This window comes from Mya arenaria, chromosome 5 (genome assembly GCF_026914265.1).
Source record: "Mya arenaria isolate MELC-2E11 chromosome 5, ASM2691426v1".
NCBI classification, from domain to species: Eukaryota; Metazoa; Mollusca; class Bivalvia; order Myida; family Myidae; genus Mya; species Mya arenaria.
The window spans coordinates 60,898,878-60,970,966 of NC_069126.1; the positions used below are offsets into that span (position 1 = coordinate 60,898,878).

Below are 72,089 nucleotides of genomic sequence, written 5' to 3' on the forward strand. Positions count from 1 at the left end.
GCAGAGACGACGCCTGATAACAATGCTTTTAACGAAAACGAATGTCTTTTTTCAAATTCATATGTCCGAGACAAAATATAACAATTTTATTTTAGTTTCGTGGCAACCAGAACATTAGAAAAAAGTTGAATTGGATAAAGTTTTGAATTGCTGTTAAGCAAATAATCAGAATATCAAAAAATGAATAATGGCAAGATTTAAATAAACATGATCGTTCTGGTCTTTGAAATATCAAAATACTTATGATATCGAAGAACTATCTGAGAATAGAAAACCTTCTTTGGTGTTTTTAAGACAGAGATATTTTGGTTAAGCACTCGAGAGTTACACGACATTCAATTGCTGTTAATGGTAAATGTGAGTTTACAAACATAGGGGTCGGCATTCAATTTGAAATTCGTGATTTTTGCAAACATTGATAACATACATTGATTCTTTACCTAAAAATATGTCTTCTGTAACAGATAACAGATTTAATAAATGATATGATTCATCACGGTAAATACCATTTTTATAACGGTTGGCAGAATGGCTGTTTTATTCAAGGCTGTGCCAATGACTTTGTATAAAAAATATCACCCTGTAAAATACCACCGATGTTGAAGGTTGATGATAGATGCATGACTACTGTTGAATCTGAAAATACCAAACGCGTGCTTAAAAAAGAAAAGGAATGCAGAATGCATTTGTCATACGATTTTGTTTATCTGAAATCACATCAAACACACGTTACATGCAAAACAAAGTATGTTACATTAAGGTACCATTTACCTTTGTGTTGTTTCTTTCAATATGGTCTATGAAAACAAAAAGGTACCTTTAGTTATAATACAAATAAATAAATGATAACATTTAAATTGGATGCCATAATCGTTTTGATATGATTATTGTTAACAAAATTAATGCAGCCAGTTTAAGAAAGAAATGTATCTAGCGAATAAATCAAGTTAAGCAACTACGAGTCCGAGGAGATTGGATACAGTGTTATCATATAGTCAATTTCCAGTCATCACGTTGCAAAACTATTACTTTAATCTCTACATGATGCTTCCGATGATGTCTGGAAATCGAGTGTCGCGTTTGTCATGAAGTTGAAATACGGTTCTATTTCCGGGCCTGCAATATGGTAGACACGCGCCCTGGGGTTATATCGTTGGACATGATGTCGCTTGTCATTATTGGACAATACGAACACAATGCTTAATATAGGAATGCAGAGGCTTGGCAAGCTCAAACAATATTGCGAGGAATCAAAACATGTTTTTAGTTCAACCGAACTAGATGTATATTTATAGTTTGGTCTCAAAATCGCTTCACTTTTTCAAAAGCTTCATTTATATAGTGTATAGTGATGAGCTGTATGTCCTTGCTTAATGAATATCCATGATTTTCTCCAAATAAGGCCTTTTAGCAAGTTTTCTAGGCAACCCTAGGTACGGGTATAGTTTACCTTAACAGATGAATAAGCACCTGGGACTGCCGTTTGAAAGTAAATTTTTAGTCTGAACTTCAAAGTCATAAACCTACTTCAACGCCACAGACAACTTTTTTATTTCCTCAACTTGGTGTTCAGTTTCAATATTGGCTAAAGGTTAATTCACTCAAATATGGAGCAAACAACAAAGAGATGCCAGTTGATGACTTTCAATTATGCAACAACACACGGCATATTATAGCGACCTTGAATCGGATTTAAAACTATTTCAATCTTCAGTTTTGTTGAAAGTTATGTGAAATCTAATAAAGATATGTACATAATGTTTGTTTCAATGGTTGTTCTTTTTCTACTTTCAGATTAAACAGTTTACGGTCAATACAAGACAACATGGACCTTGAAGCACTATCTGACTTCCGGTAAACGCCGGGCTGTGACACGTGTCAGCCATGGTGACCTCCTAACAGTCGTTAACTTATTCATCGTTAAACGTCACATATCACCAACGGTTTTTTCGGCAAGGAACCTAAATTTTCTCGTCAGGAAAAAAATCGGACCACTTGTATATTATGTGCTGTATTTACCTTACGTTTCCGGTGACCAAGAAAAAACATTTGCATTTGCTGTGAAACATAGCAGAGTAACGTTGCTAATTTGTTAGCATTTTATAGATCTGTTCTTCATAAAACAATCAAATTCAAACTAAATTTTCTTTACCATTTTTGTCATCTTACACAGTTTAAGTCTGCGTTAGTCAAATCTACCCTTAATTGTCTCGTGATTTAATTCTGTAGAATTCTTTTGATCTAAATAATTAAAAATTGTATCTTACTTTGATGTAAATTTCTCTTACTTTTATTGTTATTTCATTTTTTGTATATTTATTGAAAAATTGTTACAAAATAAATGATTTGCAATATGCAGATACTGAATAAACCTAGAATTTAAAATGCATTTCTTTTCATCAGCGAAGTTTGGATTGTTACACTGATTTATTCCAAATATCTACAGTGTAAGGTGTAGGATTAAGATATTGGAATGGCGCCCAAAAATGAGCTCGTCCCTTTAAAACTAACGCTCTAAGTTTGTCCCTGTTAAGCTTATCCACTAATCACTTTCCTTTAAAGCTCAAGCCCTTTTGAGCCTGTCCAAGTAGAACTAAGAAACTGAGCTCGTTCCTGTAACGCTCAAAGACTAAGGTTGTCAATGAAAAGAAAACAAAAAAGGTCGACGCTGTAAAGCGCGAAAAATTACCTAGTTTTTGATAATGTTCTTTGGGTTTTTTTGCCATGTATCATTGTATTTGGTATATCATGTTTGGTCAAGAAACTGTTATTTACATGTTTTCGACAATAAACAAATCATTCCGTCTGTCCTGTAAAGCGAAGAAACTGAACTTCTATGTTAAGCTCATAGATTGAGCTTGCATATTTAAGGGTAAGAATTTGAGCTCGTCCCTCTTACCCTCAAAGACTGAGCTTGCCCATGTAAAGATGGGACATTGAGCTCGTCTCTGTAAAGCCCATATACGTGACATATCCCTGTAGAGCACATTCATTAAGCTCGACCATCTAAATTTCAGTGAATGAGAATTGATGGAAATCCTTAAAAAATCTTCGAGGTACCTTCCCTCTTCTATGTCAATGGCAATAGCCAATTTTGAAAGATGGATGTTAATAAAAAAACACGACCTTTAGATCACGTGCAGATATATTGATATTAAGAGACCCTTCACAAACAAGTTTATTTATTGAAATCTTGTCACAAAATAAATTATTTGCAATATGCAGATACTGAATAAACCTAGAATTTAAAATGCATTTTTTCATCACCGAAGTTTGGATGGCTTCTACTGCTTCATTCCAAACATCTACAGTGTTCGGTATATGATTAAGATATCTTATTGGAAAGGCGCCAAAAACTAAGCTCGTACCTGTAATGGTTATACACTAAGCTCGTCCCTTTAAAACTTATACACTAAGCTCGTCCCTGTTAAGCTAATCCGCTGATCCCACCCCTTTAAAGCTCAAGCCTTTTTCAGCCTGTCCAATTAAAGCTGAGAAACTAAACACATCCATGTAAAGCTCATAGCCTGAGACTACCTACATAAAGGGTAGAAAATTGGGCTCGTCCCTCAAACCCTCTAACGCTCAAAGACTGAGCTTGCTCATGTAAAGATAAGACACTGAGCTCATCTCTGCAAAGCCGAGAAACTGAATTGAACCCTTAGAGCTCATTCATTCAGCTCGGCCATCTAAATTTCAGAGAATGAGAAATTGTGGAAAATCCGTAAAATTTCTGTACCTTCCCTCGTCTAGGTCAATGGCAATGACCATTTCTGTAGGATAGGACAGACACGACCTTAAGATAACGTGCAGATGTATTGATATTGAGATACTCTTCATAAATATGTTTGTTGACTGTAATTGAAGTAGCACTAAAACGCTGCCAAGGAACTAAGCCAGATTTTCTGTTTGGGCGATGAGAAACTTAGAGAATCGAAAATCCAAACGAACTCACCGACATTGAAGTTTTCCTTTATCAAATCAACCCAAATTCAACCTTCAGAAAATAGGAGTTGTCTCAAAGGAGTGTTGATGTTTGGGCAAATCTGACCCCAGGGATGTGAACAATCGTTTCTGTTCCAGGTGTGGATTAAGACAACAGGCATAACCGTATATAGCTAAATTCAACATTAGAATCGTAATTCCTTGGGGGGGGGGGGTGCGCCCCCTCCCCCCCAACTATCCATTGACAACATGCGTCGCATATCAGTGTATCCGATATGCACAATAAAACAACTACTTGGAGTTTAAGAACTGTTATTAATATAAAAGTATGTTTCTCGTTGTTGGTAATGCTTAAGTCAATTTTGTTGAGGCCTAAATGGTACTTGTTTAGTTGTCCCCTTATCCACTCTAAATGTTTTCGTAGTGAATGCAGCAAAAAATAGTTTGTATAGTGCACTATAATCATATATGCCCAATATGAATCAAGACTTGATTTTATTATTAAAGTGAAACGAAACATATATGAAATAGTTGACAAGAAAATAAGGGCCATACTAGTGCAGTCCATTCGGACTGCGTTTAGACATACGCGAACTAAATACTTAAAGCAATACGATTGATAGCTAGTGTATAAAAAAAGCATTGACAACTTTATAAATTTAAAGGTTTAACGCTCATTTTTTCGGCACTATTTTGCTTCTTTTATTATCAAATATTTTTTCAAAACGTCCGAAAACTGGCTATGTAGCGTTGACAAAAACTATCGAACGCAGTTTGATCAAACTGATGAAATGTTTGTTCCCCGCATTTACGCGCTCAATATGATTTGTGAAACGAAAGTAAAAGGTTCCATCACTCTGATCTAGCCGTTTAGTCACGGCGGAGCTATATCGTAACACAAGTTTGTCGATTTTTGAGCGCATTGGCAAAAATATACAGAATTGTTGAACATGCTCAAATATTTCTTAAGTTTCGGTTCCTGAGCAATAAACGGGACTACAATGGCAGTACAATAGTGATACTCCGGTATAGCTTCGTTAAAGTCGGAAGAGCACCAGAAGCGCCCCGTCATTGGTCGGCGGTTCTGCGGAACTTCGGCTATTTTCTCGTAGTTGTTTATTCTTTGCTCCGGTTTGTTCCCGGCGATGTACATCGGTAGTGTGTGACAGGCCTTTACTAAAGAGGACGTGCCAAATCTATTTGATAATAAGTTGTGGAATATGTAATAACAGTTTCGACGAGAATAAACGCTTTGTACCATTGTCCTGTATTGAAGAGAAAAGGCTTTGCTATCAAGAACGTAGTGATTCTGTTCAATCTGATTTTACCATTGACAAAGGAAATGTAAAATGAAAAAGCATGTTTGACGTCAAGGAACGGTTTTCTTGTCGAAGAAAGACAAACTTACCGGTGATGTATTTTAAACTGTCATTAGCAAATCAAATCGAATGACAATGCTGAAATAGGATCAAATCACGCGATGACATTCCCAATTTGAAGTTTCTATGGTATAAATGGCTATGGGAAGAAGGCACAGAAAATCTTTATCATACGGTTAAAAATAATTTTAAACAAACTTAGCGAATATATACCAGAAATGCATATCATTGAATATGCTTTCGTATGTTATATTATTTTTTTGCGAAAATGAAACATAAAAAAGCATGTTAGACGTCAAGGAACGGTTCTTGTCGTAGAAAGACAAACTGACCGGTGATGTATCTTAAACTGTCATTTTCAAATCAAATCGAATGACAATGCTGAAATAGGATCAAATGACGTGATGAAATTCCCAACTCGAAGTTTCTATGGTAATAAATGAGTTATGGGTGAAGGCACAGAAAGTCTCGACAATACGGTAAAAACAAATTTAAAACAAACTTTGCGAATATATACCAGAAATGCATAACATTGAACATGCTTTCGTAATTATATTTTTTTTTATTATTTGCATTTAGATTTATTTAACTATTCATAAAATAATAGCAAATGGTAAAATGATACCTGGCCATTTGAAGATATCATCATATTGTCATACAATACAATGCACAAAATTTTAAACAAAGTCACGGTCCTTTGTGATTCATTCCTGAATACATTGTTTAACATGGTGATAATAATATTGATTGAATTAGACATAAATTAAAGTGTGTTTCATAAGCATTATAAATAAACCTTGTAAACATACGTCATAAGTTTACGGTTGTTCGCACTTTTTAAATACATGTCATATGTAATATCATCTTTCTGTGGTTCATTGCACTGGGATAGGTTTTTCTGCGACATTTCGTATATTTGTGAAGATTAAGTTCGAAAGTTTATTTGTGTCTTTACCTTCTTCTAATCATCCGCTTAAGCTCATGACACTTATTGTTAGAAAATTACTGTCCGATGCCAGGGAGCAATGCAGCTCAGCTCTTCTGCGCTAAATAAATGGAATGAAACAGAGAATAGATATATACTGCCCTACACCTGGCGTAAAAGACTGTTGTGCAACCTAAATATTACCTACGTCCTTTGTCCAAAGTGTATCTAAAGAATATTTTATACATCTTAATTATTTGAACATTGAACAGCGCTTGATTGCGCTCGAGTTGTTTATGTTACATATTGGGTGGCAGCAGCGGAAGGTTGGGGCTTGGGCGAATCCAGTTTATGACGTCTAGTTGTATGTATGTTACAGCCTGGGTAGCGCAGGTGGAAGGTAAGCATGGGCAAATCCAGGTCATATAGTCTAGTTTTGTATTTGTTACAGCGAGGGTTCCGCGAGTGGAAGGTTGGGGCTTAGGTTAATTCAAGTCATGAAGTCTAGTATTGGGTATGTTAGAGCGAGGGTTACGCGCATATATTGGAGCCTGAGCAAATCCAAATCAGGTAGTGCTGTATATGTTATAGCTTGAATAGCGCGGGTGAATGGTGGCCTAAGCCGGATCGGATCCAGACCATTTACAGAAGTGTTGTGTCTTATACAGAGAAGGTGTCGTGCACAATTTGCTTTTTTACATATTTTGGATGTAGTTTCTTCTCACAAAAATTATTTTTTCAAGAATATAGATTCTCCTTTCACAAGTTCAAAACGTTACAATATGTGTGTGTTGTTTTTTTCTGCTGAAATGTCGCACCTATGTTTGTCCGTTCCAATGACATTGAGCTGTATCATTTGTTTTCAAATGTTTTTTGTAAACTTTCTTTTTTTATGCTAGACTGTAAACACCGGATTTGTGTTCTCATGCACTCTTAATATTGAGTTCACCTTGTCTAATGGTCTTTTCTACCAAACGTGTGACGGTTCTCATCACTATGTCCATTACCATGTCCGACATGGAAGTACTTCCATTTGAGATAGACGCCGTGAACTGACTGGTTGTCGGTTGGAGGGAATTTCTGTTAAGTGGCGTATTCCGTTCTGTTGTTTTCATGGTATCCTTTGTTTGGAAAAAAGAATGCAATCTTATCACTTACAACCATGTAGATTCTGTGTGTAAAGTGCTTGTATGTATGCCAACGAGTACGCATTTACAAATTCTAAAGATGCAATATGATTGTTCAAATAGGCCACAGAATGAAATGTCATAACTACAATCGTGCCATCATGCCTTGTAAAACGTGATATATTATCCTCCATTCTGCTTGACCATATGTCCGTTAAAGATTTGTCCAATATCTAAGATGCTGTGAGATCGTTGTTTAATAACAACTAGAACTTGTATGAGATGTGAATTGCTTGCCAAGGGTCATAAAATCGTATACAGTATAAAGGATTGTAACCACACTTAAAAGCATTGAATAATGACGGTCAATCAATGTCGTTTTAAATACTGACAAAATGCGGAATATTTCCAGATTAAGCCTGCGTTTTATTTGGCAAATTACAGAATATAACGCAATATATTAATAATTTTATTACAGTTTACTCAGACAAAACACAAACACATTAACGTAATTCTTCCATGGTTAGCTTTCCACTTAGACATCTGTCTTTTTTCCTGCTAGGTGATTAGTTTGTGACTTTTACCAGTTGAAACAACCCTTATTTCTGATCTGATATGAGGTTTGTCCTACCTCTAACTAAAAACTCCTTTGGTTTCAAAGTTTACAGTAGTTTTGACTGTTTGGAAATGCTGTTGTGTTTATGGTTTCAAGACAAGAGGGTACAATAATGATAAGGTATCATTTATGACATCAATATTGATTTTACAATTGCTAAACACAAGCTTTTACGACACTGTTAAACTAACGGAGCTATTTTGTTCTAGAAATTTCAGTACTTAAAACAGTGTCATTTGTTGATTTTGAGATGTATTTTTATTGAGCTCGTCCCTCTAACGTTCATAGACAGAGCGTGTCCATGTAAAGATAGGACACTGAGCTTGTCCCTGTAAATCCCGGAAACTGAATTCGCCACTTTAAAGCGCAAACACTTGCCTCAACTATGTTATGTTCAGAGACTGAAAAATTGCTAAATATCCTTTGCAATTCTGCCAGGTACCTTCCAAAGTCTAGGTTAAGCCTGTTTTGCAATGTCTTCTTTAGTAGGATAGGTGTTAAATCAGACATGAACTTAAGATCACGTGCAGGTATATTGATATTTACCCTTCATGTTCAAGTAACGGATATATAATTGTTGGCTGTAGATAAGGAAAACTAAAAACGTCACAATATATGACTTTTCCAGATTTTCTTTTTGAGCGAAGCATCGTGTTGATGCTTGGGCCAATCCGAAACTAAGGATGTTAACAATCGTTCCTGCTCAATGTGATGAATTAGACATACAATATAACCGTATATATTTAGTTTCAGAAACGTAATTATAATCCCCTTGGTGACATTTGGCGATTTTCTGAAATCGGTACTGATACGGAAGAACAACGGTTTCACATTATTAAGAATGTTAGAACATCCTCAGGATATATGTTAGGACATCGGCGAAAAAGATACTAGCATTGCGCTGCCGGAGCGAACAACTGGACTAAATCGGTGGTACAACGGCAGTACTCCGGTATGGCATCGTTAATGTCGGCAGAGCACCGATAGCGCCCTGTAAATGATAGGCGGAAATCTAGTGGCTGTTTTTGACGGAGCTCCGCCATTTTTTCTCGCCGCTGTGAAATGTGTGCTCCGGTTTAATTCCGGAAAGCTTCGTCGGTAGTGTGTTACAGGCTCTTTACTGATGAAGATGTCCCAAATCTATTCGAAAATTAGTTGTGGAATATGTTACAACAATTTAAGACGAGAATATCAGCTTTTATTGTTATAGTTGATTTGAAGTGAAACACTTTTGCAAGCGAATTCATAGTGATTATGACAATCTAAATTTACCATTACCAAAGAAAATGTAAAATGGGAATGCATGTTTGACCTAAAGGAACGGTTCTTGTCGAAGACAGACAAATTCACCGGTGAAACATCTTAAACTGTAATCAACAATTCAAATGCAGAGACAATGTTGAAATAGACCTGATCTCGTGATGAAACTTTCAACTCAACGATTTTCTATGATAAAAAATGACTTACAGATGATGTCACGGTCATGATGGACAATACCGTTGGAACTAGTTTGAAACTAACTGTGCGAACATATACCAGAAATGCATAACATTGAACTTTTTTTTTCTCATTTATTTTTTGCATAGCATTCATTTTAACAGAACAGTTCAAGAACAAATTCATAAGAAAAAAAAATTCTATGCATTTTCTATATGCGCATACGCACACGTGCACACACACACACGCACCCATGCACGCACGCACGCACGTACACACACACACACACACACACACACACACACAATCTCACACACACACACACACACACACACATTCTTGCTCTCCCCTATGGATTGTATGAGTATTATTATATCATAAATAGTAGAAAAAACAGCTTCTTATGGTTTGTGCTATTATTGCTGTGATATTTATTTTATTATTTGATTTTTAAACACTGCCATTTCCTTATGTGGGTTTCATATTTGTTGTTTGATAGTGCAATTTGCGATTCAATTTGTTCTCTCAGTATTAAGTATTGTATATACGCATGAAATGTTGGTACTGCTTTTTTATATTTTACTGAGAATATGAAAAATTTCATTAACAGAATAAGGAAATTACAAATAAGGGTGTTTTTTCCTTTAACAAGAATTCCTAAAAACGCCTCCTGTTTGGTAATGCAAATATTCATTGATTTAGATGTAATGAAATTATTTAGTTCGTTCCATACTGGTTGTATCTTCAGACATTCCCAGAATAAGTGTTCTACAGTTTCTATCTCCATGTTACATAAGTCACATAGATTAGTTTCTTTTAATTTACACATATACAGATATTTATTTGTAGGTATTATTCTTAACAGAAACCTATACTGAAAACTTCGTAGGGACGAGTCTATTGACGTTGTAAAAGTTTGTCTGTAAATAGTTGCCCATGGTATATTGTCATTTAAGTTTGGAAAAACGTGTTCCCATTTAATTTCAGATTGTGGTTTGAAAATATATTTTTGCTGTATTGAATAAAGAAGTTTGTTTGTTTGTTTTGATGCTTGTATTTTATCAGTTAATTTTGCTGTTGTTAACTGGTTGATAGTTTCACCTTTAAGTTTCAGTTTAAAGGCTGCTGGTATAGAGTTAACAAGTGTTGGGTACTTTAGGAAATCCTGTTCATGAATATCATATAAAAATCTAATTTCATCGGATTTGTAACAAGAGTGAGTTCTGTAATTGTATATATGTTCAAACAGTTTTATACCTTTCTGGAACCATCCTTTATAAAATAATGTATTATCATTGAACATGCTGTTGACTTTGAATTTAAACAATCTTATTTTTTTCGTTTCGATTAATTTAACTTCTCATAAAATAATACCGAATGGTAAAATGATGTGGATACCTGGCTCCATGGTATTATCATATTGTCAAACATGACAATGCACAAAATTTTAAAAAGTCATGTTCTTTTGTGACCCATTCCTGAATACATTGTTTTACATAGTAATGATAATATTGTTTGAATTAGAAATTCAAGTGTGCTAACATTGTCAATCAACTTTACTGATATACTTCATAAGTTGATGGTTGTTGTTCACACATGTCATTTGTATTCTCATATTTCTGTGGTTCATTCCACTAGGATAGGTTTATCTGCGTCATTCCCCTTTGGTCAATTTGTGAAGGTTGGTTTCTTGCGCTCATTTGTGTCATTTTCCTTCTGTTCATTTGCTTAAGCTCCAGACACTTATTGTTAGAAAACCGATGCTAGGTAGCAATGCATTTCAGCTCTTATATACTGGACGATTGCAATGAAAAAGAGAATAGATATATACTTCCCTACACCTGGTGTAAAAGACTGTTGTGCGGCATAAATATTCACACTGTCCTTCGTCCACCGTGTTGGTATATATTTTCTTGCACAGATGTATATGTTATGCATCTTAATCATTCTTAAAATATGACCAGCGCTTAGTTGTGCTAGGTTTATATTCGTAATCGTTTTGGGGGCGCCATCGGAAGGCTAAGGCGAATCCAGGTCATGAAGTCTAGTAATGGGTTTGTTGTGTATGTAGGTTGCGCGAGTGGCAGGGTGGAGAGTGGACATATCCAGGTTATGTCGTCTAGTGTTGTGTATGTTACAGCGAAGGTTGCGCGAGTGGCAGGTTGGAGTGTGGACATATCCATGTCATGTCGTCTAGTGTTGTGTATGTTACAGCGAAGGTTGCGCGAGTGGCAGGTTGGAGTGTGGACATATCCATGTCATGTCGTCTAGTATTGTGTATGTTACAGCGAAGGTTGCGCGAGTGGCAGGTTGGAGTGTGGACATATCCATGTCATGTCGTCTAGTGCTGTGTATGTTACAGCAAAGGTTGCGCGAGTGGCAGGTTGGAGTGTTGACATATCCAGGTCATGTCGTCTAGTGCTGTGTATGTTACAGCGAAGTTTGCGCGAGTGGTAGGTTGGAGTGTGGACATATCCATGTCATGTCGTCTAGTGTTGTGTATGTTACAGCGAAGGTTGCGCGAGTGGCAGGTTGGAGTGCGGACATATCCATGTCATGTCGTCTAGTGTTGTGTATGTTACAGCGAATGTTGCGCGAGTGGCAGGTTGGAGTGTGGACATATCCAGGTCATGTCGTCTAGTGTTGTGTATGTTACAGCGAAGTTTGCGCGAGTGGCAGGTTGGAGTGTGGACATATCCATGTCATGTCGTCTAGTGTTGTGTATGTTACAGCGATGGTTGCACGAGTGGCAGGTTGGAGTGTTGACATATCCATGTCATGTCGTCTAGTGTTGTGTATGTTACAGCGAAGGTTGCGCGAGTGGCAGGTTGGAGTGTGGACATATCCATGTCATATCGTCTAGTGTTGTGTATGTTACAGCGAAGGTTGCGCGAGTCGAAGTATGGGGGATAAGTTAATCAAGATCAATAAGTTTAGTATTGTGTATGTTTGAGCGAGGGTTGCGCGAGTGGAAGATTAGGGCTTGCTCAAATACAGGTCACGAAGTTTAATATTGTGTATGTTACAGCGGGGGTTTCCGCTTTGGCGTATGCAAATCCAGGTCATGTAGTCAAGTGTTTTGTATGTTGCTGCTTTTTCACATATTTTGAATGTAGTTTCTGCTCCCGAAAGGTATCTATTCAAGAATGTAGATTATCATTTTACGTAATCAAATTGTTGCAATAACAAACAAACAAACAAACAAACAAACAAACAAACAAACAGTTTATTTGCTATAAAGCCACCACCCCATGCAAACATCACACAATACATACATGAAAACTACTTGTGCAAATTAGTGAGCATGGATTAAATAATAGTATCTGTCAAAACATAGTTTGTGGATAAAGTAAATTTCGATACAATAACATTGATAACAATATGTGGTGTTTGGCAATCCGATGTTAGTTTAATCCAATAACAATGAGCTGCATCATTTGCTTGTAGATGTTTTTTATAGACTTATTATTTTCGACTTGACTGTTAACCCTTGAATTAATTTAAACGACGTGGAAGTACATCCATTTGGCTTAGACGCCGTGAGCAAACTGGTGGTTAGCTTGTTGAAATGGCTTTAAAGTGGCGTGTTACGTTACGATCTTTTCATGGAATCCTTTGTGTGTATGCTCTCTCAATACTTACAGCCAGGAAGATTCGGTGCGTAAAGTGCTTGTATGTCTGTCAAAGAGTACCTACCTACTACATGTTTCGGATCCAATATGCTTGTCCTAAAAGGCCACCGAATGAAATGTCATGAATATAATCGTTTCTGCATGCCTTGAACAACGTGACATAAAATCTTTCATTCAGCTTGACTAAGTGTCCTCTGACCTGTCCACTATCTACGATGATGAACTGTAAAATCGTTGTTTAATCAGGTTCTCCTGTAATTAAACCTTATATTAAAGTGTCTGTCCGAATTGCTTGTAAAGGGTCATAATAATCGTATATATACGCTTGCAACAGTACTTAAAGCATTTGATAATAACGGTCATTCAATGTCATTTCAAGTATTGACAAAAATGCGGATTATTTCCAGGACTAGCCTGCATTTTGTTTGGAAGTTTTAGGATATAACTCACGAGATTAAGAATTTTGTGACAATTCACCTTGATAAAAACAAACACATTAACGTGATTCCACTGAAAATCTGTATTCCTGTAAGATGATTTGTTTGTGATTTTTTTCCAGTTATAACTATCTTTATATCAGATCTGATATCAGGTTTTCCTACCTTTAACTAAATAATCGTTTTGCTTGAATCTGTCACAAGATTTTTGACTGGAAACGCTGTTCATTTGATGATTTCAAGACTATATGATACAACAATGATACGTCACCAATTGACATAGATACTGTTTTTACAATAGCTAAATAGAACCCTTTACTAGATTGTTAAATTAAGGGGACTTTTTACCTTCATGATCTCTATATTTGTTAGTTTTTAAAAAAGTGTAATGTGTTGATCTGCTCAATATTTTTGCCTATTTGCATTGAGCTCGTCGCTCTAACGCTCATAGACTAGGCTTGCCTTATGTACAGTTAGGACACCCAGGTCCTCCCAGTAAAGCCAAGAAACTGATCTGAACCCTGTCAGGAGCATACACTGACCTCAGCCAGGTAAATTTCAGAGACGAAAAAACGACTTAAAATCCTTTGAATTTCTGCCAGATACTTTCCCAAGATTAGGCCAAGCCTGTTTCACAGTGGCTTCTTCTGTAGGGTAGGTGTTAAAAACAAACATCATCCAATTTTGCGGCATTATTTTGCTTCTCGTTGTATCAACTTTCATTAAAATAAGATTAACGGAAACCAAATTTTGTGGCTATGACAAAAACTATCGTACGCAGATTGATCACATAGATAAAAATTATGTTTTCTGCATTCATGATTTGAGAAACGACAATAATAGGTTCCATCACTTTGACTTTAATATATAGAGTGGATTTTGAAGCCTGATTGATACACGCATGTACATAAACTAAGATTCGGGGCGTGCTCCGCAAGCTCTCGAGCGCGTATTAAGGGCTTGTAACACTTAACCTCTTTGGCTTGCCGGTGCTATACCGGGAAACTAATTTGGCGATTTTCGGGAATCGGTACTAGTATGGAAGCGCAACGGTTTCACGTCATTAAGAACGTTGGTACATCGTCAGGAATTCGGCGAAAAATATAGGTCTGCCGTTGCGCTGCCACAGCGAACAATGACACTAAAACGGTGGTTTAAAGGCAGTACTCTGGTATGGCGTCGATTATGTCGGTAGAGCACCAGAAGCGTAATTGATCGGCAGCTCTCCAGTGGCCTTTCTCGACGGAGCCCCGATGTTTTTCTCGCTGATGTTAATTGTGTGTTGCGGTTTAGTCCCGGTGACTTCATCGTCAGCGTGTGACAGGTCCTTTACTGATGAGGATGTCCCTATTCCATTTGAAAATTAGTTGTGGATTATGAAATTAAAATTTTCGACAAGAATATCAGCTTTTATATTTATATTTTTGACGATCAATGACTATGCAAGAAAGTCATAGCGACTTTGTTCAATCTGAATTTACCATTACCAAAGGAAATGTAAAATGGGAATGCATGTTTGACGTCAAGGAACGGTTCTTGTCGAAGACAGACAAACTCACCGGTGAAACATCTTAAACTGTAATCAACTCATCAAAGCCAATGACAATGCTGACATAGACCGAACCTCGTTGTGAGACACCCAACTCAACGAATTTAATGGTGAGAAATGGCTGATGGATGAAGTCACGGAAATGTTGGACCATACCGTTGAAACTGATTTGAAACAAACTGTGCAAAAATATACCAGTAATGCATAACAATAAACATTCTTTTGTATTTAAATTCAAAATCTAATTATTTGCTTTTCAATTAATTTAACTATTCATAAAATAAAAGCGAATGATAAGATGATGAGGATACCCGGTCCGGACGTATCATTATATTGTAATACATTACATTGCACATTCTTTTAAACGAAGTCATGATCCATTTAGAATATATGCCACAATACACTGTTTAGCATGGTGATAAGAATATTGTTTGAATTGATCACACATTTAAGAATGTTTTATCAACATTGTCAATAAACTTTTCGGACATACATAAGTTTGTGGTTGTTCACACTACTCAAATATATGCCATTTGTATTATCATTTTTCCGTGGTTTATTGCACGGGGATAGGTTCATTTGTGTCATTTCTATTTGGTAAATTAGTTCATTTGTGTCATTTACCTTCTGTTCATTTGCTTTAGCACTTATTATATGAAAACTGATTTCCGATGCTAGGGAGCAATAATATTCATCTTTACCGAACTGAACAATAGGAATGAAACAGATACATATACTTAAGGAGGCACTCTTATTCAAAATTATTACATACACATGTATAACCATATATAACCAATATCAATTTGGACTGATAAACATTTAACTACTTACTAAATAATTTCGATATCCTTTATAAGAATCATTGTTTTTTACATTTCTTTATCCTTTTTGGAATATTAAAACAATATTATTAATTATGGTTAATCTTATTTGGGAGTAATAGAAGGTTGTGCGACCTAAATTTATCTTACGTCCTTCGTCCACCGTGTAGTTATATGTTTTCTTGCAAATATGAATATTTTAAGCATCTTAATCATAGTTTAAAATTGAACAGCACTTCGTTTTGCTAGGTTTATGATCGTAATCGTATAAGTGGCGCCATCGGAAAGTTGGGGTTGAGGCTAATCTAGGTCATGAAGTTTAGTATTGTGTTTGCTACACCGAGGGTTGCGCGAGTGAAAGGGTGGACAATCCAGGTCATGTAGTCTAGTAATGTGTATGTTACAGTGAGGATTGTGCGAAAGGAAGTTTGGGGCTTGGGCAAACCAAAGTCAAAAAGTCTAGAATTGTTTATGTTAAAGCGAAGGTTGTGCTAGTGGACAAATCCAGGTCATTGAGTCTAGTGTTGTGTTACAACGGGATTTGCGCGTGCAGATGGTTGTGTAGTGTGCGAATCCAGATCATGTAGTCTAGTGGTGTATACGTTACAGCTTGGATATCCCAGGCGAATTGTGGCGTAGGCTGGAGCGGATCCATACCATGTCGAGTGGTGTTGAGTTTTATACAGCGAGGATGGCGTTACATGACTGTTTTATTTTACATATTTTGGAAGTAGTTCCTGCTCCCGAAATTTATATTTTCAAGAATGTAGATTCTCCTTTCACGAGTTCAAAATGTTTCAATACCAACGTGTGAGTTTTGCTTTATAACAACTCATATGTTCTTCATTCCAAACACATTGAGCTGAACCATTTGTTTGCAAATGATATCTTGTAAACATACTATTGTCCTGTTGGACTGTTTATCCCTGATTTGAGCTCTAATGCACCCTTAGTTTTATTTTACAACGATTGTGAAACAAGTTATTACAACATTATATTAATCACTCTCGTTGGCCCGATTTCACGCGAGAATGTGGTCTTGCGTTGTTGGGGAAACCGGAGAACCTGTAGGAAACCAAGCAGTGAGAAGCGAGTGCGAACTCTGTTTCACCTTGCCTTATGGTATCTTCCACCAAACGTGAGAAGGTTCCCCAGATTACAATGCCCATACCATGACTGACATGGAAGTGCATGTACTTCTTGGTCAATTTGGAATCGACGCTTTGAATTGACTGGTGGTTGCTTTGGCAGAATAGCTGTCGAGTGGGGTATACCGTTCCTTTGTTTCCATCATATCCTATGTTTGGTAAAAAGAATCCTATATCATCACTTACAACCATGACAATTCGGTGCGTTAGCGGCTTATTTGTCATCGAGTACGCAATTACAACATGTTTTGGAAACAATATGCTTGTCAAAATAGGCCACCGAATGAGGTATCATAAGTATTATCGTTTCAGCATGTTTTGAATAACGTAATACCGCTTAATCTGCTTGACTATTTACATTTACTAAAGTTGCATATTGGCTGCCACCCCAATATTCTATTGAATGGCTGTACGATCAATGCCAAACGATCACCAATCAAGAGAGATACCGAATCATTTACTGCCCTGTCCGATTTTTTCTAAAAGGTACATTTTTATGTAACGACCTGTTCTTTTCATCATTTAATACACATCTTAGTTGATGAATCGTCTGAATATGATCTGTAAACTATACGTAGTAGTTTATATGTGTAATGTACACGTATAGAAGTGTATATAACTTGTCGATCAAGTTAATATGGGTGAATAATATATAACTTTATAGAGGGCGATATTTACTAAACATCAATTTGCCCGTGCTACATTTACCGGCACTTCACTCCTGTTAGGGCAACATTATAAGACGGACGAATATAATATTGTCTTTATTGTCTTTATTGTGATATTTATTCTCGTAAAAAATATTTAGCTGCAGGTATGTTTTATAACATTATTATTCGTGAATTGTTCTTCAACCCTTTATTGTTTTATACCCTTCATTCATGGTTTAATTAGTATTCTTGTATTATGTAGTTATGTAGTTATGTATTATTCGTTTCTGCATGACATATGACATGTTTCATTTATTCAAAGGTCTTCTGTTTACCCTTTTTACTTCTACTAAAAATAAAACTACAATATCCTATCATTGTTGAAAACTATACTCCCGACTGCATTTATTGTTTCCTAAATTACCTGTTCTATTCAAAATAACGCATTTAAATATAAAGCATGTTGTTTTTGATAGTCAATGTTTGTTTTATTATTCAATAGTTATTGATCAATATTTTAATGTCTTACATACTTATTGTTGAATCACCAAGAATAACATAACGTTGTATATTTTTTTAAAGTAAATCGCTCACAGATGTGATTTTGCTACATAAAAGTCAAATCGAGTTATTTTGACTTCATTCTATGAACAAACACCAGTCAACAATTGTAAGACTTATTTTCTTATCCATATCGTTCAATTTACTATAACACAACAAACACTTTTCGGTAAAAGAAACCATCTTTAAAAACGTGTGAACGATATATGACTTTTGATGATTTTTTTTAATGAACTTTTGATGATTTTTTTATTGATTTTTACAAGCCAGTGCCCCGTTTCTCCGTTTCAATAAGATATCGTGGTCGTACACCTAACGCTGCTGGAGAGTGCTCAGGTTCACCAGTCAAGTAACGGTCAGAATCTATGCAATAAATACACTTGCGATACTTCGATTGAAACGCAGTTACGCGAAAAGCGGACTTACGCATAGAAACCTTACGATTTTTATTGAACCGGGACCCAGGGGCGGGTTCAGGATTTCGCGTTAGAGTGTTCGCACTTAACGAAAGAACGCCCCTTTCCCAAAGAATATGAACAATATATGGTTGTATAGGTTAATTGTGGCTTGAGGTCGTCATAAAGGTAAATATTAGCCGTCTATGTCTGGAACAGTGCATTTAAGTGCATTCAAATGCATTCAAGTGCATTCAAGTGTATTATTATTATTTTCAAGTTGTTTCTCAGATACTTACATAAAAAGTAAAATTGGTCAATTTGAGAGGGGGGGGGGGGGCGCCGGATGCGCCCCATCTAAATCCGGTATTGCAAGCAAAATGCGAAATTATCGGCCTGTTGTTCTTCGAGTTTGAAATAAGAAACGGAAGAAAGAACATATTGTAGGGTATAACTGTATCTTCGTAAAATACACAAATGGAAACAGCGCTTACCATTAGATTCAAATGTACCTTTGCTTCTAAATAGTTCAATAGAAAGAATTTTGCTGTATTTTTTCTCCTCAAATTCAATTTTTATATTTATATACTTAACTCTAAAGCAGTTAAAAAATAGCAATAACAGAACAATTGTTTCTAAACGTCGATGTGGTAAAAGGATCTACTGACATGTATGGAAAGACATGTCTTCGTTTTGGTGATGAAAAACCCGTCCGGAGAATCTATATAATCATGGAACTATGTTATTACTGAGTCGTGTCCGGGGGCAAAGAAAAATGAGTAAAGGCCTTAGCAATCGCAAGGCGGTGCGGCAATTGATTTAGACACAATAATTGTACATATAAATGATGTGCTTTCTCAAGCAATATCAACCATTGATCTGGTCCTATTTTTGTTACTCCACTGGCGCATTTCAGAGCTCCGAACCATGGCGATAACACAATAGCGGAAGTGCCAAGTCAAATGAACCCGGATGTACAACTAATAAATTAGCGGGAAATTGGTGTTGTCATGAAAAGCTAAAATAGAAGTATTGTTGTTTTAGAACATGACCACTTTTTAGCAGAAATAAAGCCTTTGATTGGAATCATTGTTGTGCGGCATTAATTCCTCAGAGCCATTTTTGCCACGAAATGGAACGTTATCGTGCATCAAAGTAATATTAAACTCTACTGGATGTGCATAATCACGCATTCCTTAAGTGAATAAGTGGCATTGAGTGAAATTGTTATAAAAACTTTAAAAGGCTTTTAAAAAAATATCTGAGTCTCAAATTGCTCTTGGTCAATTAAGGAAGAAATGAACGTCGTCATTATAAATTCAAGATCGTAATTGGAAATTCAGATGGAAAATAATGCAAATCTCTTCCATGATTGTTCTTCTTCTATGTTCTGTTCAATGTTGTTCTCTTTGCCTTAATTTAATAACATAAATTAGATTCAAACATGCTTTTCCTAGACCAAAAAGGATGTGATGCAAACTATTTCATCTTAGGTTTTAGCACTTAAATGTTTTTAGTTAGTGCCGATGGCGTTCTGATTTCATATATTACTACATGTTTCCTTCATCACTCACACATATTAAGTAAAAATAATGCAACGTATTTTATTTTTTAAATAAAATATTTCAACATGTTGCCGGGCTGAGACTTGTGACCATTCCAGGGGCTCTCAGATTAGTTAATAAGTATTATATATATTTCTTTAGGTTAAAAGAGTCACCTTCTAAACGTAGAATTTCATTAGGTTAAATGCATTTCCTTTACTTTCAAGTTTCAGCTGTCAACTGAATTCAAATCGATTTTCAACATTGTTCAACGATAATAATGAAGGGAGAGAGGGGTATTTAAGTGATATTATGAGTATTTTAACACTTCAAAGCAATGATATAAATTATGCATGCATTCTGGTAAATTCTTTTTAAAGGCGAGCATTGAGGTTTTTACAAACACACTGAATATACTTATGGAACAGATAAGAAGTATATGCGATGTTTAGGCGCTTTTTTAACTATCAAATTTATGGCCACGTAGCTATCAATTAAATATGAAACATTTATAAAGGCAATTTTTTTATTATCTGTACCTTAATCATATCCTTATTTAGTTGATATCATTAAAGTCAAATGAGTTAAACATAATTATGCATTAAAACTTATGTCAAAAATATATCAGCCTAAATTCTGACCATTTAAGAAGTTATTAATACTTTTTACGTAAGCTTATGACAACCATAGAGTAAGTTTGACGCGTGATGCGGCATCGTATACAATGTGTGTATGCCACGTGACATATTACATCATGCTATGTCGGAAGGCAATATTTAAAACGAAGGCGGGGTTAAAGCGGCATAGACTGTCCTTTATTTCATTTACAATCATGAAGAAAATGAAAAGTTATCATTGTTTTAAATCATTATTCGCAAAATGTTGCCTTCCGAAGTAGTATTAAGGACGTTATTTATCACGTGGTATACACACACTGGTATAAAAAGCACCACAAACAAAAAGCATGAATTTGTTGTATTATTATTCATAATGGATATTGTCCAAAAAAATAAATAAATAAATTATATACAAAATAACAATCCATGTTGTATGTTCCCATAATGTAACAAAGTGGGTGGGGTAAGTGTCAATATTTTTTTTACATGCATAACATAGATAGGTCAGTCTATATTTTTATATTGACTTCTGAGTCCAGGAAATCCGAATTTCTATTAAAAGATGGCTCAGTTTAGCATTGTATCCATAAAAAAATCAACTCGTTAAGCAAAAAGCTCCCGTAATAAATTTTCCTTAACGCATTTCGTAAATGATTGTATTCAATTATAACTCATTTAAGATTCCAGGTTTATCAAACACAACTTAAATTGTCGAGTTTACGACTAATAAAATTCATCACTATTACCACAAAGGCTACACAAACTTTCAATTTTGAGATTTTGATATTACTTGAGATATACACGTATAACCGTCAAGTTCAATTAAATTTAGAAGTCTGGCTTTCTCCTTTTTTCAAAGCAGTTATTTTTCGTGAAACAGAAACTTACAGACAAACCTCTCGTTTGGTTTAACATTCAATGTTCGTCTTTCACATTTATTATCCCGTGTTCTGTTGTCGTCATTATTGTATCAAATATCAGCACAGGACACTTCGGAAATAAAATAACGAGACCAGTAGATAAACGAGGATGTCTACAAATAATTGGTTGGTAGCATCCCTCATTTTGCATATAATGGCGATCACAAAAAGATTTTCGGTTGTCAATTACAGCGGCGTCATCTCCCAGACCGATTGCAAGAATAGTTCCCTGGTCATTCGGGATTATTTGTATATGACTTGGCGATTCAGAAATAAAACAAACTGCCCGATCCTGAATAATGGTGCACTGGCAGTATTGAACATACCATTGTTGTCAATGAAGAATTTAATGAACAATCCAACGGAGTTTGTTATCAGATTTGAGCCTCGTTATTCTAAAGGCATTTTTACAGAAACAGCCTATAGCCGCCTTTTATATTTACGACTGGATATTTCAGATCTCGACTCAAAGCAATGAAATCACTGTTCCAACTATTCTTAAATGGAAAGCCTTTGTAGCGATTTCGGCGCAAAATCCGACCAAAATCAGCATACATGACTATAGAAGAAACTGCATTGTTGCAGCATGGCTGATGGTCAGAACTAACGTATTGAAAATGTTCATTTCATTTACGTGTGAGCGCACATGCTATTTCATCACAAAACTTGCCGGCACTTTGTTTACCATATTGTTATCAAGTAATACAATCAAATAGCGTGATTTAGATTAGTACCGCTGGGGTTTATGATTTCTTACTTTTTCAAAGATAATCTACTTTTACCGAGTTAAATCATATTATCAAAACCAGAACGTTTAATTATAATGTATCCTGACTTAATAATGTACTTATTACGGTGTTGTCTCTGTCGCTTCCATTCATATTCGCCATTCAAGAAGAATTAGAGCATGTTTTTCGCATTTCTTTCGAATTCGTCTTTTCGCAAAGTTTCGATTAATACAATGTTTGTCCTTCACATTTATTACAAGGTTTTCTGTTGGCATTATTGTATCAAATATCAGTACAGGATGCTTCTGAAACAATTTATCAAGACTAGCAAATACTCGAGGATGTCTGCAAGTAATAAATCAGTAGCAACTTCTTGTTTTTATACAAAATGAAGATTTAAGCTTGTCAATTACAGCGGCGTCATTTCCTGCAGTTGACTTCACTGTAGTTATTCATTTGCTGACCCTCCCGGTTCATGATAAAATATATTTTGAGTTATGTGTAGTCTGTCTGTGTTGTTTTGTTACGAAGTTTCATTAAGTTTCTGTCTTAGCATTGCGCCTTAATACAGGATATTCCTTACTTTATGGGCTACTGGGCTTGTACTTAGTCCGTGTAGTTTCTGTGGTAATATTGGTGATACTTTGAAATGGATAATAGATTGGTGGTTGCGACGTCGGCATTCTTCTAATTACCACCACTGCCATTTCACCGATATTTCTACTTTCAAATTGAAGTTGTACTAAGACTTTGCACCAAAAGCATGCAACATTTCAAATACATGCTACAGAGAATAGTCCGTGCCCGACCTGATGGGTCTCGGTTCAATCATTTGCCTTTAATATTGCACCTTCAATGAAATTAGTGGTTTTGAAAGATTAATTTTTATGCTATAGGCCGCTTACAGAGTGTGTATACCACGAGATAAATGACGTCATATATGCTACGCCGAAAGGCAACATTTTACTTAAAATTATGACTTAAAACAAAGATAACTTTTCTTTCACTACTTTTTACACCATTTTAAATGAAACAAAGGGCAGTATATGCCGCTGAAGGAGCTGCGCCTTCGTTTTATTACCGGAGATTGATAAGGTAATTAGTTTGATCAAACCCTTCGACAAACCTGTTTCCATAATAAAGCTGTGACAGTGCTCCGTCAGACGGCCGTATTTAGAAAAGGTTTGTCGAAGTGTTTTAAGGAACTTAACTCTCAATTAAACTCTGGTAAAAGGCTTCGTAAGCGGCGTAGACTGCGCTATGTTTCATTTAAAATGGTGCAGAAATAGTGAAGTTATCTTTGTTTAGAGTCTTTATTCGAAGCAAAATATTACCTCCCCATGTAGCATTTATGACGCAATTTATCACGTGGTATACCCACACTGGCTAAACCTGCAGAATTTTATATCCGTAAATCGGAAGCTACCATCGGCAAATCGGCATAACATTTTTTAACATTTGCCGAATTACTGCGCGCACGGGAGTATCAACCCCAGAGTTGTTAGAACTGCCGAGGTCGACTCGAAATAATAACCCGGACATAACATTAATCGTATTGCAGATGTAATCGTATGATCATTTTGCGTAGGAAATCAAACCAAAATGTGTTAAATGAAATTATAAGATCACATATTTCCTATAATCTGTTTGTTGGTGGTTGTAATTAATAGGTTCGTATTTTTCTATATTTAAAATAGCCTTAAATCGGCTCATCTTGAACTTTTTTATCAAGATTGTTAGAATGTTCTAACACAAAATAAATGGTTATGCGACTGTTACGCATCAAACTATTGAATAGGTTGTCCGGTTTGTCCTTCTCACCAAGTTGACCCGGGTTTGATTCCCGGCCTGGACGCATGTGAGTTTGGTTTGTGGTCACCAAGCCGGACGAGTGGGTTTCCTCCAGGTACTCCGATTTCTCACACAACACGCAACACAAGAACACACTCTGGCGTTACACCATGTCAAAGAGAGTGATTAATACAATGTTGTTATAACTTGTTTCACAAAGGTTTCTTTTGCAAATCAATTTTACTCACTACTTTTGTAATCATATGGGTATTTCACATATCAGTATTTCAAGTGACTTATACTCCATGGTATCAGCCTAAACACCTAAAAGTATTTGCGAAGGAATTCATGCGCATGCAATTCAGAAGTTTACAATCTATAGTCGTTTATTTTAATTTGTTTAACAAATGCATGACTATACCAACAAAACGAATCAGGTCGAAAACCTTTCAACGCTTTAAGCGCTTTGATCAGAAAATATATATCAATGAAATGCTGTGTTAAATACGGCATCGCTGTATGGCTTTGCTTATGTCCATTGCCCCCGTACATATAGAAACTTAGTGGTAAACTTAAGGCGTATGAATACATTTGATGAAAACAAATACTCATTATTCGTTGATGCTCACTAAATTGAAAATTTAAGCTAATAAAGAAATGTGTTTTACATACACGGACCGTGGACTTTCGTAAAAACAACGCATTGAACAAATATTGCAGAATAAAAGCAAACCTTTCTTTCCCGTGTAAAACATTGTCACATAGAGGGGGCTTTTTGATGTTAGAGTTATACCACTATACGCGTAGTGTATGTGTCTTTTAAATTCAATAAATGGTATGTTTACCTTCGAATAGAGTATCATAGTAGACCAAGGTTCTGTCATTGGGTAATATTTGTATTCTTAATGACGCTAGTTCATAACTTTAAAGGCATCGCTGTTACCTTAAAAGATGAAGTATTTTATGCTGTGCTGATATATGTATATACAAAAACAAGTACAGCGGAGCCAGTTGACTACCTTTGTACCATTAAATTGCCAGTGCAGTAATGATTTTCAATTAAACACTGATGACGATAACTAAGTTGTACGTTTTGAACAACATGTATGTTAGTTGAGAAATAATCGTATTGATAACAAAAAGAAGCAGATTCCCAAACAATATTGATTAAACAACATAAATGCTAGCAACAATCATCACACAAACACACACACACATATATACATATCAATGAAATAGGTTAATGTTTATATAATTACGCCATTTCTGCATAAGTCATGAATTATTGTTATAACTACTCTCTGTTTTTCCTTACGTTATTTGTCAAGTTCAATATTTATCCGAACGTGCAACTAAATGTGCACGTTGTGATGAAACCCTTGCATAAATGTATTATTGAAAAAGAGTACTACGACTTGCTTAAAAGGCTTGTTCATCTGCAGCTGTCCGCTCAATGGGGAAAACATAAAGACAGTTATGGGATCATTATTACCAGGTGTAAATATGACCAAACTACAGTTTATCCGCCATCTTCGAAAACCTACACAAAGACTTAAATTAAACCGTCGTAGTCTCTCTTTACGTGTACCCCTCCCCCACCCCACCCCTGCTTTCTCTGAAACAAGAGTAAGACATCGTTCAACTTGTTTTTTTACCTGAAATGTCTTGAATTATTTACACCGCATTTGACAAAAGTACAAATCTATACGTCACATAATATTTTAGAACTAAAAATCAAATATGTCTCGAATGTTCACTATTTAAAGTCTGTTGTTTACATGAATTAAGATATATTTAGTAGCAACAAGAGGGAATTTTGAATACCTTTTCATAAGTTTGCAAGGTAACAGAATATCAATTGATTTTCTATTACTGCTGGAGGTATTTATGCTGATGTTATCAGGACCTCTTGAGCAAGATATATTGTAACAGACCCTGATAACCTTCCCAAGAGTGGACGCAAATATTAGAACAGTCTTCTGATTCCCACTCTTCCCACTTTATAGGGCTACAATATTACTCTGCTGGATTGCAAAACCTTCTTCGCACCTTAAAGTCTCCGGGATATTTATCAAATGTAACATACAAAGCGATCGAGCTTGTTTGTTCACCGAGATAAATCATCACCAGCAGCCAGAGAGCACATATTTGACCCCTTTATTCCGTGATTTACATTACAGTTAAAGTGATTGTTGGAATCAGAGAGAGACTTAATAGCCATATTTGATGACGTCAACAAGGCGATTAACACGCCGCAGAAATCGTTGTTATCTGTATATTTACAAACCACTTAAATGGCGAAATGGAACTCATTTGATTCCTGATAATCCTTGAGTTACACGGCGACATCCATTATTCCATACTCACTTCAAAGACCCATTAAACACATGCTTCTTTTAAAATACAATGGTAAGGCCTATTCACTGATACCTGATTTCTATCCCTAAATGGAATTGCGTCCAAATTTTAGCGAAGCGATACTACAAGCTCATTTGCTGTCTGACAAAAACACTTGAAACCGACCGTGTTGCATCGTATATGGAATTTAACCGTTAATAAAAGGTACAGGTATCCGTTCAAGGAGGTATTCAAAGTACCATTGGTAATACTTTGAAATAAAACATATGTCAGCAAAATACCAAAATAATTGTAAAATGTTTGTGCCTAAATTGCGTTACATTGAATTTTTCGCATTTTAGAATTCTAATTACTTAATGCTCAATTCAAAACGGAATATTGTTCTTAGTGCTGAGCAAGTCAAATAATTAATGTCCTGCCTCCTTTGTGTTATTTAATTTAAATTGTATTAATTGAAATAGATACTAGCATACTAAATAAAGTCTGGCCTTGTAATCAATCATTAAATGGAAACACAATTATATCGATATGATTGAATTCATTTCTTAATAAGTTGTCCAAAAGTAATTTTGTCTAGTCTCACACTTAAATGATGTAGTTTAAACTTATGTTGACGATTGTGAAAACAAGTTATTAAAACAATATGTTAATCACTGTCGTTGGCACGATGTAACGCGAGAGTATGCTCGTGTGTGTGTGTGTGGGGGGGGGGGGGGGCAATGTTCCATGACCTGTACATGTTGTATATGTTTACATGCACGTGCAATATTTAACATTGTATTGATAATTTTTATTGTCAATGTTTTAATTGTTTCATTTTAATTAACTTAAAATAACTTACGTTATAAAAAATATTTACATATGTTCGAGATAAACGCTTTTCAAAGTATATGGACGTGATAAAAAATGTGTAATATAGTGCTTGTTTAATACCCTAAGTATTCCAAAAAATCGTAAAATGCCAAATGACTGTTTATAAGCATTAACATACATATCTCAGTATCTATCTATGATCAAATGTTTGGATAATTAAATGGCTGTTCTTTTTTCCGCTAAATGATTTTATAGTGTGCCCCTTCGGGTTAATGTTACCAGTCAAAACCATCAAAGTACCGGTATCTCATTATTTTACTAATTACTCTGTAAACTAGAAATGTAGTTCTTGCACTCCGGAAAAATACCGGAATAGCATTTCCGGTGAAATCGGGCGTGATGGAAAATTCGATCTGGCATCCCCCATGCCAGATGAGTCACGCGCCACATCTTATTTCTTTTACTGTGAAGTTTATGGAAATTTAGTATTACATTCCAGCAGATTGCGATCGATTATATTATAAATCTAATCCCAAAATGAAAACAGATAATTGTAAAAAAGGCGTGCAGAGGAACTATTTCACGTCAACCTTGATCTTAAACTGTTACACGTCATGACGTCAGTAAACAACGTTGCATAGACGTTTTGGTATACAAACAAAATGTGTTTTCTTGGATGGTTCCACGAATCTATGACCTAAGGTATGCCAGAAAAATATCAATATTTGATATTACTTTAGAAATATTCCAACTAAGGGACCAGTTCATAAATTGCAGAACAATGCTTTCAATAGTGTCCACGTTGCATGATAAAATATAAAGTTTAGCATGTTTTATAAAATTTGAAACTTTAATTGATAATGAAATCTTAAATTATAATAGCCCTGCTTATCATTTTGAAAATTTTGATTTTAAATACCAACTCAATCATAACAACTCGGCCATCTCCGAGATAGACACAGGCCGAGGTGTTCCGATCGATATCAAGTTCCGCCCTAACAGATGAAGGTTACACGGTACTATTACAATATCCGTTATGTTTGTAAACCTCCTACGCAGTAATCTCCCTTGGCGACAGCAAAAAAATGCCGAGTTTTGAAAAAAAAATAACATTGAGCTTAATTGTTTGTTTTGAAAATGTCATTCGAAAGAATGAACTCCGGATAAGTCCCTCTTGATGTATGGTGTTTTTTATCCCCGTTCTTTATACTCATATGAGTGAAATGTGTTACAAAAACTTATACAAAATATAAAGCAAGGAATTCACATAACATGCCTGTACAAATAAAAGGTGAATTTCATGCTATTGAATTCTATGTATTAGACCATTGAATCTATTTCTTCCGAAGAAACGTATGTATATGTTTGGTATAATTTAGTTTTTTACCGGAGGATAAGCTAAGACCCCCCCCCCCAGAATATCTATAATTTCGGGCTTAAACTATTGTAACAATATTATTAACCATAATGTCCTTCGAGCATTTGTACACCAAAATTTAAAAAAAAAATATCATTGAAATAATAACCATTTATGGTTCCCGCTTGGCTCGATTTTTCCGAGGCTCGAGGTATTTCCGCCGGTCCATAGGAGTTCGAGCCAACAGGGTTCGATATAATAATGTTTTTTCATTAAAAATTAAGTATTTCATATATAATGAAGCAATTATATGATATGATAAGTGAGAAACTCAACTTAAAAGATTGACTTAAGTTAAGAAATGACTAAGGATATTTTATTAATACCGGCCCTGTTCTCAAAGCAATCACAATTTTAGTAAAAATTAGTTATGTTTTAGATATTTTGAAACATTTAAGAATTCAGTTTTCTGCGCCGGAACCACAAACCCGGGCTCAAGTCGTATGTAATACGCTTTTTAAACATGCAAGTTGGACATGGAAACGTTTCATTCTTATTCTTTGCAATATCACAACCACCAAACACAGAAGAAGAAAAACTTTATTAGCAACAAAACGTAAAGCGAAAATGCTGTATGGTTAACAAGTATCACAGACAAAATAAACAAGCTGGCACTGACAAAAATGTACATGTAAAACAAGTTGATGCCGATGTTTAGTTCACATCAATTTAATTTGTTTCATTTGTGACGAAATCTGGTGTTTGAATGTCATTTTCCACTTTTTTTATTGGGAAAAAAGGCGTTACTAAACGCTACTTGTGCGTGAATGAATATCAGGACGCTACTTTTTGAGTGCTACGTCATCCAGGGGTGTGTTCTTCGTTCATTTTAAATGTGTGTAGTCGATATCCACATGTTCAAGTTATAATCCGCACATAAGCATAAGTAAACGTAGGCTTGAGTATGATGAAGATCTAAATAAATCATGTGGACACTATATAGCCATGGGTCTTTGAGGCTATCAAGCCAAAATTTCACTAAATTTATCAAGTTCTTACTCAACTTACACTCTGTATGCATGCACAAATAAAAGTCAAATTATTTCTTTGTTTTCTTACTATTTTAAAATAAAAATGTGCGTTAACTTCCTGTGAAAGGTGATTTAATATAAACATTCAGTTGAGTTCACTATTTTTTTTTCGAGAAATTACTCAATAACACTTCTTACGTTTAAAGGGGCTGTTTCACGTAGGATAAAATAGCGAAAATAAATGTCGAAAACTGACATACACTTGGCATCGATGTGTACAATGCATTGAAACTTACTAACTGAAGGACCACATAGTTTGCAATTTATTTAAGTTTAGTTATTTCGTATTTTTCCATTAAAAAAGATTACTGGGTATGTCTACCAGGTAGAATTCATTTCTAATACGTGATTGGCTAGTCGGTGTTATCACGTGATATTACCGAGATAGGTGTAAATCTTAATTAGGTCACCCGATTAGAGTCAGCCTTTGTAGATCAGTGAGTACGACGCTGGACTGCAATTTAGGCGACACAGGTTCGAACCCGGTCTCCGACACAATTTTGTTTTACATTTTGGTACTTTTTTTACAATTATGATATCAAAGCGTTACACATTCTATAAGATATTTGTCCTGAAACTTTTTTCGATGCCAATGCGTGAGACAGCCCCTTTAAATATTTGTTTTTTTTTCCAATTTCAGTCACCAAATATCTATATCAATATAATCTATAAGAGAATAGATTGTAGCAGAGTAAAACAGTAAAAAAACAGAACCATTGTAGGCTGTAAAGAGGTAAAATTAGTTGAGTTGTTGAGTAAAGTAAGTATTTTCGACAAACTGGGGCCAGTAAACGTGGAAAGATAATTTATGCTTTGCTAACATAATTTGTGAAAGTTTACAAGTAGCGTTTCACGGCCAGTCTATAACAAAGCGTTTCACTCGTTGAAATAGTGTACATCATACATATACAATGCAATTCACATATGGCACTTTTTAGTCTCGTTTGACATGATTTTTAGAAGGCATAATTCAGTTTGGTGGTAATTCCTTTGAAGCCTTTTACATATTTTTCTCTGCAAATATTATATCTGCCGTCGTTGTTAAATGTAATAAATTCATATCTTTTCAAGTACACATAAATTACTGGAACGCAAAATACTGCCGGTTGCCAACTTAGATTAAACACTTTAAATAATAAATAACACAAATTTACATAAAGTAAAAGTACAATAGTATTTCTTCCATCAGTCTCTTTACGTCCAAGCAAGGTTACTCTGTCGGCGTGCTCGGTCCCTCTCGCTGTCCCGACGATGCCGACGTCTCTCGCCGGAGGGACTTACGGATTGGTTTTGCTTGGACATGGCTTTCTTGAAGATTAAGGCCATAGCAGCGAGGGCCGTGACACCTGTAGGGAAAACACATTTGAAACTGGGCATGAGTGTATGGACGAGTACAGGGGTCGTCTCAATAAAGATCTTAGTATATTTTAGTCGTAAATGAAAACTATCTTATTGTAATATTTTCGTTATTTAGCCACATAGTTTCGTTGATTGAACTTTAGCCAGTATTTTAAAGTGAACACAAAATTGAGGAAATAAAATAAGGGTTGTCATTTCATATAAAAAATCTAATAAAATATCAAGTACTATATTTTCCATGATTTTATCAAGTAAACAACATTTATTTCGAAACCTCTTATACCTTTAAATTTGACTCTGAACATTTTAAGAAATCGACTTAAGTAAAGAAATGATTTATGTTTATAAAAACTCGTTCCTGTATAAACATGATTGATGCTTCCTATATTTATAATTGTGAAACATGTAGATCATTTCATTGGATTTTTTTGTAAAAACCAAAGAGATAGCATGGTCAGTAGTGGGCCCATTTTGCAGAAAACAACACGGAAACGTTTAACTTCTCACCAATCAGCACTGTCCAATCGCCATGAAAAATGATTATGCATTGCGAAATGAAATATTCTAACGCTTGGTCACCTAAAATCCATTTACCAAATTACGTTTCTTACCAATGACTGCGCCTATAGCCATACCAGCACCAATTGCAGTTGCTGTTAACCCATTGTTGTTACCGCCGTTGTCAGAGTTATTGCTTGTTTGGGGAGCGGCAGTCGTTGATTGTCCACCTTTCGGAGACGACCCTGTATTCGTTGCTGCATTCGTTCCTGTATTCGTTCCTGCCGTCACTCCATTCTTGGTTAATGCTCCAAGGGAAGATCCTGTAACAGAGCTTCCTCCGGATGGTGAGTTTGTCGAGGCACCAGGCCGAGGGGATGTTGATTGTGTCGCTTTTGTGGTGCCAATAACACTACCAACAGGCACTGTGCCAGTAGCAGCAGTGTTTGTTGTAGCCGACCCAGTTTTGCCTGAGGACGCGGTTGATCCAGAAGACGGTGTGGAACTTCCAGATGATGGGGAAGATACGGAAGACACTGTCGATGATGTAATAACAGTCGTTGTTGCTCCGGTTGTGGTTGAAGTTGACGTGGTGGTGGTCTATGAAAGGAAAAGCATATGTAGAAAGGTAGATTAGTGTCATTTCGTTTATTATTTGCTGTTCGATAATCCGATTCACATCACCGCCTTGTCATCGATTGACTTAAGGCGAGTTGAAATCCGATGGATCCCCCGAAATATAAATATCTCGAAGCGTGGTCAAAATAGTTGTTTAAAAATCAAAATAATTTCAGGAAAAACAAATAGTATGGTTAGTCTAATAACAAATTTTACCTTGTTACACTGGGATAGATCTGGCGGAACAAAGTTCTTTGTGACGTTAACTTCACATTCCCCCGTGTTCTTTTTTGTGTCCGTAGCCTGGACAATAGCTGACTGAAAACAGCAGTTGTAGCTGAAAAGGTATTAGAAGAATAACAATGTTATAATCGGTCAATCAGATACGCAAGATTACGCATGTTTTGATTTTGTGTGTTCTAATTTGTTTACGCTAAATGATGGCATCCTGATTTTTTATAATATTATATGTTATTCATTGATATTCTAGTCAATTAATATAAAGACTCACTGAATATTTATAGATGTTGGGACCAGTCAGTGGTTGTATGCTCAATACCTAGTTTAAACCCCAAGTAAACTCGTACTTCACAGACCGTTTAGAGGCGGTAACATCAAACGATATTAATAAAGCTATGTTTGATGTGTTTGTGTTATTGTACGGGTTATGTCTCCAATTTTCCTACCTTTTAGGGCCCCAGCCTTTGCCTCTTAACAGGGTGTATGCTTAAAATGTTTGAACAATTGTGCTTGTCCCTGTATATTACATTGTATCATTTATTGAAATGAAATATTATTATAACCGAGTGTACCCACCCAATTTTGGCCTTCACGATACCCATGCTGATGTTGTAGCCGGAAGTGAACGGGTCATTCTTAAAAGTGTAGGAAACACTGGCGTTCAGAATTTCAACTTTGTCTAAGCCAAGCCCGACATCTCCTATTTCCATATCTGCTGACCACGTGTAGTTCACGCATGCGCATGGATCTACCCCAAAGTTACAGGTGCCTTGAATGTTGGTGATGTTACACGTTGGATCTACATGGTCTTCCTGTATGAATGATAAGACATCATTTTCACTATCATGATCACTGAGATATATCACAATTAAGGGGCGAATATTTAATATTGATTAGCGTTGATGAGTTAGTTTAATGACATGCCACAAACAACAAACAAAATATTTTGAATATTTACGTTTACAACTTAAACTGATATCTATGTACATATACATTAGTTTACGCAAACCTTTTCTTTCACTGTGAACCGCCGAAGCTCAAATTGCCCTTGTGAAAACGTCGATATTCCGAGGAACGGCTTGGCGTTTATAGTAACTGTCCTATAAGAGATGTGAGACAACACTGGACTATTTTCATTTAAAGAGTGATCAAAGATGCATTCAATATATATTTGAATGTTGTTTACTTTTTAAAATGTATAATGGACAGAAATAGAAAGTACAAAACACGTTTGAAAAATATGATCTTATCACATTTTACCGCTTTAATAATATTCATTAATTTATTTGTTGATTCTACCATAACATTATTTTCTGAAGTTTATTGCAATGCAATAAAAATGGAAATTCTACCAAAATATAATTTTCAAAACTGCAATACAAAAAATAAATAAGATTCTACTATAACATTATTTTCAAATGTTACTGCAATTCAATTAAAAAAGATGATTCTATCATAACAATTTTATCAACTGTTTACTGCAATCCAAGAACAAAATGATGATTCTATCATAACATTTTATCAAATGTTTACTGCAATACAATAAAATCAAACATACGTCGTTACACCTCCTTTCGTGCCTGCTTTCAATGTGAAATGACCAGTCTCATTTTGTCCAGCCTTTATCGTGTAGGAGTGAATCTTCGGGTCCATGGCAAAGGACTGATCGTCTTCAATCTTTACATCAATATCTTGCTCCTTGGCTCCAGCATTATATACAGTAAACGGGATGTCAAGGCGTTCACTCTCCAACAATACGACACCTGTTGGTAACACATTGCATGATAATTACAAACAAAACCTTGATAAAAGCATTCGAATGCCCTTGTTTAAATACTGGCCACGTATATGGTGGTGGTGTTAGTAGTTTAGACTCCGGATCCCGGCGTGAGCACATTGAAGGGTCCCAGAGTGACAGTTCACACCTATCCTGGGCAGACTATCAGGCGGTTAACCAGTACTAGGTGCCTTCACCTCTGCAAGGAACTGACAACTTCTGTACATGCCAAGCATGGCAGTGGTACAGTGCGAATGGTCGTATAAAGGATTTCATAACCAATCACAACAGAAGTGACCTGGTCCGCCCGGGAATCGAACCCGAGTTGTCCGATTCACAGTCTAACGCTCTACCGATTGAGCTAACCGTGCGGGCACGTATATAAAATGGATCTAATAATATAACACAATAAAAAGCGTGCGACTGCATTATTGCAATGTTGTGATGCTTTCCGCAACTTACCAACGACTAGAATACAGAGCAAACAACTACTCGAAGAGCCTTTTAGCCTAATACTAAACTAATATCGTGTTATGGAGATAGTTGCATATTATGGAAACAAAACTGACACGTGTTGAAACGCAAAGTATTTGTAACAAACCTGACATTGGTGGTACGAACAACTTGAGCGTGACTGGCGTTATTAATGATGGGTCAATCCTTCGAAACGTATGGCTGGTTTTGTCTCGTCCCTCAATAGCAATCATAAAAGGCTGAAACAATAAGCAAACCGAAAACGGTCAAGTATAGTTTACATTCTCAAACAGCCCAACACTAATTTACTAAAACTGAGATAATTTTTAAGTTACACAATTCATTACGTTCAATACAAGAAAAGATTGAAAGGTAAAACATATTTACATCTTCTGGTATTGTGATATTCGTATAAAAGATGGATTGCCCTCTCCTTCCACCAACATTCGTTAGCGGTCCAAATCCTTTAGGCATGAGAGAATCCCTTATCATCAGGAAAGACACCGCAACTTTGTTGACCTTTGCATACTCAGGAACAGTTACAACCATTTTGTAAACCGTTTCTGAAAATGAAAATAAACGTATGTCTGGAATATACAAATCGTGATCAATATGTGACAACCAAATATGACGTTTGGTATATGTCAAGAAATATATTATAATTTGAGAGAACAGTTGTGTGTTTGAAAATTATAAAAATGAATTTCCACCTTTTCACAGTGGTATTTATTTATCTTCCAGTATCTAAAACTATTCCTACCAAACCATGTTTGCCCTAACACAATTTTATCCCCGTTATTATTTTTTAATTTATTGATCATAATTACTACTACTACTATTATTATTATTATTATTATTATTATTATTATTATTATTATATTTTTGTCAATGATTATTATTATTGCCATATATATTTAAGGATATTTGAAAATATACATAATGCTTTGAAAAGTCTTGCTTATATTAAATAAAACAGTGTTTACTTGCGATTGGCCTTCCTTTGATTGGATATTCGCCGAATCCCCCCGGACCCGGTTCGACAAATTGGTGAGTGAAATCCACAGGACTATCTCCTTGCACTGTCACATCCCAAAGACTTGGGTCCATCTTCATTATGTTCCATCTTCCACAATCAGCTGCCTTAGTGTTTGAATATAAAAAGATGTAAAATAAACAATGTAATAAGATGTTGACTAGTATGGAAAAGTCATCATCTATTTTCAATTAGATGCATTATCAAATGAAATTTTTAATATTTAATCTACCCTTGCAGAGATGTTAATATTTTTCGCTTACTGTTGTTATGTTTATTTCTAATAGTGCAATGACAGATCCGGCAGCTGCAACTCCAATCGACTGGGGTCTGGCGATAGATGGTAATCCTGTCGAAGGTCACAAAATAAGTAAGAACACGGTAAAACATATATAGTTTTTAGAAACGTTATTTGTACGTGTACGTGTGGTAAACAAGGTATACGTAGATTGTAGAAATTTAAACTCAACAGTTCGCAGGTTGCGGCAATCTGTTTGAAATACAGAAATACGATTTCTACGAGCAAAACGTTACGTTCGGGTGTCAATAGTTATCATGAACGAACATATATGAGGCAATCTAGACCGCGACTTAATCTTGTGATTACACGTAGAAGTACAGGTCACGTGATTCAGAATTGTCTTATTGAAACATATTTAACAATATGCCATTCATATCGTCAATTAAATACACATTATTTGGCTAATATAGAACATGAAGGTTGGTACTATTCTGTATTTATTTATTAATATTAAGGGTTGGCAGCGATGAAAAAGGCGATAAACAGACCCTTAATACATCTGCCATACCCGCTGGATTTGTTGCTATCATGACTGGTTGTGCTTTCTCCGCTTGAACTTTTACTACAAGTTTTTTCATCGTATCATCAACCGAAATTGAAAACTTGTCTCCCGCGGGCTTCGGGTATGAAAACCGCATGATGTTTACTCTTGTCGTTTGAAGGCTTTGCTGAAACATAGATTGATATTTTCACCAGGCGATAAGTTACGAGTCGACTTAACAACTTTGTTAGCATCATCGTTGTTGACTTTGAAATGGATAATACCCTGATAAATTTTATGGAAATACTTGTCATCTGTAGTACTTTTGAGAAGACTGTTGCAGCTGTGTTTGATTTATTTAAATATACCATCACATCATAAATAGTTCACCTTTAAAAAATAGCTACAATGCCAATGCACCGTTCCGCTGTAGACGGAAATGCGTACATAGTACGTTGGGGTATTTGGTTGGTTATACGCATATTGGCGAGAACAAGGTCTCCGTGTGGATGGAGAATTAACAGTATATAAAGACAAGTCGACCCCTGCAGGGTTTAGTATGCTTTTCTCTGAAGGGATCAGCTGGCCTTGTTGGCCTTGCACGTTACAAATGGTGGCAGCGGTGGGATGAAGACAACTGCCGGACCGGAGTTCCCTTACCCACGAGTTTCCCAGGCCAAGACACGGGACGAGTTTTCTCGGAGGGGGGAGTAATGTAACGTTCCACTGTAGGCGGAAGTGCGTACATAGTACGTTGGGGTACTTGGTTGGTTATATGCAAATTGGCAAATCAAGGTCTCCTTGTGGATGGAGAATTTAATGTATATAAAGACCAGTCGACACGTTCAGGGTTGAACATGCTTTTCTCTGAAGGGATCAGCTGGCCTTGTTGGCATCGCACGTTACACTTCTTACTTTGTTGTAAACTTGAACAAAATAGTATTGATTAATCGATTGATTTATTTCATTGATTACTTTTTCCAAGATGCACTTAACTGTAGAATGCTTTTTTAACGAATGGTATGGATATCCAATAATTGATGGGTAATATAGTTTAATTGTTTATAGTAAGGTTTGCAAAAATAAAGCAATGGTCACTACGTTAATTAATTGTTGTAAAGACAATATTAATTCAAACAAACACACATTGGTAATGCTATATAAATCGGTTGATCTGCGGGATTGTACCACTTCGAGTTGCTTGCGTATACTCCATATCTCACAAGACCTAAGGTCGCGTTCGATTCATCTTTACTCGAGAAACGAAAATTAATACAATTAGTAAGATGAAGCAACTTACGTAGTTTTACCTTAAAAGTGTTTTTGTTTATTTTTTAAATAACAATTATCATTACAATAGCATTAAAAGTCCCCGACAGAGTCTTATTTCGATCGCGTAGTATTGCGATAGTAGATTTGCACATGCGCACTAGGCTACTTTGTGTGACGGTTTCCATAGTTTATGTTTAAAATATCCAACACTTTAGACGGAAAAGTAAGAGTGATGAGCTAAATACCGTTATAATGTTGACGGCATTTCCGATGTTGTTTTTGTCTGTAGTGATGACTGAACCACCCGAGACATTTGCAAGAAGTTGGTAGAGGTTAACGGCCTGACGACGTTTTCGTTCTAAATAAACATAGAAATATATAGGTATTCTTTAAGCCAAAATGAAATCCAACGTCAACGACAGAATAGTAGATCTTCTATGTAAATTGTATGTATGAGATCAATAAGGATAAGGCCATCATAAAAAGATCCGGCCAAATGTGTGCTTAACGTCAAGACATGCATGTACATGTTAGTTTCAAGCATACAAAAAATATAGGGAACTAAGCTATTACCCAGATGACGAATACTGTTTCGAAGAACATACATTACATAGCTTAACAAAATGAAGCATAATAAATAGGTTTAAAGGTCGGAACAATAATATAAGACATCCATTTTAACAGTTTAAACATTAAAAAGTACGTTACTGTAAAACAGTATGACCTTACCATGATCTCCTTTGCGGAGGTCTATCACATCTACCCTGATGGAGCTGTCCTTCAAAATCATAAGGACCATCTCAGCATCTTCTGTGAACTGTTCTTCGTTGTCAACAATCATGTAGATGTGGGACTTCTTTTCGCATATATAAACCACTGAAATAATCGAGCAATCCAAGTCTGTGTTTAATATTAACTTAAACAGATAGGTGTACCTGTATTGAAATTATCTGTGTTCAAAATGATGTAAACTGATGTAACAATATCACTCTAGTTTAAGAATGTGGTTCGTCAACCTATAAGCATAAGATAAAAGAACTCACGTTAATGTTTTTAAAGCCAAGACAAAACATTTTCTAAGAAAACAAAGTCAAAGTGAGATAGCTTAGCTTAGTATCCCTTTAGGAAAAAAACCCTGACATGAACCTATTCTATTATATAAGGAGCTGTATACAGGAAAGCTTAAATAATCATGTATGAAATAAATTTGCAATAACGCACGTTCCATGTGGCTCATAATAACCACAAATGATATTAGAACAATCTTGCTGTCACGTTCATATTGCCATAAATGCATATCAATGATACTACAAATTGATAAGTTTTGTATGACGGAATGTTTAATTAATCATGACTGAAACAGGGTTGCAATAACGCACGTTTTCAGTGGCCAATATCAAGGACAAATGTTAGTAGAACAAGGTTGCAGTCACGTCTAAAATGGCTACAAATACATATTAATGCGACTACAAGTTGACGCGCTAAATATGGAAGCGTAGACTGTTTTGTTCTAACCGATTACCATTACCAGAGTGTTAAGACTAAGAAACCCTTTCCTTACTCTTCATTATACCATATTGAAGTCTCTCTCTATATATATAAATATATATCTATTACCGTCAAGAAGAGCTTTCGGAATGTCAACAGGGTCGTTATTCCTCGCAGTGTTGTGAAGCAGTTGGTGTAAGGCTTCTCCATCTCGTACAATGCTGATTGCGTTCCCTGAAAATGTTGAACGTTTCATACAAATATATTTTTAACGATGTATGCTTTGAACGCACAAACAACATTCACTATTTAACACTGGATTGAACATGTTTATTAATACACTATCAACACCCTTTGCCATGTTTTTTTTTTTTAATATTCTACTGAGGATAGATGAGCCCGACGTATGGGCTCAGTCCAAACGGGACCTCCTAATATATGCAATCATATTTCGTGATTGCAGTTATTTGTGGAGAAAGGAAACACTTTTGCACTCAAATTTCATAGCTTCATAGCAAGGTTACCGGGTCAATCTCAACAAACCGTCTTTTGTTTGCCTTAAAAATCACACAAACGAACCTCGTCAGTGACTACGTTCTACCAATTAAAGGCTGGGACCAATTGATATATGCAAAATACCAAACATTTAAACAATACTTAAATGTCATTAGTACACAAATAACTGCATATAGGCAGTTGGTATGCTGTCGTGAATGTTTTTGCGTTGTACCATTTTGTTTGAAAATAAGCTCGCATAATGCAAAATGTTTTGCTGCTTTTGGACTTGTCCTTATTGCGTCAGTCGGAATGAATTAATTTGAGAGAAAAACTCTGAAATGAAATTACATCTTTTATTCTATTTTAGTGATATGACAACACTCTCATGTTCTGTTCTGTAAAAATAGAATGTGTACTCCTTTGTATATCATAAATGTGTGTGATTTCACGAAATGCATAATGTTGTATTTTTGTTCTTATTAAAAACAACTGGTATCAAATCCTTAGCATACTATCAATTTTGGCAAGGACATACAATTTTATTTCTTTTGTTTGAACTATACTTGTAAAGACACAAAATCTAAAACTAACGAACGTTAAAATACATATGTTCTTTTTAAACTCATACAGAAAATAACACACCTGCAAGTTTAACAATAACTTGTCCATGGTTTTCAATCCTCGTCAGCAGCATATCCTCGAGGTCATCGGACACGTGATCTGACACCGCTTGAATGACGTATATGTCACCGGATATCCGGTAATCTTCGTCCATAAGCTCCTCTGTAACATATTAAAATTAGTTTACAAGGCGTGCAAGGGCGGGTAATGAAAACAATCTTCACAATTACCACATAAATAAAATAAATACTAGAGAGTTTCTACATTTAATTATACAAGAAAGTCCATTACTCTATACATTATTAATTTATACTATTTCGTTAACTTGATCTGAAGACAGATGAACAGCTGATATGAATCAATCTTGAGCCTATGTTCTGGGAAGAAACCTGAACTGATTTCCTAGAGGCCGCGCAAAAGTACCCCAGACTTTCTTCGGTTAGAGGCAGACACCTTTTCCTTTATTTCACTCTCACCCTAATATACATTATTGAATTTGCTAAAATGGATGATTACAATTATGCATTACAACATCAACTAGCTTGTAATTAGAGATGATATACAGAATATATATATACAAAATATATAAGGAAGATCAGATAGCAGCAATAATTAAAAGAACGGTTGTCCAAAACGACCGAAAATCGAGCCGAAATAAAAATATAATGGAGCATTTGCGTTCACATGAAAAGAATTTTTTGTATTTTAGACCTTCTTTAACAAACGGAATGCGCATAATTCAACCCTTTAAATTAGAATCTGTTTTGTTGCAGTGAATTGTGTCATTAGGTCCTGGTTGTTGAAGACGTGTCTTATATGTCGGTTCGTGAATTGGTCTCCTTAAAACTTTGTCAATATAAAGACATATTTTTCAACTTTAATGACAAAACTACGCAGTTTTCAGCAATAATTAAGGTCACGATTAAAAGGTTTAATTGAGTCACGTTCCATACACATCATGGTGTTAAAATAATAGATATTTTTAAGATGGACTTTTCGACATTGAGAGTTTCTGCTCCATTATATTCATGAATACTACAGCTCGATTCTCCAGCGCGTATACAATTATATAATTAAACCCATGGCAAAGCCAAAAAGTAATGGTTATATTTAGAATTGAGAACATATAAAAAGTTGTCCCTTGGTAACAAAAGGTATGAAGTTGACTGGTATGCGCCTGATGTGCTAAGAGAAACGCCGTTCCAAATACAACATATATCCATGACTCTTATATCGTTGATGGAGATATCAATCAGATCAACCAGCTATTATGAAATTGTTCATAATACTACAGAGCACTGGGTAGATAACTTAAGCTCCTCGCTTATCTTCCACTTCCATGTATTACGCAAAGCAAAACATTGACAAAGATTGCGATGCGCGTTTTATCATAAATTGTGTATTTTTTGTTGTGTCATGCCAATGCGATTATTCCCCCAAAAAGCTTTTTTGTCCTTTCATTTTATACTTATCTCTTCATTAGAAGTAATATCATCGAGTATAGATTAGCTTGAAACATCATTTGGAGTAGCTCATTGAAACTAGTTTCACATTTGACAGAAGTAATACCATAGAACTATATCATTTGTTATGCTAAATAGCTAATTCAGTGGAGGTGTTTTTAATAATCTAATTTTGAGTAGGCTATTTTTTGCTATATCAATGGCAAACGAAACAGTATATCCTTTACAACCACGGAATTATCGTCATTTAAATTACCATTTTTTAAGTATATGTTACGATATTTATCAAAGTGTCAAAAGTTGTCAAGATATATAAAATGAAAAAAATAATCTACTGTTCAAATTATTGTATCCTTGAGAAGTTCAACAACAATGTTCCTTTTAATATATACTTCAATCTATCCTTAGCATATTCAAAATCAGGTTTTTTGTTTGAACTAAAAATAGTATTTTTGACTTACAGATGCATGGTTACATGCACAAGTAAAATAAGATCAATGACTTGTGCATTTTTCTAGTTAGCCGATAACATTTCCACCAAGGTTGTTTATCAATAATCTCCCTTTGAATGGGATACAAAATGAAGTAATGGAATGTTTTGTGGTGTGTTTTTTTTTTCAAAGCAAAGCCAAGAAGAAGCTCATTTGACATCAATAGTTAACATACATTAAAATGCATGGGTATACACTTAGAAATAAAGGTTTTCTTAGTGTAGAAAGAGGAAAATAAATTCATATGGAATAAACGTTGTATCTAACTTATTAAGGCGTAACAAAAGAGTTTGTTTCCAGTTTCCTGGCTTACCTTATATTTTTTCAGTATGACCATTCGTGTTTGTTTTTTGTTATTTCCAGTTGAACATTGTTTCTGACCGTTATCAAGTTCTTTCTAGTTTTGTGCAAGGCAACGGCACGTAAATGTGCACAGACAAAATCGGATTTTAGCGGAAACAAATAATACGCCTTTTAAGAAATTTTGTTTGAAAGAATAGTAGACGTTCGTGAAATAAAATTGTATAATTCAATGTTTACTCATATTGTATTGGTGATAATTAAATCGCCATTAAGTACGAAAATAAATTTTGGTTCAAAATGAAACTGTATTGGTACGTCCGTTTTGCGATCCATTGAATTTGAAAGAAACCATTCTTTTAAACAAGAAACTATCCAATCCTATATGATAATTGTGTCGTTGCGTGTAGCCGTAGGTAGCGATACTTATATATATGATCAATCTTATCATCGCCTATATCGTACGATCGCTTGTTTGAAGAAGTATTTCTGAGTAAATGGATTAACTAAGAGCTTTATTGGTCGGTTTCAATACAGCCAAAACTTCCTATGTCGAAGTCCTTGGGACCTGGAGAAATACTTCAAAATACCAAACATTTGATATAACTGTATTACAAAATGTGTAAAACCAAACCGAAATAAAGTCGAAAAATCGACATAACCAAAACATCAAGATCGACATAGCGATTTTCGACTGTATATATTTGATTTTGGACTACAAATTTAATTTGAAACTCAGGCAAACTAATTTACTAAAAATCTTAATCTTATAATTCATTTGTCCATTCCCCAGTTAATAAAATGACTCCATTGTCAGGGTGAGGAATCACGTGAATTCAAAGGGGTTCTCGCATGAATCCGCACGGGTCACAACCGATGTATACAAACAAGTAAGTGACGATAATTTCTAAATAACTCTTTTGACAGAAAATATATGGAAATATTTCTCAGCCTATAAAAGACTATGATAAAATTTCAACTTCTTGGAACTTTGTAAAACGATGCAATGCTGAAATTCGGCCAATTTTGAATTGCATCATTAAAAAACAAGTTAATCAAAAATATTTCACACGTCTAGAAGCAGAAAATAGCATAATATTTTATAGGTGAAGAAATGTTCCAAATATGTTCTGTAAAAAACGTTATTCAGATATAAATGTCACTTGCTTGCTTACACAGGTTGTGAACCGTGGTAAACCCATGTGAGAACCCCTTTGAAGTCACGTGATTCCTCACTCTAATTGTGTATATTTGAGATCATTATATGCAATTTCTTTCACCGATCCCTAACCGATATTGTCACCTATGCATCTGATACATTGTATATAGAACACTATAATACAAAACTAAAGATGTAGACAGATCTTTCTGAAGAACAATACAATGATACAATAAGTACTAGCCTATATGTATATGAGTATATATATATAACTTGTTTTGTACATGTATTCCTACGCTTACCGCATTCAACATCGTCGTTATCTAACGTTCTCCACGACTGGCAGTGTTTAGAGCCTGTCGAGAAATTGACTTGCAATGAAATTAAAACATAACTATGTATAAGATAATGTTCTATATATTATTTGGTTTGACTTCTATTTAAGTTGACATGCTTTCAAAGGATTTTAATCAGATGGTTTTACAGATGAATAAAACAGCATCAGACGCAATAACTTTGCATCCGATGTTTGCTTGCTTTCATAATAACAATCAACGACCCGATTGTTCAGAACTTTGTTTAAGATAACAACGTTGTTAACTTCGTCGTCGTTAACTTTAACGTTTCTTGCTCTAGAACTAATACATTTGTGATCTGCAGCACTTCTAACAAATTCACGACACCTGTTTTATCAAAGTATATGATAACATCACAAAAGTTTGCTTTAAAGTTAATAAGGATGCTGTTAACAACGTTGGTAACTTTAACGAATTTCTGAACAATCGGCGCAATATTAGAAGCTACGGCTATTTAACCGCCTTATAAAAACTCGCGTGTCATTCAACATTAACAAATGTATTTTAAGTACATCAGCTTACAACAAATTTAATATTAATATAAAAACTAGACGGTTTGCAAAATTTATCACGGGCCATATATTAATATTTGAAAAATTAATCTGAAGTCAAATAGGTCTTCAAATACACTTCACTCAATTTTAATCCTTAAAATACAAGACAATCCCTAAGTTATGGTTTTAAAATCTTTTAATGGTGATTTCAACTACTGATCCATCGCCACTTGAAATGCACACGCAAAGAAAAGTATATGCGGAGGACCGTACCTATTCGCGCATTTGACGTACCTGAAACCTCCTGGGGAAACATGAAAGTGAACAAGAGAACTCAATTAAAACACTCATGCCAAACATTCCTGTCAAGAAGAACTTTTAAAGGGCACAATAAGTATTTGTGATGTATAGTTATCTATCATGAGTATGATGAATGGCCATTCGTCTCGACCTTAGCCAAAGTTCATTATGCTTTGGTTTGAGTGTACCGAATTTAAATGTACCGAATCAAGTGAACTCTCCATTACTTTTACTTTTACTTTTCTTATCACGTTGACTTTTATTAAAACATTTGACATTTACGCATTAATCTTGCTGTTGTTTTCAATACATTTTCTTAATATCCGGCTCCTAAGTATACTCTTACTAACCGGCACATGTACTCATACTTACCGGCATATGTACGATATATTTAACTGTAGTAAAAGTGGCAAACAAATACATTACATCGACAGAAACACTGCGAACGAAAATTTAATTACTACAATGAATTAACATTATTCACGACAAAAGGCAGTCATACTGAACTATACATATATGCATAATTATGTTGATTCATAAAACAACTTCACTTCACTGACCGTGCCCAAAGAAAAATAGTTCCTCAATTGGTGCAATATCCTACGCAGCTATCTCTTTGAAGAGCAAAATGTACGAAAAATAGCTGGATTTCAGCCCTATGCAATTTTAGAGACATACTTTTGCTATATTACTTTACTATTGTACTTTTATTTTGCTCTATTATTATATATTGCTTTTAATGCTATGTATTGTTAAGTTTGCTTTAATGAAAGTGTTTACAAAATCTAAATTCATGTCGAACACCACGTAATTAAGACCATTATCGCGTAATTTGCGTGACATGGGTGGGTGGTCAAAAATCCAACCGCTTTCGTGTAGTTTTCGTGTGTTAACTTGATAAACAATAAAGAAATAAAATGTACAGAGACCAGCCGAGCAGAAGAATTAGACGTATTGAAATTAAAATTAAACCATGTGCATTAAAAATAGGGTATACCGTCTTTCAGTCGGCGAAAACAAAGAATAAATTATTACTATCATCATCAGACATGTTGTCTCAGGGTGGGTTCAAATCACTTTAAAATTGTGGGCAATCGACACAGAGTAAGGACACTTGAGGTACACAGAAAGCGAACAAAGAAGACCGGTGTTAAACCCATCTTCTTTCTTCTCGGTTGATTAACGTGTTAGATGTCATACATCGTCGTTACAAAGCACTTTTCGAATTATCAATTTGGTTTATACCTATTTAATTATGGAGGTAATTACCCTTTCAGACATCTATTTTCCCTCATATGTGAAGACATGGTACAAAATTGTGCAAATTAGCGTGAGCAGATCTTTGAAAATAATTCGAAATTGTCATACCCCTTAGCGACAAGTTAAAATAACTCTTTTTTCATTTTTTATGTAAAACATGGGTTTAAATGTTTACGTTTGCCTGTCAAATAGAAAGTCGATAAAAATAATTCCGAAAGAGATTGACATTAAAGGCTTTTTCTTTATTTCATTAATTAATGCTTTTATCCCCGCCTTAGTTCTTGGTTTTTTCAGTACTTTATGATGGATTAAGAAACAGTTAAGGACATATATATAGCAAGAAAAATTACTATAAGCCTTGTATATCCTAATAACTTGATGGAAAAAGTACAGCTTATAGTTAATCGCTAGTATCAAAGTGATTTGTAAGTCTAGCTTATTAATTTCATTTTCATGTATAATTTGTTGTATAAAAAGCCAGTGTACCATGAAGTTAGTATAGAAATAGAAAAAAAACATGCATTAAACTCCAATAAGAATGGATATTAGTCATAGACATTTATTTATACTTAAACTTAAATGGGTATCATTCTTGACCGTTTGATCATTATGGTGACATGTAATATAACAACTAAAGATGGTGTTGTTGTTGTTGTTGTTGTTGTTGTTTTTTGAAAATTCTCCGCTAAAATTAAAACATTGATTCTATCTCTCTCTGTGGGTTTAAACCGCTCGTATTAAATATATGTATACTGTATATTCCCGTATGTCTAATGAACTACTTGTACAATTAGGCGTGGTTGAGCCATACCTTTATAGGCATTTGTCCGATAACTTACTCTTGAAGTTAACTGCTTAGACCATTACATGGATTGAAACGCTATAATCCTGCAACAGGGTACCTAATAAACTTTACGTTATTAGGTGAGTTGACCACATGATTTTTATCTACGGTCAATTCGTCACGTAGCCATTACTACAGTCTTTAGAAATAAACTGAAGACTTGTGTCGTATGTATTTCGTTTAAACAGTATATCTAAATAAATAACAGTACCTAACAATAAGACCCGATAGTGTTCTATAACCCAAGTTATTTTCTTCCAAAGTACATTAAGTTGATAGGTCAATGACACCATTTTGATGACACAGTTACAAACAAACAGCGTACATGGAAGAAGGCATTGAACAAAATGATGTTTGAATGTGTTAACTGGACGACGTGTTTTTATTGACACTTTGGGTATGTGATTGTATAAAAAGCACGTCTGTGTTATTTCACCAAGCTAATCTTGATTACAGAATGTCATTTTGTTTCAAATGTTCAGTTGACTGAGTGATAACCCTTTGTCCGGATAGCCGAAAATAGCGACATGAATTTTCAAAATACGTGTAACTGTAAAAACGTAAAAGTAATGATTGCCGAGTATGCAAGGAATGTAAAATATTTCTGCGATCCATGTTACAATAAGTTTTTCAAATTCGTCGAGCAATGTCTTTTCACATGTTAATTTATTTTACAAAGGAAAATACATTTTGCATAAATGTTTTGTTGAAATGACGGACGATATTGAAATGAGATGAATTTGTGACAGGATAGATATAATAACAGGTTAGTTCCATGGATGGTAAAAGTTAAACTGTTTTGGCTTCATTTCGAATGAAGGTTGGTACTTCTTAATTATCTTGTTGCAGGGCAAACTAACGCCTTGTGTCTGTGTTTGAAAATCATGACTCGAAACAGCAAATCTTAATTTCAATGTAGGATTGCTTTTTGACTTGTTTTAAGGAATGAATTGCAGGCTTGATGTCATTATCGGGGTATGAACGCAATTCAAAGTACGCGTGGAGTCCTTCGAACTCCACACACTTTGACCAGCCCAATTGCGTTCATATCCCCGATAATGACATCAACCCTGCAACTCATTCCTTATATTTACACCAATAGTTCATTATTTCATTCAAGAATTGTTAAAAAAATACTTTAATTCATTTAAAAAAAGCTTTTCAGTAATCCTTTCTTACCCATTCGTTAAATAAAACGACCCGACTGTAACCGGAATTTTTTTTTCAAATGACTTCATAACGCGGGAAAAGATCAACCACTTGAAATCCCTTTTAAACGTAAAATTGAAACACTTATGGCAGCAATACATTTAAAATATAATAAATTAACTCTTTCTAAAATGATGATTTATATTTTACGGGACCTGCTGACACAATATAAACAATAACCAGATCAATAGTTTGCATGTATATTGTTATGCGATGAATCGCGATCCGAACATATCCGAAGATGTTGCGTTCATCGATTGATAAACGCAATTGCCGAAAGGCAGTTCATTTAAGGAATGGAATTTGAGGTGTAAATATATAATGATGACCATTGCTGAATAATTTTAGATAACATACTTCACAATAACGTTCACACCATTGTTCATAACAATTACATTCAAACACCTTAAACATTTTAAAATGTTCTTTTTTTCTGACTGAGTGTTAAACTCAGACTCAAAACGTTATTGAATAAGGGCAAGATATGTTGTAAATACTATTTTTGTTTTTAAATATCTATACATCTTTTTCTTCAGATAACTACATTGAAGATAATTTGTGACATTTATGAATTTGAGTCAGAGTCTCAAAAAGTTGACGACATAAGAGAATATGGGCCCTGAAGGTCATTATTACAAACAGTCCCAAGCCTGAGTTCAGACTCAAGTGGCAAAACAGCAGACTTTTATTTCATTGTAACCTTCAGTCTGGTGGAGTTATATTCAGTTATATTCCCAATCAAAACTGAGATCCATTTTTGTAAATTAAATGTATTAAAGAAGATTCTTTGGTAATTAATAAAAATGCTTTTTGAGTCTTAACTTAACCAGGACTGTGTAGCCTCGTTATAATCAAAGCGGACGATAAAAGACGAAGGCTCGCTGCAAGACAGTCATATCGCATTCTATTTTTATCTGGAGTTATGAAAAGCCTGAACAGGACACTCGAAATTTGTACTTTCTGTAAAGGCGGCGATTGGTTAGTTTGGTGATTTTTGGCACTATTAAAAGCAGAAACGTTAGGAATGCTTGATGATCAAAACGGTTTAACTTTACTTACTTGTCATGGTTTCTGTAACTATATAAACGTCAAGTAAACATTACATGACATTTACATAGTAACAGAACCCCACGTTGCTTTATTCCAAAGTATATCTATAACGAAGTGTGGTGATTTGATGTTGATAATTCTTGGTAATTGTCTTTATAGAATTGGAAAAAAACAAGATTGCTCTTTCGTTTCAAACAGATATATTTTCAAAAGCTTCTTTCGTTTCTATTAAATTTGAAAAACACACACGCGTCAAACTACAGGAAATTCAAATTGCATAGATAGTCTACATTTAGTTCATCATGACAATCTCACGTCGTGCATTATTTAAATTAAGCCATTACCGTACATTTTTTTCAGTCTATCGAAATATATCTCCTTTTTAGACTTATATCTTTCCAGATTTAGCAAAGCTTTCTCCGGATTAGAATTTCAACTCGAGAAGAAAGCTGTATTTGTAGCATTATTTCACGCCTTTAACGAGTTATTCTGTACATCTATTTTTCGAGCCATTAGACTGTCTGGTTCCACTTCCTCTCCTTTATGTTTGCAAGTGAATAATGGAGGATGAAGAGCGTAGATATAAATTTAATTCTAATGTTTTCACATCAATTGCTATCCCTCTAATCAGCGCTCAGATTTTCGTGTTATGTATTTCCTTTATTAGCTTGATTTGTTTATTTTCGGGAAGCCGTGACGCAACTCTTAATCATCTCCTTCCCTGTGTTTCAGCGATTAACTAGAATCGGTTTTACTGCATTTTGAATAGAACCTTCATTTACCGCCAATGAAATTGTAGATAGGCAATCATTAGGTACCAGGGTTTATCATTAAGCCTTTCAATTTTCGCGGGTGTTTAAAGGTCCGCCCACTGACACTCATCCAATAGACAATCCCTGCATCAGATTTTGCGTTGACAATGTACCAGCAAATGAGGTTGTATTCAAAGTCAGTAAGATGACCTGAATTAATATCTTGATGATTAAGAAGGGCTCGTTCTCTACACGCACTCCGCCCATTCTTAATCATTAAGATTTAAATTCGTGTCAGCTTACTTTTACGTATTACAAAGGAATGAAATATTCCCGCGATTTGACCAAAAAACACGATCTGATTAGCTGAAGTTGTTATAGGATATATATTAACCAATCATTAAACAATTCGATTCGATTCAAAATTTCTCGGTGTATTTGAAGTTATAAGGCTTGATTATTGGGCATGATAATAGAACCGAATATCTCGTATTCTGAAAGTTTCAACGACTTGTTTACAACAGTCCCTAACGTATAAACAAACCTCTCTAAATGCATTTCAAAATATTCAAACCACGTAGACGTGTCGGCAAGTGTTTTTCTCTTGTCCATGGGGTATTTGTTTTCAATTGTGTTTGAGACCTCGGTGCAATTATGAGTTCTACTCAACCCCAGGGGATTACAAAATTACGAGATAGTGAAGGCATGTTAATAGATTGGGGATTCAATCCGTGTATTATTTAAAACTCAGTGGGCATTAAACACTTGTCCGCAAATCCCTCATAACGGTCATTGTAATGTCATTCACCTTTTTGACACTTCGTATGAAATTATTGGACAGGACTCTTTTAAATATTTAGTGCAGCAATCTTTTATTTAATGTCTGATCCATTTAAAAAATGCACTTAAAGAAGTCACTTTAAAGTAACAAAATAATAAATTAGAAAATATTTCTAAATCGTTCATCGTTAGTCTGATATAGGCACCATTACTCTATACACATAGTTAAATTATTTTATTACCTCCCCTTAATAAACCACATTATATTGTGGCGTCATCATGGTGTGTGCTATTTTTCAGATATGTTTTTTCGTTCATACATATTATAACGGTTAATCAGTATAAACTTAATAATGTAATCTCATTTTTTATATACCTCATGCAATACCACAATTTTAAAGACAATTAGGCGTTTCACGTCATACATGAATTACAATTCGCAGTGTAATCAAAATGAAAATATATATTAAAAAGAAAAAAAGTGTATACAAAATGATAAAAAGTGTATACAAAATGTTTAAACAATCTAAAACAGACAGATAAGAAACAGATATTTATATGTCTAATAATGGAAGTTACTCAGGGTCTTACCTATAAAGCTGACATCATATTACGTGGATTTCAACACGTAATGGACTTCCAATTCAATTCAATTTAAATACTACAAATACTTCAAAGAAAGGATGTAAGACAATGAATTATAAGCGGTCTTGGCATTCATTTCCTAACAATTCAAGGACATGGGTGTTCAATCAAACGCTATATTTGAAGGTTATTTAGATATTGTTGTTCCAAAGAAATTTCAAAATGCACTTACAAGATAACGATTATCATAGCATGATCGTATGATTGAAACGGGAAGAGACATTGGGATGGTGGGAGAACATAGAAAGTGTGCAAGTTGCAATATACAAATTGTTGATAATGAATATCATTTTATGTTGATATGCAGCCTAAGTAAAGACAGTGAAAGTTTAATTATTACTTTGTCCGGTTAACATTTCTGCATATTAACGGATTGATTCGGGGTGTTTTATCGCCTTTTAGTAGTTTTTTTAATAAAGTATATAAGTATATGCACTATTTAAGCATCACAAACATACAAGGGGACTTTGGGCAGTGGGGGGGGGGTGAAAACATATTAATTAATATAAAACATCATCTTTAACACTTTCATTAATTCAATCGTTTAAATATTGTACAGATCATTACACTTTTCCATTCATACGATTCTTCTCAGCTCTAACAAGTTAACATGCAACTAGTTTTGCCTTCCACAAATTCCACAGCAGGCAAAGTGACATGTTTTTATTACGTATTTGTTAAGTTGTCACACTACATTCGATTGCCATTTTATAGCATAATTCCACTAAAATGAAAAAAATATCGTTTGTTTTTACCATTGGTCTTACCGATGTTATAATTTAATCTTTTTACAGCGATTTTGAACTTGTTATGCTCTATACTCATAGTTGAATTTTGTTGTATTGCCTCCCCTTAATATACTACATCATATTGTGGCGTAAGTATTACTCTTGTTGGCATGATATTGCGCGAGAGTGTGGTCTTATGTTTTGGCGGAACTGCAGAAACCACAGAAAACCCATTTGTTCGGCTTGCTGACCACACACTCAACGTGCGTGCGGCAATGTAGATCCTTATATTGATTTATGTATATACATTTATAAAAAACATGTATCAAGTATGGTGGCTGATTGTTGCCATGTAGTTTTTCGCATATTCGTCCATTTGCCCCGAAAACACGAAAAAAACACACGCTATGTTGCGTGATTCAGAATATTTTATCGGCGTAGTTTATTTAATTACTGAGCCTATCACAAATCAATAACTTCAATGATATAATAAACATTAGGAAACATCCCACTTAGAAATTGACAAACAAAACCACAAAATGTAAAAAAAACTAAAATATATGAAAATTTTAAGAGATGGTCTGCATTTTGCCAAATTGTAAACTTTTATCAACGTTGTTTGACGTAAACGTAATTCAAACATTGCTATGTCATGTTTTATAATAGCATATACAACAAATACCTGTTGAGATGTTTTAGTTTTCAAAACATGTAAACATGATGACTTATCGTCGTACTTTAATTTGACTAAAGTTTCCAAGTTTTGGCAAATCGGTATATTTGGCCATTTTCTTATATAAACTTACATACCAAATAATGTCAATGTAATACACAATCACATTAAGTCTTAAGTGAAACTTGTTTTAATAATCAATATAACAAACATAAATCTTGAGTGATAAACCTTTAAATACTTATTAAATAATGCATTTATGGAAACTATTAATTACTGATACCAAGATTACAACCGTGTACGTAATAGCCGAAAACGCACAAATATTAAATGAATAGTGGGTACTAAAAGATTTGTAGTGACTTACTGTCGTCTCATAAGTCAGAAATACCGTGTATTCTCCAACTTTCTTTCAAATTAAACACGGTACCCTTCATAAAAACCAAAGTTTTCGATATCATTCTTTTTGGTGAATTAAAACAATTGAATTAATTGTGGTACTGCTTATTTGGGAGTAGGAGTGCATCTTTAAAATCAATATTGTATCATTCAAAATTATACATCCAAGAAGATTATGTAATACACTTGAATATGGTATGTAGAACATATATTCAAGTTTACGAAAATTTGGAAGCAACTAATGTTCTGAATTTTTCCTCTCGAAATTTCATAATCTGAATAAGATATCATTTATTCATGTTTTGGTTTTAAACTGTTATTATATGTTTTTGATTCATCTTTGTTTTGGGTTCCTTATTTCAATTAAAATTCAATCATAATCATTTAGTTTCATTGAAGATGACTCACCCGGTGTAAGCCGTGCCATATCTGAATCCAAGGACTGGCCGCTGGAGAGAGTCCATATCAGCGTTGAAGCAATTAGGAACTGAACAAAAATGTTGCCGCTAGAAGAAAGGTCCATTTTCAGTAAGTAGGAATACATTTAATTTAAATTCCGTTGAGTATTTCTTTCAGTTAATGTTAGTCTTATTTTGTTAGTGAACTCTTTGCTGTGTTTTCTCCTTTGGTGACAAAATATCTAGCATAATAAATGTGATATTTTTGCTGTAGATTTTTCTGTCGTTTTGTTTTAAAGTTTTCCCCTTTGTTTGGAAGACTGTATTTTTTGTTATCAATTTCAATAGATTACGATATTAAAATAGTTTTAAAAGTCACGTTGATATGCCTTCTGTGAAATGAACGGGAAGTGTTACTGTAATATGACAAAATCAGTGCGTTTTCGATCTCACAAAATCACGTGCCTTTAACGCGATTGGTCCAATTTTTTAGACCTTTTTTCTACATACTTATGTTACATCAATCCATTCTCAAGTGAGTGAAAGTGTTTTCGAACCATAGTGGGTACCACCAGGGCCCGAATAAGAGATATTAATCGTACAAACATTGGGCAGATTAGAACATTTCATATTTCATGTTAATGTAATGGGATTTAATGATAAATACCGTATACTAACGACCATCCGATAAGCAAAGCACTTAAATTAGCAGAAACATTCGAATTATGGTAAATTTAAACCACAAGATTTCTTACCGAACACGAGTAGGTTGAATGAATATGACTTAGCACAAAACACATACAGCGGTGTTAAGTAAGAATTTAATTACAAGATTTGATACAAGATTAATTAATTCGGTTTTTGACTTTGATAACGAGAGGCGGAAGAACGCGACGAAGGAAAATACTCACCTGAATTGAAGGCGGAAAAGTGGAAGAAATCACGAAGAGCGAGATCAATGCCTTATCAAAAACAAGCGGCGTCTATTATTTTAATCATAATTTAATTAATTTTTTTTTTTAATTATTGCGTTACATCAAAGCAAAACAAAATCAGTCACTTATCAGTAACCACGAGAATAGTAATAAACACCAGGAAACATGTCACTCAGAAATTGATAAACACTAACCGCTAAATGTATACACTAAAAATATTAAACTTTTAAGAGATTCATTGCATACAGCAGAAAAATAAATGTACAGTGAACAATGGTGTATTAAAAACCCTTTTTTACTTTCGCGAGCTTCAAACATTACTATATCATTTTATATAATAGTACCTAAAACTCTTTTTTTTATTTTAGTGGGGAAAAAAATCAGAACATTTAAAAATAATGACATATTTTTTGAACATTTGAATAAATCTTTATTTGTTCATTTGATTTCTAAGACTAGATTATACGGTCTACTGGGAAACATTGGTAAGATGAACTCTGGTAGGAATGCTACCGCTCACTTAACTGGCGCCTACATTTTACATTGAACAGCGTCAGACGGTGGTTGTTGTTGAAAATAAATCGCTGGACAAATAAAGGGTAGAATTGTTCATAATATATGCACTATTATGTCAACATAAAGAAAGGGGCTTATCTCATAAAACAAACGGCAAATACTCATCGACAGGATTGCACAATGTTGCACAAATTAAGGTATCCGATCGACATTTAAGCTTGTACTTTCATGAAGCCATTGGTAAAAATTCTTAGGCCAATATAATTTATTGCTAGATTTTCATCTATATTTTTTAAAAGGGGGCAGGGATGATATTTTATTTTTTTGTCGTTTTTATTTTCTTGGATGAATGGTTCAACGTTGAATATGAGTTCATGCTTTTTCTTATTGCATAAGGGACCATAAACATATGTATTTTAAACGAATCACGTACACGATCGTAACAATTCGTCTTTTTTACATGTGAATGATTTACATCGACACCGTAGGTATGAATAAATGCCGTTCCCGGACAGTACCGGACCGATACGCAATAAAGACCCTAGTTCAACATTTCTATTTGAGTCAATTAAATCTAAGGGGCGGGAGAAAATAGGGGGTGGGGTTAAGGTTACCTTAAATGAATTCACCTTTTCAGGCCAAATCATTGTTTGTAATATTATTTTCGTCATAACTGTGACATTTTTATGCTCTACACATAAACCCCTTTCAAAAAGAAGCAACATAACATAGGGCTCAAAAATGGTTTGGTTAGGGTTAAATCCTTTTCAAAAACAGGTAGAATAGGTAGTATTTTGTATTCAATTTGTGTTATTAGGTTATATATAAGAATGCCATTGTCATCATTGTGTAATTGCGTTGAAGCAATCTTCTGTAATAAGCTTTAAAGGGTTTTTCAACTTCATATAGAAACCCACATAAAATGATAAAAAATAACCCTTTTTAACCAACCGTCTATAAAAACGGTAGGATAGGCGCCTAATCCATAGGTAGGGACGGGGAACCTGAACCAAACATATTTTAGGCCAATGGTCACCAGGCTTTATAATATCAAATATATTCCATAAAACCATAAGTGTACATCGGAAACCTTAAGTGATTTGTTCGCCTTCTACCCATAATGTTTAAGTGTTTGATTGATGGGAAATTGCATATAGTCAGCGTTTAATGAGTTTTTAAAGGTAGCTTAAATTTGAATGAGTGCAAAACAATTGGAGATCTTACAGTTGGCATGTTTTAAAAAAGCTAACATGATCAAAAAAAAATCCCACTCGAAATCTATAGTTTTTAATTTAAAATCAAACTTAAACCCATTGACCTGACCTTCTAAATAACTTATGATTTCAATTTTAAATTCTAAAATTGCGCAATTAAATTGACATTTATCGCGTAACTTTGTGAGTTCCATTCATTTTGTTATTTGTTTTAAAATGGCAGTGAGTTATTGTACATTGTAATCTTATAATTTCATTTGTTTATGTCATTCGATAATTCTTTGATTTAAGATTAATACTACCTCCTCTTTGTGTGTGCAAATCCCGGATTTCGATGCAGCCGGATATTTGCCTGTATTTGCGATGTAAGGCTTCATTTAAATGTGATTATTGTGTATAACGTTTGCGGAATGTGTTTAGAAGTTACTCCCTTTGACCTGAGAAGTTCGGTCCCCCACTGGGGTTTTCACTCTAACGTTTTTTCCCCAGGTTTTGAAAAGCTGGGGAAAAATCTTGAGGGATTTCAGAAATCTAAATTATACGTTAAAATAGCACAAAACATCTGTTAATATCAAGAGGAGCACAATGCTGCGACATCGGAGGTGAAATAACGTTAAACCCCCAAAAAACGCATTTCTTTACTGGGGTTTTCTCCTGATAACCTGATTTTATCGATAATGCACAATCAAACACATGTGTCGTCACATAGCTTGGACATTAAAATATGGCCCTTAAGTCCAACAGGTATGTGGAGGTTCAATAACTACGAAAATTACCCACCTAAAACAAGTTTGATACAAACTAACATGCAAACTTTGACATGTCATCCCTACCGTTGTGAACTCGATAAATTAAACGCGTATAATTCCGAATCGAATTTTCCTTGTTGCGGTATTTCTACTTTCAATTTCAAGCGTTTTCATTGGACGGCTTTGGATCGACAACCTGGTTCCTGGTTTGGTGAGTATTGCATTAAGCCGGGCCAATCGAAAATGTAAACAGAGGCGGAAAATTTATATTGAAGATTGGTTTTGCTGTTTAATACATTTTAAGCGAATATAACACATGCATGTTGGTAAAATGAACATAATCCTGCGGAAAATCCAATGAATATTATACTGTCGAGAATTAGCAAAGGCTGTTTATCATGTTATTTGTTTACTGTTAATGTCCTGTCAATGGAGTCATGACAGATTTTGAACCAGATGTATTTAAAGATCTGTATTTATGTTCGACTGTCTTAAATAGATTGTTAAATATATACTGCTTCTAGATTATCATATGTTACTTTAGGTGTCGTTTTTACAACGAAGTGATTTTTTTATTTTGATACTATTTGAAAAACTTCTATGTCGGAGGAGTAAAAGAATATGTACCAGTATGATTTATGATAAACAAATATTGCAAACATTCATTTTGGGTCTTGAAATAGTGCAAAATCGCCAATTCCTAAATAAAACCAAAGTTACAAAATGCCATAACTCTGTCAACAAAATTGTACGAGGTCACCGTGCATCAAAATTTAACCTTACGTCCAATAGCAGGAAAAACCACAAACCTAGATTGTATACCGGATCACTTAAATAAATTTGTGAACACGCTCAGTGGCAGTGTTTCCAAATGAATCCATTATATAACGACAATACAGCACACTTATACCGTAGCTGATAACAAAATGAAGCCTTCAAAGTTAAAGCAACTCTTTCAAAGACAGATGCCAGAAATGGTGGCATATGTGTCGTATGGCTAACTTAATGATTCGAATTTTGTGTAAATTGAGAAAGTTTCCATCTTGAACAAAAACAAAAATTAGCTGGTTTAAAAATGTTCTGAATTGAAAACCATTTTTCCATTGTGAAGAGTTTTAACAAAGTGTACACATGCCATAGTTTATAGTATTATACTGGTATATTCATCGTATAATTGCATGAGTGTAGAAAAATGTATGCATCAATAATTCTTATTGTTAAAATAGGAACCTGCCATGTAAATTATAAAGGACACATTTGTGTGAAAACATTTTGAACATCCATTGCATGATATGATTACTAAAGTATTTATTCCACAGAGTATACCTATGAATCCTTATTTTAATGTATAAGGTATAATAAAGAAAAAAGTTACCTGAAATGTTGAATTGAAAATTCTCACAACAGTTCACTTGGGTTTACTATTTTGTGGGTTTACTCTTTATATTTATTTTCCTTTTAGGCTGTGATGGTGATGAACAAAACTTACAACTCCAATGAGCTCCGTCAGATGATACTTTGTCCATTTCATTATGTTTTTGAGACCTGCGCCAGACTTGTGAATCCAACATTCACACGTGTCACATATATACTTTGCCCATTTCATTATGTTTTTGAGACCTGCGCCAGACTTGTGTATCCAACATTCACACATGTCACATATATACTTTGCCCATTTCATTATGTTTTTGAGACCTGCGCCAGACTTGTGAATCCAACATTCACACGTGTCACATATATACTTTGCCCATTTCATTATGTTTTTGAGACCTGCGCCAGACTTGTGAATCCAACATTCACACGTGTCACATATATACTTTGCCTATTTCATTATGTTTTTGAGACCTGAGCCAGACTTGTGTATCCAACATTCACACGTGTCACATATATACTTTGCCCATTTCATTATGTATTTGAGACCTGCGCCAGGCTTGTGAATCCAACATTCACACATGTCACATATATACTTTGCCCATTTCATTATGTTTTTGAGACCTGCGCCAGACTTGTGAATCCAACATTCACACGTGTCACATATATACTTTGCCTATTTCATTATGTTTTTGAGACCTGAGCCAGACTTGTGTATCCAACATTCACACGTGTCACATATATACTTTGCCCATTTCATTATGTATTTGAGACCTGCGCCAGGCTTGTGAATCCAACATTCACACATGTCACATATATACTTTGCCCATTTCATTATGTTTTTGAGACCTGCGCCAGACTTGTGAATCCAACATTCACACGTGTCACATATATACTTTGCCCATTTCATTATGTTTTTGAGACCTGCGCCAGACTTGTGAATCCAACATTCACACGTGTCACATATATACTTTGCCCATTTCATTATGTATTTGAGACCTGCGCCAGACTTGTGAATCCAACATTCACACGTGTCACATATATACTTTGCCCATTTCATTATGTTTTTGAGACCTGAGCCAGACTTGTGTATCCAACATTCACACATGTCACATACATACTTTGCCCATTTCATTATGTTTTTGAGACCTGAGCCAGACTTGTGTATCCAACATTCACACATGTCACATATATACTTTGCCCATTTCATTATGTATTTGAGACCTGCGCCAGACTTGTGAATCCAACATTCACACGTGTCACATATATACTTTGCCCATTTCATTATGTTTTTGAGACCTGCGCCAGACTTGTGAATCCAACATTCACACGTGTCACATATATCCTTTGCCCATTTCATTATGTTTTTGAGACCTGCGCCAGGCTTGTGAATCCAACATTCACACGTGTCACATATATACTTTGCCTATTTCATTATGTTTTTGAGACCTGCGCCAGACTTGTGAATCCAACATTCACACGTGTCACATATATACTTTGCCCATTTCATTATGTTTTTGAGACCTGAGCCAGACTTGTGTATCCAACATTCACACATGTCACATATATACTTTGCCCATTTCATTATGTTTTTGAGACCTGCGCCAGACTTGTGAATCCAACATTCACACGTGTAACATATATACTTTGCCTATTTCATTATGTTTTTGAGACCTGCGCCACTTCATTATATTTTTGAGACCTGAGCCAGACTTGTGAATCCAACATTCACACGTGTCACATATATACTTTGCCCATTTCATTATATTTTTGAGACCTGCGCCAGACTTGTGTATCCAACATTCACACATGTCACATATATACTTTGCCCATTTCATTATGTTTTTGAGACCTGCGCCAGACTTTCAAATCCTACATTCACACATGTCACATATTATCCATTTCTCTTTGTTATGGTCACTCTTGCAGACAGGACATGTGGCAGATTCTTTAGTATCTTCTTCAGTTTCCTGATTGAGTTCCTCACTTGGCGGAAGGTTCATCTGGAGCAGATGATGGACCTGCCAATTGCTTTTCTATGTCAGACTGTTTTGTTGAAACCTGAATTTGCTTTCTATGAGCCACTGTCATCTGTACGTCAAGAGTGTTTTTCAAAAAAATACCATAAGACATTTTCCTTCAAACTCACCATACATGTTTACCTTAACATTTTGACTGGACATAAGTGTCATTTTATCAAAAAAATCAGCTAAACTGTTTGATGTTGTTTGGAAGTGAAAATTCCTTTGGTGTACATCAAGTTTTTGCTACAAAAATATTAGAATCTTTATACCGAAACAGAAGGCAGATTTGTTTACAGAATCGTAGCAAAAGATAGTTTAGCGTTAAGTTTTATGTGCAACAAAGGCAAGAGTTCGGTATGTGGCGGGCTATTAAGTAGCTTCCATAAGACGAAAGTATATCAGTTGAATATGCATGGAAACTCGCATAGAATTGTGCTGTCTTTTTGTTAGGGATAGAATTTGGGTATGTTTCATCAATTAACAATGAAACCATAAAACCCCCTAATTTAAAAAAAAAAAAAACATTATTAACAAATATGTTGTAAATTTGTGTTAAAGGTCTTCTTATGATATTAATGCCGTACAGTTTGAGACTTTAACGGCATAAAAAATTCGGCTTCCGTCCAGTTATTTTTTGCGGTATTGTACATTCTGCTAAAAACGCAGCGTGCCATTTTTATTTTGACTTAAGTGGATGAAAATTAAATAAAATTACTCGTATTAGATACTAACTGTGTATGATTCTAATTTTATTAGGCTTCGAGTAAAAAACACACTTTAAAAACATTTAATTTAAATGCACGTTTGCTATTGTTCACTGACGTCATGACGCGCAGTAACGTTAAATCATAGTTGATGTCAAATGGTCACAAATAACAAAAATGCAGTTTTAAAGATTTCGAATATATCAAGGTTGACCGTAGTCTAGCACGTATGATATACTGTGTGCAGCGGACTCTCAGCGAATATTTTTGGAATGTTGTCTTTTTCAAATATTTGTTTTTCTTTTTTTAAACGTGGTAGATTCTAAATTATATTGTATTATATCATACATCAAAATATATTCAATTGACGAATAGTTGCGCGTGACTCATGTTCCATTGGGGGGGGGGGGGGGGGGGGGGGGCTGGTCATAATTATGTTCGGTATGCATTAATGTATTGTGTACTTCAGATGGATCACAATTCAAGACTCTATTAAAATCAGACTCACCTAATTTGAATGTCGTGTAAATAGTTAATGCATACCATTACGACAAACACGGATACTTATATCGTTAACAATTATACCGACAAATGGTTTATATAACGAGAATGACTTTAAATTCATAAATCCTGTTGAAATGAAAGTATTATAGATTTTGCAATTGTAATCGGCAAAGCACCTGGTTAGCATACCTGAAAGCTAACGATATCTCTAAGGTGAAAGTATTTGCCTGTAAAGTGTACATTCATACATTGAATAGCTTTCAATGAGGTGGTATAAAAATCGAAAAATAAACTATCCCATTTTAAGCAATTCTGTCATTTGTTTTGTACATACGCATGATTTTTTGTAAGTTGTATGCATCTCTATTCAGTTATAAGTCATTTATCTTGTATGTTATCCATGATTATTTCCAAACCGGATTATATAGAAACGGACTATGGTTGTTTGATTTCGAGAATTGTAAACTTTAAGTACAAATATCTCAAGTAATTTGCATGGATTTTGCGAAACGCGAAAACAAATCCCGTAACAGTAAATTAGCTCTCTTTCATAGATGAAAGAGATAACTAGGTATAACTGGACAAAGAATATTGTGTGAATCTTATCATGAGCTGTCGAACAACTCTATATGTCATTCATCGCAGGTCTCGCTGCATTTTGGGTACAAAATTACTCCTTTGGCGAATGTCAATCAACTGGTTAGGGAAAAGCTCCCCCTTTGGATTAAAACAAATGTTTAAGTCACATTTGGGGATGTGACGGGGACAAGCCATAATGCAGCCATTATAGGGCGCGGGCAGACCTTTATATACTCAATAACAACAACAACAACAACGTATCTTATCATAATTTTATTAAATGGCAAAGTACGTAAAGCCCTCTAAAAAGGCAACAAATTTATATACATATCATATACACTTTAGATAATTTGCTTATTGTTTAAAACCTTCTTTAAGTGAAATAGTCTTTGATGTCCCAAAAGTCATATTTAATTTTAAGAGAGTTCGGTACGAGATACTTTTGGGAAGCTGGGGCCTTGATAAATAACAGTCAGAAGTCTGAGTTCAGACTCAACTGGCAAACCTGCAAATCTTGATTTCATTGTAACTTTCTTTCTTGTTGAGTTTTGATGATACATTTTATTATTATTCGAAATTGTACAATTCTTAACATTTTTTTTGTAAAACGAATGGAATAAAGATGATTCTTTGTAATTTAATAGAACTGATTTTCTGAGTCTGAGCCTAGACTTAGACTGGGGCCATGATTACGAACAGTCTCAAGTCCAAGTCTAGACTCAGACTCAGATAAGCACTGTTATAAAGGAACAAAAAATCATATTTATTCCATTTCTTTTACAAAATTTATGTAAACAATAGTGCAACATTCAAACATAAAATATGTCAGCAAATTTTATCATCAATGTTCTAATAGAAGGAAAATTACAATGAAATGAAGTTTTGCCATAATGAGTCTTGAGTCTCAACTCAGACTTGAGACTGTTCGTAATCACTGCCCCGACTAATTGAAACGAACGCCCCATAAATTATCACACCGTAAGCGGACCATGAACGTACCCCTATTTTGATTCAAGCGGAATAACCTATGCTGTCCCAAAAGTCACATTTATTTTTAAGATAATTTTGTATGGAGGCACTCTTCGGTGTCTGAAATTGTAACATCGTGGAATTGCTATCATATGTAGGCCAAGATATGTTGATCTTGTGCGGACCGCTATTTGGATCCGAGGTGTAAGCAAAGTTCGTCCAGTAAGCTATCAACTCGTCAGAAAGCCTCTCCTCGTCAGCACTAAAATCAAACCCCGATCTGTCGGCGGAATGGAACACATAGGCTATTTCTTCTCCATGGCAAACATGACCCTCACAATAGCTGAACTTTCCCCATCCTGGGAAGGAGAAGGCGTGGTTGAAAACATATCTGTGAACTGTTTGTCCATGTTTTAGGAAGTTTCTACTCATGTTTCGCGTTGCACACGTGAAAATGAAATCTGTTCCAAGACTGAAATAAAGAACAACAAAATGTCCTATCATTTTTATCACATGACAACGCTTGCTTCAAATAAAATACAATTTTCACTTAGTTTCTTATATTGTACTAGTGTAACATAGGTTGACCATGAAGTCATTTCGCCCTACTAAAGCGTCAAAAGAAAAACTGAATAATTCTTCATCTGGGCAACGGATGTGTCACGTGATAACAATAATCTGACACGAGATGCCGTTTAATACAGAACAATTATGAAACTCGTCACTGTAAAAGGTTCGCTTCATAAGCCTTTCTTACACTCGTATAGTAATGATTTGATGAAGTAATTCATAACTCATATATCATCAGTATCTTTTTCAAATGAGATCCCGATGAATGAACATACTTGCACCATTTGCAAATTGGTGCAAGAATTTACAAATTCTTATTTCATCATAAATAAATGAGTTCATAAACAAGTGGGCATATCTTGATCATATCAATAATTTCAGGGTTTGCAATTAGACTCCGAGCTTTTAGAAAACGGTTCACATGTAATAAGCCATAAATTTACGCTACCTCGTAAGTATGTCCCTATTGTCCCCATCAGCGCTTGGAGGATACTGCTGTAACATCTCACCAAGATGACTAGGATATGTTGCAAACAGAACTGCTATGTACTCTGGCAAAGTTAAAGGTTTTCCCCAAGCTTCATAGACGAATATTCTCGCCTCTTCCGAAAGAGTTCCGATCATTGTCGGAACCTGCCGAAGTTTGTTTCCGTAAATCGCCGTGATTATCTCAAATGGGACAACATCGCCATCTACAAAGGGTCCAAGAGGTTCGAAGAAATCGAGTACCTTCAGTGACGTTGGTTTGGTGCGTGAATCATGCTGAGCTTCTGCGAGTTCGTCCGTTGACTTTGACCTCAAGCAGGACATATAGTCATCGCCGGCGTCTGTACAGTTAAGTAGCCCAATAACTGTGCTAGCGAGATACGTCGCTTCTGTCTTTGTTTTAAAGGGAATGTCAAACGGGGCGCTCTCTATGATGACGTTTCGGAACAGGTCTTTAGAGTCCTTCGCCATTAAGTGAACTGGAATTGACTGCCCGCCAGCACTCTGACCAAACAGCGTCACCTGAAAGTAACAAGTAAACAATTGTATGTAACTATTATGGTATGTTTCTTTACTCAATCATGGCTTGGATCTCCACACACTGAAAACAAATTCATAGAAACAAATTTGTTTCGTGACAGCATGGTTAAGCTAACAAGCATGTCTGTGACAAAATTTAATTTGACGTCCTTTTATAAATCAGAAATGCTGTTCACGAAAATAAATCAAGCATTTTTTCAAGTGATCCATTTGGCACCGCACCCCGAGTCCAATATTAGATGTCATTCCTCTGAGGACTCAATATTCCAATAAAACAATGAAAACTACAGAGACAGACCCAGTAGTCAAACTTTCAAAAACAAACTCTGTTTAGAGGCACAAGAAGACAATGAACTGTACACTAAAACGAATAAACGTATACAAAGCACACACACAAATACAAACACCACATCACAAACGGACCAAACAAACGTCAAAATAGCTTTACCAATAAACGATGGGATTGTTGCCTTGACAGGGTCAATGAAATACGGGTTAACCGAAACACGGGTTCACTGGAAATTGAAACTTGTTCATATGGTTATAACCTCATACTTGTCCCATCTTTTATCAATTGTTACACAACTAAGACTATAAACCTCATCATGTGCATCCGCAGGGTGCAACTGTTTTACAAGTATTGCGGTTGTCCGGGAAGCGCAGTGGTTAGCGTACTTGCTTCTCACCTAGACCACCCGGGTTCGATTCCCGGTTTTGGCGCAAAAGAGAGTGATTAATGTAGTAATAATTTTATTCACAGTCGTTGTAAAATATTGGGAGACTTTGCAAGTATTGCGAGACTTTGCTTGGGGGACTTTCAGATGTGTGCTCAGGACCCATGGTTCACTGTGGTTTAAGACAAAACAAATCAGAAACGAAAAAACAATCGAAATTCAAGGTAAACAGGGTGAGGAATCAGGTGCCGTAAAGATGTTCTTACATAGGTCACCATAAGTCACAATCGATGTAAACAAACAAGAAAGTGAAATTAACTTCTGAATAACTTTATTGACAGGAAAGATGTCAAAATATTGCCGAGCCTATAAAATACTTTTTTCCTGCTGCTATTCGTGTGAAATATTTTAGTTTGTTTTTTCTTGTATTTTAATGATGCAATACTTGGCCAAAATTTCAGCGTTGCATCGTTCCACAACCTTCCGTCAAGCTGAAATTTTGGCCAAAGATTTCATTATTAAAGAAATAAACAGGAAAAAAATGTTTGTTTCAGTGAACAATCGCAATGTGTTTCACAAAGAAAGCAAAGCCACAGCCCTCTTGAGAACAGACCCCGAAATACATCTATGTATTTCCAGCACCACTATAAAGACTAAGCAGCCATATTTGAGTTAATGCAGATAATGTAAAAGCGAAATACAGAGGTATACATCAATATCTTTAACATATATATACCTTGAAATTTTACCATGTAAAATATGCATTACCCTATATGATATTGCATGAGATGGAAGGATTCTCTTTGATATGCCATAGTTTATTGGTGTAGTTGGCCCAATCATAACAAAAACAACATCATAACTTTGTACTTCTGACTTAAAACTTAGGAACTATGTACATCGTTTCATTTTGTGGGAATGTACGCTTTGTGCTATTAAAATACTTTATATTGCAATCGATACTTATACAATAAGTCATATTGGGGTAGATATGCTAAATGATCACGCAATAAACAACACAAGTTTGTACTTCAGACTAAAAACACAGGAACAACGACCACCTGTGCATGTTGTGGGAATGTTTGATGCGTGATATTTAAAGCACTTTTTTGGCAATTGATACTTATATAATATATACAATAGGCTATATTGGGGTAGAGGTGCTAGATGATCACGCAATAAACAACACAAATTTGTGCTTCTGACTCAAAACACAGGAACAATGACCACTGTCGCATGTTGTGGGAATGTATGGTGCGTGATATTAAAATTTTTAAGTTATTTCTAATGCAATTGATACTAATATAATATATACCATAAGTTATATTAGGGAAGATTTACTAAATTTATGATAAGGCAATAATCAACATCAGATTGTGATTCTGACTCAAAACACAGGAACAATTACCACAGTTGCATGTTGTGGGAATGTGACTTTGTTGAAGATGAGACCAACAGACAATAAACAAGATACGAAATAATTTTGGAAAACGGCAAAAATATTTAAAACTACACTCGAACCCCGTTGGCTCGAACTCGCTTGGCTCGAATTCCTCGTTGGCTCGAACTTGATGTAAAAGGCCGCTTTCTTTCCGAACCGCTTGGCTCGAAATTTCCGAAGCGCGAGGTATTTTCGTCGGTCCCGTGGAGTTCGATGGTATAGTATAGTAGAAAGTAAATATCCCATAAAACAGTTCAATAATTGGAACAAAATTTGCGCGAGTTTTTATTTTACATTTCAAACTGCGGTTGAATGCAATATTTTAGGAAAATTAAAAAATAGTGTCAAAAGTGTCAAAATGTAAAACAATGCAAGTGTCAAACTTCTAAAAATGGAATACTTCTTTCAAAATCAGATTGCTATATTTAAACAAAAATGGTATTCAAAGCTCTTAACAAATTAAGAATGTGTCAGGATAAAGTGGATGGCATGTTAATATAATGAGACTATTAGATAGGTATCTGCATATGACACTAACCTCTGCGAATACCGTAGGAATAACACAGTCACCCTTTAAGTTTATAAATACCAAACAATGATTTCTTTCATAACATTTGCAGTCTTTAACAGTTGAATCATTTTATCTGTGTCAGTATGCCCCAAATAAAACAAATAATTTATAGATTAACTTGCAGAAAAAATTAAAATGCAAAACTCTAACCACAAAACAGTATGCAATATTATCTCAGGCAAGAGCACATCACATTGAAACTATACAAAGAAACAGCTATAACCCAATTACTTGTAAAATGTTAGAAATTTAAGACTGATGATATCAATGCAAAGGAGTTTTTATTATTTATTTATTTTTTAATCTTTGTATCCTAATCTTTCATTGAAAACTCATATATTGATGTAGCTAATCGGATGTCACGGTCAGTATATTATTGTAAGAAGACTATTAATGCTTTCTTTTTATGTCCTTAATATAAGGATATACAAACGCAATACTTATTTTATTGGTATTCTAATAGACTAGTATATAATAAGAATGGTACAGCTTATTAAACATGATCAATCTGAAGATACGCAAACTAGCTTAGTGTGTACAACTGTTTAACTAACGGGGAAGTAATCATGTTTTGATAAATATACTATGCAAGTATTGATTAATTACCGTTACACAACTCATGTTTTGTCCACGTTGTATGTTACATATTTTGTGTTGAATTGGGATGTAATTACTTAAAATAACTGTTGACTTGAATTGATTTGACTTCAAATGTTCCTGTTTTCAATGACTTGTACAATCAAAATTAAAGGTAGCAATAATGAAAAGACAATGCTCCAAACGATAGAGGTCTAGCATCAACAGCGCACAGCAATAACAAACAAACAAACGAACCAACCCAGGGCCAAACCCTGTAGCATATTCATTCACACCACATTAGCGTAATCACACCTGACCATTACACCGCTAAGAGAGGGTAGGTAAGCATACAAGGAAGGCGTTAATAAAGCATCTATATTTCACTCATCCTATTTCACAACCCGGCCGTATGTTAAGGATCTTCACCTCAGGATTGTGGCTTGTTTTTCTTCTTCTTCTTCTTTGTAACCCATTGTTGCGAGTGCATAAACAACGAAAAGAATTGAAACTGTCAAAGCCGCCTGTTTTCATATTTGTCCTTTCGGTGAAAGATTCGTCGTATAGAAATATAGAGGTTGTGAAACTATATGTGTATGGGAACGTGTACTTTAGTTTTTTTTAAACTACGTCATTTATTTATGTGTACAATGTACACGTATAGAATGACCTGCACGAGGCAACGAGCAACGCAAGTGTCAGGGAGCCCAAAAGTTTTAAACTCAATTGCACATGCACGTGAATGTACACGTTCATGTGCCTGTCCACGGCGTGTTTCGTAACTTCACTATGAACAATTTGTGCCAAAACCAATTCATGTATAATATTATGTTGTTAAGCACATAATGTCAAAAACTGGTAATGCTTGTCCAATAAACTGAAGACCCTTCGAGAAAACATACAAGCCATTCAAGGAATAGCGGCTTTTATCTCGATTTATGGCACATTATAGACAACAAACACAGTCCACTCAGATCTTAAAATACCGTAGGAGGTACCGGGCACTGCTTCATATAACCAATTCTGCAACAACAACTGAGGGTTTTACCTACTTGTATGTATATTTAACCACTGGTATAACTTTTCATTTAGAAAACAACAACAACATATTTTTCTGAACTATAATAAGGTTGTGTATTAACAATGTTGCTCCTACCGTTGTCATGAATGGACACAGTTACTGTCGTTATATAAAAAGAAAAAGATCTACAAGTGTGCTGAACATGTTTGTTTTTTGAACCCGAGTTTAACATCTGTCGTTTACAATACGATAAACAAGTCAACAAAATAGCTCAGTTTGTAGCGCTTCTAGCTCATGTTTCATGGGGTAAGTGGTTCCACTCCTGCGCTCTTCACATAATTCTTGTACAGGTTAATTAATATTGTGCAATAGAATATTGTATCATTTCCTTCTCTCGTGTAATTATATGAGATGAAATGCATTTTTTGATAATGGTGTTGTATGCCATTCTTTGTGTATGTGTACATTTGTGATATATTAACATGTAAATGATGATAAGCTGTATATGCTTAATTCTTAATAAAATTATGTTATGTTATGTAATGTTATGTTAAACGTTAATATATGGAATCCTATTGTATTTTTTCGAGCTCTTTCAAGAGTTGGTCCAATGAAAAGAGAGAGGTGCTAAACTTCATCACCCCATTTACATTCCAATAAGGTTTCATGACTCTAGGGAATATAGTTTTAGAGTTTTGAGCGACAAGTCCAGAAATGCCTCACCTAAATAACATTTTACGAAGGTTTTTTGACTCTATGTGACATAGATTTGAGGTTTTAAGCGACACAAGTTCGCATAATACTTACGGACGGATTGTCTTACGGAATGACAAGGGTAAATCTATATAAGCCCCCCCCCCCCTTGAGATCCCTGTGCCCATGTGTTTTTCAATGAATGATCGGAAACAGATTTCAGCTCAAAGTCACCACGATCTTTATATTTTACCAACTGACCTCAGAATTAGTAGGGAGAATTAACTCGTCATGACCAGCCTTCCTACCTAGTTTGAGGTTCCTGGGTCCGGATTATCATCAATTGTTGATCGAAAACGGTTTTTCAGCTCAATGTCACCACGACCATGGTTCACTGATCTCAAAATCAATAGGGTTCATCTACTTTGTATTTTGTGGACCCCCTATATAACCAAATTAATGTACTTATCAAACTCCTAAAGTTGTATTCAGATATCGGTTACATGTGTGTCATAGGCTTTACAGTAATTCCGGTTGGAATATAACGTATGTTTTTTGCGTTACAATATGAATATATATTATTGCTCTGTTTCAAGTTGTCAGAAATTGTATTGCTCCGGTAAATCTCGGTATTTATTCTTTTTTCAAACAAAATTAAAAAGATCATATATATTATTTGTTTTAAATTCTTCCGGAATGCATGCAGCGCGTGAAATGTAATTAGGTTGTCTTGTTCAGGTCATCAGCGGTTACATGCAAAAGGAGTAGGGGTTTTCCTTAGTTTGGATCGGAGAAATCATGTGATAAAGATAATATAGCACGTCAAATGTGAAAGGTGTAACGGTTTTTCCAAATGTTTTGATTGGAGAAAGCATGTGATAAGGATTATCTGACACGCCATATAATACACAATTGTATTCAAATCATTCAGGAACAATGACGTTGTTAAAGCATTGTGTTCATTTCAGTAAATAGATGGAGTTGTCAGGAATAAGACAGTAACATGGGTGGATCCAGGAATTAACGTTATAGGGGGCGTAACTTATGATCACAACCGTTCGACATTCGCCCAATTCCTTATAAGCAAACTTTAAATGGTTGGAAATGATGGCGGGAGAATTTTAACAATTTCTAGTACAAAATGGTGCATTGCGAGCGTATTTTATTACTTTTTTGTCCGATATCGACATTAAACGTAAGCTTGGACGTTTTTAAGGGGGCGCGTGCCGGATGCCCCCTCCCGCCTCTTAATCTGCTAGTGGCTATACAATATAAACTACAGGAAGCCCTACTTCAGTAACAGTTTCTGTTACATCAAGATCAAACACCAATCTAAACAAAAACATTAAACAAAACACTTACTTAAAACATTCCCTTTAATATACACACACACTGGTTCTTACCATGGTCGGGTCACCACCAAAATACTTGATATTCTGCTGTACCCACTGCAATGCCAATCTCTGGTCCCGAATTCCGTAGTTACCCTCAGCATCCCCAGGCTTGGATCCAGTGTACAAGAACCCGAACACGCCTGAAAATGGGAATAAATTAGTTTACAAGAACCCGAACATGCCTGTAAATGGGAATAAATTAGTTAACAAGAATCCGAACATGCCTGTAAATGGGAATAAATTAGTTTACAAGAACCCGAACATACCTGTAAATGGGAATAAATTAGTTAACAAGAACCCGAACATGCCTGTAAATGGGAATAAATTAGTTAACAAGAACCCGAACATGCCTGTAAATGGGAATAAATTAGTTAACAAGAACCCGAACATACCTGTAAATGGGAATAAATTAGTTTACAAGAACCCGAACATGCCTGTAAATGGGAATAAATTAGTTTACAAGAACCCGAACATGCCTGTAAATGGGAATAAATTAGTTTACAAGAACCCGAACATGCCTGTAAATGGGAATAAATTAGTTTACAAGAACCCGAACATGCCTGTAAATGGGAATAAATTAGTTTACAAGAACCCGAACATGCCTGTAAATGGGAATAAATTAGTTTACAAGAACCCGAACATGCCTGTAAATGGGAATAAATTAGTTTACAAGAACCCGAACATGCCTGTAAATGGGAATAAATTAGTTAACAAGAACCCAAACATGCCTGTAAATGGGAATAAATTAGTTAACAA

The 72,089-nt window shown here is 35.0% G+C and overlaps 2 protein-coding genes across 2 annotated transcripts in view; both read right to left on the reverse strand.

Annotated features, from left to right (window-relative positions):
- Window positions 1-31,035: 31,035 nt before the first annotated feature.
- Window positions 31,036-45,442, reverse strand: LOC128235855 (uncharacterized). The gene is made up of 17 exons (XM_052950646.1): window positions 45,437-45,442; window positions 45,059-45,068; window positions 40,523-40,663; window positions 39,512-39,616; window positions 38,624-38,770; window positions 38,140-38,252; window positions 36,650-36,809; window positions 36,104-36,189; window positions 35,791-35,947; window positions 35,195-35,370; window positions 34,935-35,046; window positions 34,115-34,319; window positions 33,566-33,656; window positions 33,133-33,368; window positions 32,533-32,653; window positions 31,812-32,298; window positions 31,036-31,187 (listed from the first exon to the last, which is right to left on the reverse strand). The coding sequence occupies exons 1-17, from the start codon at window positions 45,440-45,442 to the stop codon at window positions 31,036-31,038; spliced, it is 2,505 nt and encodes an 834-aa protein (XP_052806606.1).
- Window positions 45,443-62,658: 17,216 nt separating this feature from the next.
- LOC128233997 (cAMP-regulated D2 protein-like) overlaps window positions 62,659-72,089 on the reverse strand; it is a 21,996-nt gene continuing 12,565 nt past the window's right edge. The window contains exons 4-6 of the mRNA XM_052947913.1: window positions 71,343-71,473; window positions 64,386-64,945; window positions 62,659-63,839 (exon numbers count right to left, since the gene is read on the reverse strand). Of these exons, the coding sequence (XP_052803873.1) occupies window positions 63,410-63,839; window positions 64,386-64,945; window positions 71,343-71,473 (1,121 nt within the window). The 3' untranslated portion in view covers window positions 62,659-63,409. The remainder of the gene's footprint in view (window positions 63,840-64,385; window positions 64,946-71,342; window positions 71,474-72,089) is intronic.

Coding starts and splice junctions, on each gene's coding strand:
- LOC128235855 (XM_052950646.1), bottom strand. Junction 36,190..36,649: donor GATAGCAACAAATCCAGCGG/GTATGGCAGATG, acceptor GACCTTCGACAG/GATTACCATCTATCGCCAGA. Junction 31,188..31,811: donor GGCTATAGGCGCAGTCATTG/GTAAGAAACGTA, acceptor TTTTCCCTACAG/GTGTCACGGCCCTCGCTGCT.